Consider the following 72089-nt stretch of genomic DNA (forward strand, 5'->3'; position numbering starts at 1 on the left):
CTTTGCTTCATGGCCATGTTCCAGCTCTGGCAATTACATTTGAACCAAGCATCCTCTGCTGCTTCTGTTGGACAGGGCACATAAATGCCTCGCTATTAAATGACATGAGTTCTTGAGTGAATGTGATACACATTGACACATCTGATGACAATGCACAGCAACAGGAACGTGCAGAAAGTATCAATTGCAGTCCTGCCCATAAACCTCCTGGCAAGATCAAACTAGATAAGGCATGTTGTGTCAATGGGAACCGCATGGAAAGACAACCCTGATGCGGCTAGATCTGCTAAACACAACTTTCTGCATAAGAGCAAAGCTGCCTGTAGAAGAGAGGAGGAGAGAGGCAGAGGATCCTGCCTGTCCATCCCACAATCGACAGGAAAGACAGGGGCTTAAGCTAGGAAACAAAAAGCAATGCTATGTTTTAAGGCAGCCAGCATCCACCTGAAAAAGGGTGAATTTAGATGGAAGATTTATGTCTTTCAGCAGCATGAAGGCCTGTGGGATGCAATTTTCTTTTTCTGGGGAGGCAGAAAGAACATTAAAAATCCCATAAACACACTCTGGGTAGTGGCAGGTTTCACCAAGTTTCAGATTGGTACATCAGTCACAATAGAAATCTCCTTTTCCCCCTGCCATTCCTTCCCCCTCCCCCTTCTACAGCGGGCCACCAGTACTGCACTTGGAGACTGCAAGACAAATGGGCAGCTGCCTCTAGAGGCAATTGTGAGGAGACTAAAGATCAACTTGCAGCTGGCACTTCCACCCCCACCTCTCCTTAATACTTCAGTCCACTTGCTGCCAGACAAGGATCATGAGTCAGCTCCTAAACATATTCTCCTTGAAACAATAGATATAGCTCTCTGCTGCAGCTATACCACTGCTCCGGCTCCGGGGGACACGCCACAGCTATGGAAACAAAAGGTCTGGTTTTAACCTACAGCAGCCCAGCACCAGAATGGAGTGGTATAAGCATGCACTATAGAATAGTGTGCTTAACCTGTGAGATTAGCAAAGCTGATTTTGATGTGTAACAGGCATGAAGTCAATACTGTAATGACAACCTGCAGAAGCAGCAAACAGCAGTGTTTTGGGGTGACGCGGTAAAGCAGATGGCTTTTTCATAAACCTTTTCAGCTACAACAGGGTGCAGTTTGATACCGCAGCATTGTACACTGCAGTACCAATTAGAGGGCAAAGGAGCCAATTTAGCCTTTACAAATTAACTTTATCACAACTGTAGGAGCTACTCTTTCAATTCCGAGTAGCCACTACTTGCAGAAACTCCTGTGTTAACAAAGGTGAAACTCCAGTGCTCATCTCTCAAAGACATTTCAGAAAGGAGCGAGCCTCCTTTCGCATGGACATTTCATCTTACCGGCTAATGACACCAAACTGAACTTTAACTCTTCTGACCCAAGTGTAGTCAGATGATAAAAACCTCAAAGAAGAGGTAAGAAAATGCATCAGAGATTTCTCAGAACTAGAAGTGATGAACTGGTGGTGACTACTGAGCACTTAAAGAGCTGTGCTCACAGTTAAGGTTAGACATGGGAGAGTCTATGCCCATGCAAAACACCCTGAATGTCAGCCCCCAGAGCATGCCTTACCTGCAAGTTAACTGAGAGGCCCTGAAGACACTGTTGCTGAAGAAGCTCAGTGCAAGCTAACATGTTGGGAAAATCAAGTGAATGCTATGTTTACATTTTAATTTCTAGCTAAGAAACAGGCAGATGCAGCTGTCCTCTCACCTCACCATAATCTGTGTTCTTACAGATGAGCATTGCCAAGTACTTTGGAGAAGTCCCTAACCCAAAATACTGACACGCCTTGGGCCACATCACCCTGTAAACCAGAAGGCAAGCTGGAGACAGAAATAAGAGACTACATCACAAAGCACTAACAGGGCTATCAAAGAAAAGCTGCTTCTCCTTCTGCAGGACCGACAGGCATGTTTTGTGGGACTGCACACCACCAGTTCCTTGGTTCTACTGTTAATGCAGGGCATCGATTTTACCATTAACAGAAACGTAACGTGTCCATTCCATATAAAAAGATAGCAGACTATAAACATATGTATCTTTTAAATTATTTTATTTTGTGTAAGCTAAAAGGAAATTTACACACTTAAATCTCAAAAGACCTTGGGCATGCACATTGACCTTTTTAGAGGTTCTTCTACATAGCTCTCTTTTTTCCATAGGAATTTTCCCAGACATTTACAACCCATAGTTTTTTACTGTATATACAGCCTAAAACCATAGCAATCTATGATTATGTCATTTTACACTGTGCAAAATCAAACAGGAATAGTGGTACAACAGAACATAAAAAAAACCCAACCTTTAACAGGTAAATTTCATTGTAAGACATTCATATAGTTTTGGTCCTTCTTTTCTAAATCAAACTGATTAAAAGCAGACAACCTTCTAATGACCCCAAAAAATCAAGTGTTTAGACAATGAGCCAGAACTGGAACGAGTAGTTACTGAGAGCATACCTTTCAACAGGCTATATAGTGACAGAGCCATACTATTGAAGTTCAAGAACATAAAGATTGATCAGCCAATCAAGCAGGGGGAGGGGATGGAGTAGAAGAAAAAGGCAAATCACATTTTCAGCTTGTTAAAACACAAAAGAAATTATTGGGTTTTAAAGAAACAATAATAAAACCGAAAACCTGCAAAGGGACAACGTAACCTTTGGGCTTTCTTTTCCCCAGCAATAGGTATTTTAATATATGCAGGAAAGAAAAAGATGCTCAACGCAATCTGAAAACCTTTAAGGGGGACTTCACAGACCGTGAAGATTGAAGTTTGCGTTTTGTTTTTAGGATTTATTTATCCTTTAAAACTTTTTCCTGTTCTGTAAGAAGGACACCACCAGTGTATTTCACAAAGACAGAAATGTGTACATCCCAGCACAACAAAAAGAATAGATCTTCAAAAAGATTTACCCCCAATTATTTACATTTTTCTCTAATATAAATTTAGGACTCCGGTATGTAAATAAATATACATTACTATGTATACCTTTCTAGTGCTGCTTACCAACAAATCAGCTGAACTTGATTTTTTTTTTTAATTAAAGCAAGATTGCTTTTTATGACCCACAGAGGGAAGGAAAAAGAAAAAAAAAAATCAATAGAAAATGTCCAATTCACATCACTTTAGTCTACCTTTTCTTGGCAGCTTGTTGAAGGTGTTAATGTGGCTGGGAACATCAACACCTTGGCATGCATGAAAGTTAAGTCAGGAAGGCTAGAAATCACCTTGGCAGCCTCTTCACTAAGATGCTCTTCCTTTTTAGGCTTCCTGTGGAGAAGAAAAGAACAAAGTGCATTAATACAGTACCTGATATCCCTTGCATCACTAAAAGAATCACTGATTGAAGCAATGTTCTGTCAGTTTGTCTCCCACTGACAGGCACTTCTGTAAGCTACGTGAGAAGTCTAATGCTATAATACCTACCTGCCTACCAACAAAATGTTAACACAGAAAGTCAGCAAAATGTTCCTGTATATTGTTGCAATAAGGAGGGGAAAAAAATTCCTATTCAAATGCTAATTTTAATGTTTCCCTTTTTTTTTTTGCAGGTTCCAGTGTTGAAGAGACTCACTTGAAGAGATACCCATGCCCATATTCTAGGTATAAGACAATAGAAGCATTAGTTCTAGAGTACCTAAATCCAGTATAATCTTTCAAAATAAGAGTGGAAAAGTCTTGAAAGGACATTAAGAAGTTCCTAACTTACTTCTTAATACTTTTAAAATAAAAAGGTACTTATGCTGTGTTTCCAATATGACTATTCTCAGATTATACATCATGCTACTCTACATATTGTGATCCACGAACCCTTTCCCCCCCCCAGAGCTCAATAATGGCAAAAGGTGGTTTCCAACTTGTAGCTACTTGCTTTGAAGTGCAGTAGTACGTGTAGCCATGATACATACGGCAGTTTGGGAATCACTGCTGTTTATTTTGCCTTTTGCATTATTCATAAGAATTACTGAGCAAAAATGAATAAAGAGGACTGAATTCTGTGTAGTTTGGTTCTCACTATTATGCAAACCCCTTACATTTCCTAAGGAAAATGAAGCCTGGCTCAGACCACTCCAGAAAACCCCCTTCCCCTGCCCAAACATCCACACTTCACAGACATATGGTTTATCTTTGAAGAACACTGCCTATTACTAGAGATACTCAGTTTTACATCAAACACTATTCCAGTTCCAAAAAGGCACCTGCTGTACCCTGTAACAACATTAGAAATTCTAGCTAAATAAGCTCCCTCGTCTTTGGGGCAAAAAGCTGAGACAAAAGGCTTGAAACCAAATACACTGCCTTTCCCTAGAACATTTCAGAAATGTCCTTTCTGTATCGTTTGTCTTAGCTATAAACTTTAAATGGAGCCCTGGAGAGGGCAATGACCACTCTGACCACAAAGCAGCATGTACTTCTATTTTCTTTTGTCAGCACCCATCGGGATTGTTTCCTTGGCTGATCAGAGATGAGGGGAAAGCAAAGGGAAGCAGTGTCAGGATTTCTTAACTAGGAGGAGAAGAAAAGAAACAAGCTGGAGTCAAACTCATCCTTGACATCACTGATCATTGTGTTGACACTGAACTATCACTTTGTTTGCTACTTGAAATCTCCACTTGATGAAAGATCTCTAGATGAGGCAGCCTAGATACTAAATCCGACTTTCCTTCACTAGAATAGCAGTATTTTCTTTGCTGCAGTGGAATTTCATGAGCCACTGACTAGGCAGATTACCAAATTCTGGAGGATAAACAAAGCTGTGTGCTGGATTTACTGAAGGAAGAAGCAGAGAGCCAATATGTGCCTCTTTCTCTAACAACTTCACAGTCAGCTCTGTTTGCACTTGAAGGACTATCTCTGAGCTGTTGAAATGTGGTTCTCACCCACCACTGTGTTATCAGTATCTGGTGCCACTATTAGTAATCACTTACCACAAGCCTCTTAAAGGTACAAACTCCTGGTGATCAAGGACTTACAGCTAACTACAGAGTATCTGACAGAGGAAGCCAAACGAAGAGGGCCGACTCCAAGATCTGCATTAAAAGGAGTTCCTGTAATTGTTAACCAGGCAGGGAGATGGAGCTCACACACTCCCTGCTATTTATATGCCTCTTCCTCCTCTGCTCAACTGTGGCATTCTAAGAAACAGCACTGCTGCATCCCAGAGGCAGCACTGCATTTCACCTGGTGGTCATACGCCGGACCTTTATCACAGGATAATGTTATTGCTCTTGCTGTACTAGCTGGTACATGTGCACCAGTGAGCACAGTCAGATGTGAATCTCGACAATCACTGAATACTCCCCTCCTGGCTGGAGGCCCTTTGCAATAATTTAGCTACTTAATGGGTTCTGTAGAAAGCATCTGTAAAGAAGGACAAGCTAACACACTAATACAGTAAACACTGCTTAGCTGTGACCAAGTTACAGCTATAGATACAATCACTTGGTAATGAGGCTCAAAGTCTTTTTTAAAATCATCTCAGTGCAGAGAGGGATGAGACAGCCTAAAGTCTGCACTCCTTGATGGAGAGGGCAGGTTCCTCTGGAAAACAATAAAACTGGACACTGTAAGTACCCTTTCTGGGTAGCATTCAGCACCCTTGGTAGCAGATATCACCAGGACAACCTTAAAGGATTACTCATTAGCTCTCTAAATTTAAAAGACAAAGGTAGCATCATCACTGCAGACTGTTTTTACCCTCAAAACTTACCAAACTGCCTAATAACTGTGGTACCTTTTGATGGAGGCAAGCAAAATAACCATGTCAGTGCATTAGTTTCAGTCACCACTGTTACTGAAGATGTTCCCATTGTCAAGACCTTCTTTTGCTAAACCCTGGTCTGGGGGCACACATTGCAGAGCCTCTCCTGCTCGTGTACTCTTAACTCCTAGATACCATAGCTTACACAATGGATGCCCAAGTGAGCAGATTGTCAGCTGTGGCTCTATAATACTGTCTGCTTTGGAACCAGAACTTCTGATTACTAAATCATGAAAGAACCCAGCCCTCACTCAAAACAAGGTCTCTGCTTCATTCAGGATTTAAAACTACTCTCTACAGAGCACTCTGCCCCCATCCATCTATTACACTAGATTACATTTCCTCCTGAGACAAAAGGGATGCCCTTACCCTAGCAATTGTCCCTCTACCTGTTGGCATGAAGTTTCCTTTTCAAAGGCATGTTAACACTAAGCTGCAAGAAATTAGCCAGACTGACAGGCACAAAAGTTGCTGGAAGAGACTTTAGCAAGAAATAGGGAATACTTTGCTGATGTGTCACTCACACCTCACTGTTCTGTTTTGCATTCCAACCCCTTCCTACAGCATTCAAGTCTTTCAGGATTTCAGTCATCTCTCATGTTTGCAAAGGGTTTTGTGGATAGCACCAGCAAGGCCAGACTCTAACAGCAACAGTGATTAGAGAAATGCACTTTAAAAGCCACTCTGTAATTAAGAGGCAGCCTACTCCATCCAACACCTCCCCCAAGGAATATTTCCAGCCTAAATGAGGGTTTCGTCTGTTTCTTGGAGAGATATCAGTGCTCTGTTTTCCTTCAAAAAGACAGCAGATAAACTTCTGATCTCTGCCAATTCTATGGAACCGGGCAAGGCTGCAGAATGTCTGTGGAATGCTGTACTGGATCCCTGACCTTCAACACTTACTGCTGCCATCAGGATTTCAGGCTCAAGCTGAGGGAGAAGCCTCCCCTGCACTCCCAACACTTTCCTTCTGTGAAACTGACTTTCTGGCTTTAAGAGATGGGTTTGAATGCAAAAGATGTGGCTCTTTTAAGCAAAGACAACTTTTTCACATGACTTTTTACAGCTGAACAATGGTATTTTCACTCTAAACTTCACTCTAAATATCCTGAGTTCAGACAAATTACAGACATGGGATAGCCTTAACACAACTAAAGTTGCCATCAAAGTGATGTTAAGCCACTGGCTACATCTTCCCCTGATCAGTTATCATGACTGGATAATAGTCCGTATTTCCGGGTTGGTGCATGAATGTCATCCTTGTTGAGCTGGCTGTACCCAGCCACCCCTATTTTAAAGTCTTCAATTCATTATGAAAGAAAGAAAGAAAAAAAATAATCAATTTTATTGCAAAAAGCTGACATTCTGTAACATATTTGGCATACTGCTGAGATAAGACCTTATTTCTCTGAAGGTTTCTAGCTTGAAAAACAGACTGCTTTTCTTTTGGAGAGCATGGAATTAAAGAAAGAAAAAATGTTTAAAATTCAGAGTTGGCAGAAACACACAAAATTTATTAAACACTGAAAACAGATGCTTTAAAACTGCTAATCCTTGTGTGTAACTGAACTTAACTGCCAAGTCTGAGGTCCCCACCCTCCCTCTACAGCCTGGTATTGCTGCAGCCCAGATCTAGAACCTCTTCCTATCAGTAAGTAATGCTCTCCAGAAGAGGCGAAGAGCTCTGATATCTGAATAAAGCACAAGTAAAAGCTTTCCAGTGCCCTGTGGAAAGCATTGGAAAAAACCCTAAATCCCTTATATCAATAAACAATACAGAAAATGAAGGTGAACATTCATTTCAGCAAAGCAGACTTCCTTGTTAATGTCTAAAGAAAAAGTAAGCTAAGACTTCTTAAAGAAAGAAAGTAGGTATAAATCTGAGTGGAAATAAAAATTAATAAAGAGTTTGTATGTTCTGCTGTGAATTTTAAACTAGACTTAGAATATATAACAAAGTAGTTTAACTGTAACTGTGTTTTTCTAAGTAGTGGAAGTCAAACTTTGCCACTAGTGCATTTTCAGAAAGAGTATATGCACTCCATGGATAGGAAAATAGGCACTCCAAAAGCTGAGACACAAAAATCAGCACTGAAGTATGGAGTTCCCTCTGCTGGTTCTCCCTTGAAATTTCATGGCTTGTTTTTATTCCGTGTTCACTTTGACCATTTTCACTGCAGGAAAGCTAGCAAGAAAGTTTTCTTAATGAAAGAACATGTTTTAAAAGAGCTCTTGCAAACGACAGTTCTGGTCATTTTAAGAAAGCCAGCTATCTCCCACCATTACAAATCACTACATTTGCCAAAACTCTTTAACCATGCCTCCTCTCTAAGTGCTATGCTGTATGGAAGTGCATCTAGTTTTGAGTGCTGAATAAAAACTACAGCTCACCTACAAGTGAGGATATGTTAAACTATCTATCAGTTGTAAATCAACTAATATTAGTTGCATGCTGAGGCATGCACTTCCTCAACAACAGAAATGTTTTACTTGGTGCGAATCACTCAGTGATTCTTTTAATAGGCACAGGTATTAATTACACTTTAAGACAGTCCTACTGCTAAAATACAGATTAAAAAATAAACCTGAAGAATACAAGCTTATAAATGGAAAGGCTGTTGTGTACCCATTCAACAGACCAGACTTCAAGTAAGACATCTGACACCTAAAGCTTTTATGTAAGTTCTACCTATAAAAAGAAGTACAGAAGAATTTCACACGAGATCCATGAAGCAGAAAGGACAACTTATACCAACTGCACACTTGTTCCTTGACTTGCAACAGCAAAATTAATCTGATGTTTGCTCACGTAAGTTTTGACAGGTGCTAGAAATACATGGGACAAATACTGTCATTATTATTAATCAGTTTTATCATTTTACTTGTGGAACATTCCGGATCTATGTATCACACAGAAGACTGAGGAGAGTCTTCTCTCAAAGTCACCAAACTGCGTGGCCCAGTTTACCCTTCCATTCTTTGAAATCAACCCTCTTCTCAGGAAGTCATTTCCTCCAGTTCAGTCCTCATCTATAGCTTTTCAACTTATGTCACGAACCGTTTCCCATCTTATTTTAGAGTTCTATGACAATTTGAAATATGAATTACAGTACTATGAATTTTGTATTTAATAATTACATTTTAGCCTTCTTATCATTCAAGAACTGCTGACCTGACACACATTTACTCCTCACACTTCATGCCACCTTTGGAAAAAGAAGTAAAAAGCACAACAAAGTATTTACCTTGTGGACGTGCTTGCCTTCTCCACTGTAGACATGAGTCTTGCAAACGCATCAGTCACTCTGTTGCTTGCATTGGAAGTTTCCAGTTTTGAGGTTGTCAATTCATACAATTCAGGATCCACACCTTATAGTATAAAATGATAATCAGTGATGGTTGGAGGCAAGTATAGCAATAAAGAGCCACAGACCAACTTGCTAGAGACTGTTTTCTGTAAACATCTGAATCATTTATAATGTCAAGATGCATGAAAAGAACATGACAAGACATGTCTGCGTTTCTGAAACATCATCCTCCGTCCCCACCCTTTTCAGTAGCTTTTATAGCTGTACTAGAAAACACACACAGTGGATCAAGTCTGGCATACAAGGTCTAAGTCTAAGAGTAAACAAAACAAACTTGATTTACCTTTTACAGTGAAACACCTGTAAAAATGTCAGCTGCGGTAAAACAGATTGTTCCAATTACTTCAACTCAACTGTATTAGAACACTGCATGTTACCAGGAACCAACTGTTTAATGAGGGATTACACACAGCACTGGCATGCATTAGAGTGCATTTTAGTATCCTGCTTCTTCCAAGAGTTAAAAACGTTTTGTGTTAAAAATGTTTCAAGTGAGGAAAAGCAGCTCTTATGGTACTGAGAAGTGGAATGGCATTAAAAAAAGTTACATACTAGAATGTGTAATGCTACCACAAATTCTGGTCTGTGATCCCTTTTAATCGTCCAAGTGTTTCTAACACGCTAAGTATCTGGATGTTTCAGCCCTGACTTCCTAGTTTGAGATATCCTAACTCAGATGCTGAATTTTGACAACACATATGTTGCGAATGGATTTCAAATTTTATCAGTAGAGGCCATTCTGAAAGCAGTGCAAACAATAGAAAACTGCATCCAGAAGAATACATGAGTGAAATTCTACCTGTTTAACAGCAAGCTTCACATCATGGTAAGAAGTAGCTCTAATATTTCCAGTTATTAAGTATTTTCTTCAATAAAGCCTCTATGAATAAGAACTATCAAAATAAACCAAGAGGAAAGCCTGTTACAACACATTCTGTTGCTCAGAAGCTTTTTAAATTGCTAGTACTACTCTAGTTACAGTTTAAGTTAGTTCATGCTTCATGGGTTTAAAAAAAGTATGCATATATGCCATCCACAATAATAAGCGTTCTTCAAAAACAGTGTAGAGTTTTTGTACAGAAGCATCATGATAGACACCTGTGTTCTAAACAAGTGTCACGCTCGCGCCAGCTGGTTTGGCCAAGACACAAGCATTTCATACCAGTGCAGAACAAATGCTGCAAATGCTTAGATACGATGGTCCCATGTAGCTATCTAATACAGAAACTGATTTATAAGCTGATGATTTTTATCCAGTCTGAGTGGAGCAAGACACTCTTAGAGACTCCTGAAATACCAAAAGATTACCAAGTAAAAAAAATTGAAAATGCCTGCACCTATAGCTCTGCCTTTTCCACCCAGTAACTGCAGTACTATGTGCACAAACAGATGCTTGCTTTGCATGAACTCTCCCCACGCAGTGTCTACATCATTCATCCTTTGTGCACAAGTACTCTCACACTGTTAGGAAACTAAGCTGACCTAGGATTAAAATGAAGAAAATCACCTGGTTAAACTGCAGAAGGTGGGGACAGGGAGATGATATGATTCACTTAGTATGAATTGATTAGAAATTAACAGCTGTGTTTTCCGTGTACAGGTTTTTAAGCCTGGGTTTCCAAAGTTAAGTTTTGTCCAGCTTCATACAAAATATGCACTGTCCTGAGCCCAGTATACAGAGATTTTATGCATTGTCAGATGTTTACAGAACTTGGAAATAGGAAAAAGCCCAACTATTCCATAAAATATCCACTTTCAATCAGGGAGAGGAAGACTTGAAGAAATACACTTTCACTCGCAGAAGCCTGAGAAATCCCATTAAGGTACAAATTGTAAAAACTAATTGAAACGAGGAGTCCTTTGACATGCAACTCTGCAACAGAAGTTAAATGCAACCTTCAAAGTTACATCATTTAGATATTCACATTTATGGTCCTGAATTCATTTTCATTGTCATGCGATGTTGCTGCTCAATTTACTGATCTTCAGGCACTTTACTCAGCTACATTTGTGTTGAACTGTTACCATGAGAAATAAGACAATACACTAAACCTGTGGGAACAAACTAGAAATTGGTAACTCCCTTTTCAGAATGCAGAATACAATTCTTTTTTAAATAAAGGTTATTTTGGCTTGAAATCAGACTGAGAAGAATGCAGTGTAGCTCTATAGTAAGTAAAACTAAAAGTCTCCAGAGAAAGAACAGACTTCTATTACTAATAAGTTTCTTCTTTAAGCCAAACGATCTGACAATTTGCCTTTCAATTATTTTACTTATTTTCAAGAGTTGCATATTCTCCATTTTATTTAAATGATTTGAGAATATTTAAGGAAAGCACTGCAAAACCTTAATGAGATATTGAAGGAAAGTTAGCCAACCAAACCCCACACAAAGCTCTTAAACACACACACAAACACACGAGCTGCAAGCCAAGAAACAAATGACTTTCCCAGAAACAAGTCAAAAGGAAAGAAAAGCCAAACCAAATAAAAGTAACCAAAAAGGGTACTCTAGGGCATACCAGGGAAGATGGTTGTACCTGTAACTCAATGAAACAAACAACAACAACAAAAAAAGGGGAAATAAAAGGCTAACAGTATCCCTCGAGTAACCACTTCAAGTGTGCACATCATCAGGACACAAGAACACACCCAGCTGCACAAGTAGTACATGTACAGGGTACTGACGACTTCTGTTGATAGACTTGCACACACAAAAGAATCTGTAAGACTTGAGTTTCTTGAAGTTGCCACCTATCATTTCCATGACAAACCTGCCACCTTTCATCTGGACAATGACATTTCTCAAGGGTGGAATAAAGACATTTGGAATGTGATGCCATAAAAATGCCTTCAATGACCAGATTCCGAAACAACAAAAAAGAGCAGGTTTTTAAAAACAAAAAATGCAGTAATCATTCTAAGCACTTATTTGAAATGGGGGGAAAACCCCAGACCTCTTAAAAATTGATTTAAAAAATAAACCCCAGTAAATTAAAAAACCTCAAAACCTTCCTATGAAGAAAATTATCATGGTTTCAGGCATTATACTGGAAGAATATTTGCCTTATCTACATAACCTATGCACTAAAATAAATCCCTCAAATGTTCCTTTAAATTCCTGCAGAAATTTATTCAAAGTGTAGGTTTTCACAAGCTCACGCAAAATAGAGCATGTCAAAACCATATCATAAATTAATTCAATTACTTTCATGTATTATCTAATGGAGAGTGGAGTTTTCACCTCCTTTTTAAGGGAAAAGGTTGGAGATAAAGTGCTTTGGCTTTATAATTATTGTTCATGAACTTCTAATGTCCCACAAACATGCAACTATCTTTGTTTTCTATTATGAATTATGTTAAAACACTTTTTTCACTTTATCATTAATATTAGTAGTTCACACACACAAAAACTTACAATCTCCTGGTAGCAGCAAACCCCATCAGGGTTTTGGTATGTTAAGCTGTGTAACTTTAAATTCACTCGTAACTTCTAAATAACATCATAATCCTATAACTTTGAGGCACTCATCATTCAGAGGAGAGAAATAGCCTCATTTTTGGAGAATCATCGCATCTGCAACATTTTTCAAGTGCTTAGAAAAGTTAACTCTCAAAATTTGAAACAAGTGTTTTAACATCTTATTTGCATGAGCATAAAAGCCATTCATTCCTTCAGCATGTGACAAATACAGAGCTGACAGTACCTTTTAAATACTTCACACTCGATACAAAACACCATGAGACAGAACATAGATTAAAGGAAAAATGCAGTAGAAAGACACTGTAGAGAAACACAATGCAAAATTTCTCCTTGTTTATAGGAAAGTCAAGTGATGTGCTCATGCTTTTAGTAAGTCATTATAATATTACAGTTGTGGTTTTAACACTCTGCTGACCTGGGATTGTGGTGGTGCTGCTAGAGCTACTGTCATCCACGGGCCCAAAGAAATCAAGGTTCAGAAGAGTGGAACCTCCACTAGCTTGAAATTCAGTGACCGTGTTGGTAGGCAGCCATACAGAAGGTAAGCCAAGGGAGGGGTTTATGTGCAAAAAGGGGTAAGACACACACTTGAACATGCAAGTTATAATTAGTACTCAGTACGCAATTTAAAAATTGACATGAAAACAATGCTTACAATATTAGTTTGTACCTTCTAAAAATGTTAACAACTTAATTCAGTGCACATTTCCTTATGTACAATGCAGCAAGGAAATCAACACTAGCAACTTGAAAACAGAAATATTTATTTCAATCTAAAAATGAAAGAGAACCAGCACGACCCAGAAAGAAAGATGTGATCAGTTAAAGGGAAACAATATACAGGTCAACTTATAGTTAGAATGTAGTGGGCTTTTGCTCCCCTCACTGCAATTGAAAAACAGGAAAGTCAGGAAGACTTAGCAGATCCCCAAAAAGTGAAGAACCAAAAGAACCCTTTAAAGTTTTATTTAGCAGCTTTAAGCTATTAATTATCGTTATCTTAAAGCAGGGTAACAAATGCCACTCTTGTATCCAGTTCCTCACTGGTAAGTTATACTGTTCCCCTTTAGTACTAAACCAGAAATCAAACCAATATACATTTTAGAGAAGTTGTTCATTAAAAAAGAAAGCATGATGATTGACTGAAGTAGTAAGACACCAGACAACAGCAAAAGGGTCCATCCAGGCTTTCCTTCAGCACCATGATATTGCTATCCAAACTCTTACATCCCACATGTTCTGAAACAACATCATGAGGCAACACCAGTGGAGTAAGAGATGCAGTTTATTTTAGCCTGCTTTTGAACAACTTGTGTCATGAGTTAACTGCTGTTAGCAGGCTCCTCATAAAAGTGTTTCTTTACAAGTTTCTAGTCTGTCCATCAAACAAGTTTCCAAAACTTGTTTTGTTTCCTTTGCATGCACTTGCATTTCTGAGACTGGAGGTGGTGGCACAACTCGCTCTGCTATTAAAATAGACATATGTGAAGGGTCTTTTATGTGATAACTATATACATTTACATATACAAATAAGTTCGTAGCTACCTCTTTAATATATTACCTATAATTAGATCTTGCATGTAAGCAAAAGTGATAACAGATGAAGTCACATTTTTGAAATATAAAATTATCTGTAAATCTGAAAACTTTCAGCTCAAGAAGGATATATTTTGCAAACAGTTTAAAATATTGTGCTTTGAAGTAGCCACTATACACAAGTTCATCATTCAAAGGATGTCTAGAGATAGTAGTTCAATGGTGAAAAATACTCTTAAGAAGTAAAACTCAATCCAAAATGCTCTTTTGTTCAGAGTTTCATTATAATCTGCAGTTATGCATAATGTAGTGTTAATATTGCCACTGTGACACTAGCATCTAAAATAATACTTAACCTGGTATTTTCCAGACTACGTAATACTTCACATAGGGGCACAGTTAATCAGAAAGAAAGCCTGAATTTCCAAAGGTAGGAGTAAGAAATAAATATTATATATATTTATATATATGTGTGTGTGTTTGTATTTTAAAAAAAATAATCAGCAGATAGATGTTTGTCTGAACTTTGTAGCTTTCTTATCTCTAGCTCTGGTGCTAGAGGCTCTACGGAGAGACGTACCATCTAAAGGGTTAGTAAGGCCACTGCTACTCCAGTCAAACTGGACAGGTGGTAGAGATTCCTAGAGTTGAAAAGTCAGAAATCAGATTTTATAGTCAGTTCAGGTTACAACAATGCAAAGCAGTTCAAACAACAGATTCTTTAGCATCTAAATACTAAAAAGACAACTAAATGAGCAAGCCCCAACTTTTAGGAGGCAAGTATTTTCATAATATGCACTAAAGATTCAAAGTAGATTTGTTCTTTCATAGGAAATCTCATTAAATTTTCAACGGTACAGATTAGGTAACCTCTATACTCTAACAGGATTTGCAAATTAACAAAAGCATATGAATTTGTTTAAAAAAAATATTAAGGCATAGTTGAAAGTTAAACTATTAATACTTTCATGGAAGACAATGTATTTTGCATAAGAAGTTATGTATACACAATTATGGGGCAAATGTACAATAAGGTTATTGGTGAAAGCTGTCTGTACATCCATTCTTTGTCCTGATTACATATAAAATCAAGTTATGTACCATCAGAGAGCCCGTGACTGTTTTGGTTTGTTTTGCTTTGAAGAGTCATATTCCTATGTGTGAGAGACAAACTATCAATACCCTCCTCATCACAACCCTTAAAAAAAATCCTGTAACTTGTTATCATTTAACTATTAACTCATTCTGATATAAAAACAAACCCTTGGTAACAATGCTTGAACAAGAGGAGCATGGAAATGTTAATCCCAAGGAGCCCATCCTTGCCTTTTCATTTCCTCTTGTTATGTCTTTTTACACACACACAGGTAAATCAAGCAAGCAGCAGGGACCATGCTGACAGAGGAAGTGTGTTCAGGTGCAGTGTGACTTGCAAGTGCTGTCCTCTCGTATTCTCAGGAGGCAAACAGATGGGACTGTATCAGAAATGGCTGAAGTAAGTTCATCTTTCTACTTCTGTGCACTGCATTTCTGCTATCTCCCCAGCGGGGTCAAGAAGTACTGGGAAAGGATGTGCCCTGAACTTCTAACAGAACAACCACACTTACAAAAGAAAAGCAGTGGAAGTTCTCTGCAGCATTATTCAAAATGCATCACTAGTTGCCAAGTTTCCAGTGGCTGAGACATACCTTCTCTTTAGTTTTATTATATATATATACACACACACACATCTGTCAACTATCCAACACTGAAAAACCAAGTAGAATCACAAATTAAGACTGTAGCAGCCTGAGCTAGCTCTGCACAATTAAGCTAACTGTAAGAGGCTTTTGCTAGGTGACAGATGTTTATGGAAAGAAAAATGAAGGGACCTGGAGATTTCTGTATTTACTTATAGTAAATGCCTTGCCTAGAAAAACCTTTCCTACCTAATGACTTGGAAGTATTTCCAGTACTGAGCATAACTGGAACAGTATTCACTCCACGGAGCTTAAGAAGCTGATGCTATACTTTTTACTTTGCTTTGCTAATGAAGTTACTGGCACTGAAATGATTTCCATGGACACATAATGTTAGGAGTGTGGAAGCTACACTTGAAGTAATGATCACTATCATCTGTAGCTTGGTTAAGGTTTGTCACATCTAAAATACATTAACATTAAAAGGGGCTTGTAAAGAGAAAAAAAAAAGAGCAAAATGAACTCAAATTGAAACAAAATAGCTTCCTACCAACTCTCACTGAGGAAAACACCCACTACATTTTGTGTCAAAAGACTGAGTCAGGACCCATGAGTGTGACAGAACTGCATGGAAATAGTGGTACCAATGGCTTGCTAAGCTTTTTCCTTGAATGATGACTTGATTCTCAGATTTGCCAGAGCACAAAGGATGTGATGAATTCTTCCTAATATGGGGAAAGAACCCCAAACTGACTCAAAATCAATAAGAGTATATTAAGTATATTAAACTGCTCTATGGGATGAGGCCCTTCTGTTGACTTCAATCACTTCCAAAAGAGGGTGGCAAGTAAAGCCGACCCCATCTATACAAGTTGCTGACAAGCCCTATTCTATCAAACAGCAAACAAAGTGAAAGCAGAGAGCAGAGGCAAAAGCCAAAACAAAGTTTTCTGTTCCTTGTGTCCTTGGCCCCAGGAAAACTAAACTATACAGGGACACCTGAACATAGCACTGAAATCTCAGACAGTGGGAACATAATGTTTTGCCTTTCAGAGATTGCAAGGCTGCTAGACTACTGCACTTCAACTATTACTTTAATAACATGCTTTAAGGAAAAACACCCAATCTAGAAGAATATTGAGAATTGGGGCAAACTGCTCTCAGTCCTCCCTCCATCTTAGATTACAGGGCATGGTACAGAAAATGAAAAAGTATATTCAGCTGTCAGAATACTACTCTCAATGTTAAGGAAGGGAGAAAGAGCAAGCAAAATGCCTACTGGTTTAACTGCATCGTATTTCTCTTTGATAAAAGAGAGAGATGTTTTCACACAGTAATTTTACAATGCTATTATGCAAGAGCTTTTATAATCCAAAAGAGTAAAATGTAAATGTTTGTCTCTGTGCCAATAATTACCCAAGGAAAATTAAACAAAGGAAAAAAAAAGAAAGAAAAGAACTGTTTTGCTGTCTTAAAGCTGTGAGAGGGGGGGAATAGAAGGGCTTGTAATACAAATATAGTATAAATATTTAGCTGATCCCAGAAATGAGCACCATGAACATTTCAGAAAGGTTTACAAGGAAGTAATTCATATGTTTCACTGTGTGCATTCATTGGCAAAATTACAACAGTCCTGAAAAATTATTCTTCTCAGACGCCACTTTCAAACGACTGTCACACCTGATACAATAGCAAGTTCTGTATCTCTTACCTGCAAACCTTTCTCTCTGTCAACAAAGCTACATATATTCTTGGATCTTTCTCATGTGTGTAACTGGAGAGCAGTCCCATGATGGAGGCTTTGGCTGGTGGCCAACAATATGGTAGTTTGCATCTGTCATTGTTAGAAGTCCTGATGGTCCCTTATATAATTAAAAGTGTTTTTTAAGACTGTCACCCCATGGGGTTTAATTAAGGCTTAGACCCTAATAGCCAGCAAGTTTAAGATACTTATTTCTATTATAACCTGATCCCTAATTCAGTGGCTTACATGCATGCAGATGTGCTGTAATGGGCACCTGCAGAAAAGAATGACTGGTAATTTTCTTCTAGAAAGGTCTGGGTCACTGTAGATTTCTAATCCAATATAAAACTCAAAAAACAAAATTAGGCGGGTAAGAAATCCCCTATTTATCCTGTACGCTGGGACAAAGCTACCGCTAGACGATACCGAAGAAACACAGTCCCAAACAGAAGAGGATGCTTTGAAGCAATAGTGAAAGAGCAGAATTTAAGACAGCTTTTTTCCAAGAAAGCCAAAGAGAAGCAGGTAAATAAACTTTAAAACATTAGCCACAGAACAGTATCAAATCAAAAGAAAGCAGTCAACATCAATTCCAGACAGGAGCCATTTTAACAAGTGCTGAGATATATTTAAATCACACTGCCTGAAGACATGGCCATGGTACAAACCCCCCCCAAAGAAGAAAAGGGTACCTGCATCAGGTTTCACAATCAAAGTTTGCCTATGTGAGCAGACACGCTTTCTTTACACCTGATGTGTCTTGATGAAGTCTTTTACTTCAGACCTGTGAAGCCTCTGAGATACCATGCTTGGATAAAGGGAACAGCAATCAGGGAATTATTTCATACTGTGTTTCCTGCCTTACAGTTATGAGCACAGAGAAAGAGAGAAATAGACCCCTCAATTGTCAAGATAAACAAGACGAGAAGAACTTAGATGCTACCTTCAAATACAAAACAGGAGGAGTCTACAAAACTCATCTTTACACAACAAACTAATTTGATTGATCAGTCAGTAACTTCAGTAGCTTGAGAGAAGAAATCACAAAAATCTTGCCCTCGCAGCTTAAATGGCTCAGATGGAAATTTCTCCACTCTGTTTCCACACTGTAACCACCCAAGTGAGATCCTCTGCAGGGAATGGGGCCAAGACACTGAGTTTATATAATATCTCAGAAAAGATACTGCAGATCATTTGCTGCTTTTTCCTCAATGCTTTTGATTCTGAATGCTCTCTATTTTAAATCTCTGCATGCTTTCCTCCATTCGCCTACAACAGAAAAAACTTAGGAGGCTTTTCGGTGTTCCTACAAATGTTCTTTGCACTCCTACTTCTGCATCACCACAGTCTCTCTTCCAAAGTCTTAATCCTTCAGCAGGAAGTCACACATGTACACAGAGAGGCACTGATCTGTATACAAATCCCATGTATGCCAGGCTTTAAACAACTCATTTCCTTAAGCAAAGCCTAGGAATCTATTGATAAGAGCCTCTCCTTCTAATAAGAAAGTCAATATTCTGAAGCTTCTAAATATAAGAATGACCCATCATCATCACTATCTGAAAACAGAGGCATTCAGAAGTTTTAATTAAATAATTACGCATTAACTGGATAAGCTTAAAGATATATAAATTGTTATATCTAAATTACCTGCCTTTAGAATAAGAAGTTTCAGTGTCTACCAAAACTGTCTATATTTCCACTGTATATTTACCAATGTTTATAGCACAGTTCCTAATGAAATGTTTACCAAAGTTGGGGCACATCATCTTAATACCACTACAATTTGGAATATTCCTAAAGGCAGTCTGCACAATGTGAAGCTGGATTTTTCTAAAAGCAAACAGAAGCTACCAAACATTAAGAGAAGATAAGGCCAAGAAAGAGACAAGGTCTCTGAGGTGGAGAACTGATTGCTCCTGCCCTGAAGCTTTCTCAATGTTACTTAACTGTGGCCTCTTAATGGTTAGAGCTCTAACTCATCTCTTACCCAAAAGCTTACTTCAGTATTTGTCTTTCTGAAAACAAAAACAAAAAACCCAAGGCCAGCAGCACAGACAGATAGCACAGAAGCTTCTGGCTATGTATTCATAGACCACAGTTATGGAACTGAGACGGTCTTGTCAGAACAAGTGATGGGACAAGATTATGCAGCCCAGAAAGCCAACTGTATGCTGGGCTGCATCAAAAGGAGCATGGCCAGCAGATCAAAGGAGGGGATTTTCTCTTTCTACTCGGGTGTATGAGATCCCCACCTGCAGTCTTGAGTCCATCTCGGAGGGCAACAACACAAGAGGGATGCAGACCTGCTGGAGCAAGTCCAGAGAAAGGCCATGAAGATGACGATCAGAAGGCTGGAGCACATCTGCTATGAAGACAGGCTGAGAGAGCTGGGCTTGCTCATCCTAGAGAAGAGAAGGCTCCAGGGAGACCTTAGAGCAGCCCCCTAAAAGGGCCTACAAGAAATCTAGACAGGGACCTTTTACAAGGACACGTAGTGACAGGACAAGGGGGAATGGCTTTAAACAAACAGAGGGGAGATTTACACTAGATATCAGGAAAAATTTTGTCCCTGGGAGGGTGCTGAGGCGCTGGCACAGGGTGCTCAGAGACGCTGTGGCTGCCCCATCCCTGGCAGTGTTCAAGCCCGGGTTGGACAGGGCTTGGAGCAACCTGCTCTAGTGGAAGGTGTTGCTGCCCATGGCAGGGTGTTGGAACTGGATGAGCTTTAAGGTCCCTTCCAACACAAACTATTCTATGATTATCCCACTGCTTGTCACAGTTTGGAATTTTGCTGCAGGAGTACCCAAAAGTACAAATTCATAGAGAGAGAGAGGAAAAAAAAAAAAAAACCAAACAAAAACCAAAAAAACCTCTGATAAGTAGAGGTTCTTTATTTTTGGCACTCAGCACTACAACTGCCAAGCAACTGAGAAAATGGCACATGTCAGATGCTGCTACTTCAAGCTCTTGCAGTTCTTTACACTATGTTTAGCGCACGGTTTAATTTGTTTTCCACTCAGTAAAAAAATGGAACTTTGAATGCTGCAGAAAGCCAGTGAAATTTTCCTACTTTTTTTCATATACAGAAATACACTAGTGATTTCTTCAGCTCAGACTGGCTGCAATATCCATTATTGTTACATTTTCTAATGCCCAGTCCAGCTGCTTAGTTCTACTACAGTATTTATACAGAAGCAGCACAGGAGCATCACCAAACCTGTATAATCGCTATATAAAACAATTCAGTTCTGAGACCACTGACATACTGCTATTCTACAGCGAAAAAATTCTCTGGTATAAGCATGTCACAGAGCTCTGCACTATGGCAGAGCAGGGAATGCAAGAAAATCCCTATACTCAGAAAAACCTAGTGTAAAGTTTAGCTGTAGAACAAGGACAATCCATTCTGGAATGCCATTAAATGACAAGCATAGCAGGTAACCAAAGATGCTGGGTAGATTAAACAAGACCTGCGCTAAGCTGACCCTCTGAATATGTGCTGAGTACCACTGTAGTGATATTGAAAATGAAATGTCTCTGCACATCTCACTAGCTTGTTGACAACCACACACGCTGCAACACGCATGGCATTTAAGTGGTTTTCTAATGTTGTAATATCAAAACTGCAAGAAAAGAATTCATGAAATTCAAAAGCTCACTCCTAAACAGATCTGAACTCATTTTTTACCAGACTTAGAAGACAGAGAAGCAACAAAGCAGCTTTCTGTTTTCAATAAAACCTGGCATAATGGGCCAATAGAACTTGTACAGTCAGGCACTTATTCTAGTAATAACTGTACCCAGAATCTGCTTCCAGGCAGCTGGGCTGTTTTTCATATTACTTTGAAAAAGACAGGAAAGGAAAAAAAGGAAAAGAACATGAACAGTACACATGTAGATACAGTAATTCAGAAGAAACAAGTGCTAACCAACAGGCAGAATGATGTCCTGTAAGACATCCTACAAGACCTTTGCTTCAGAAAAAGGGAAGATGAAGAACCTTAGCCAAAAAAAAGGACAAATCCAGTTACATCTAAAATTTCTGGAAGTAACTGTCCGCTGCCTTTTAAAGCAAACTGCTGCCTAACAGAGGTATCATCAGGACTCAAATGCTGGCCACCAACTGCTAGTCTTACCATAGGCACTCCCTTCCAGTCACACATGAAAAGCAGACCCAAGAGCAAGACTTCAATCTAACACAAGGAACACCTGCCCTTTAAATACAGGTGGTTTTGCACACACCATTTAGATATTTAAATATGAAGGAAGAGGCAAAGCATTCCATTGTTTCCCTCATTCTTTCTTTTACTCTCCTCCCCCTTCTCTATGTTTTACCTGGAACTGATCAGATGTACAGGTGTTCATCTCTGGTGATACAGGAGGTGTCTGTCCTATTGAAGCTATTTTTTCTGCTGCAGATATTGGTTTCAAAGGTTCCTTGGTAGGCTCTAACATACCCTAAATAGAGAAATAAATAAAAAAAATAATAAAGCACACACATATATATTCCAAGAACTGCAGATGCAAATAAAATAGGAACACACCACTAGGTAGTACTACCCTCAGCTAGGGGCTTTGGTGTAACCAGTATCTTGGACACTTTCAGTGAGGGGGACGGAAGGAGATGGGACAGGGAAGAGAATCATCCTGGTTCCTTAGGCATAAGAAATATTTTAGAGCCAGTAATAGAAACCTAAGTGCTTCACGGGAGCTTGCTTTCAGCTTTCAGTAATGTAATTTAAGATGGAGGGAACAGTTACTTGACAAGGTGATGGCTTCTCCCTGGTGTGTACAGACTATTCTAGAAACATCAAATGGCCCATCACAAAGGTACAAGTGCATTCATTCCATTTCAACAATTGAGTAGTTCAGAAGAAACAAGTCAAATTATCAGCTTGCAGAATGATACCAAGAACAGTAATTACTGACATGGATATAAATGCATTAAAAAGCTTTAAGAAAATAATTAAATGACATTTTTAATTTTAAACAAGTGGTCCAAAGATAGGCAGCACTACGAAAATGTCTGAAATCTCTTAATAAAATTGAGGCTGAGAAAGGGTAAAGTTTGTGCCAAGGTGGTTTGCATGTCTCGGCGCAATGAGGTATGAGAAAAGAAACCCCCAAATAAAATAACTGGATTTGCATCCAGCATATTTAAAATCATTTCAGGAAGCCAGTCACCAAGATGCTTCTACACCATATTAAGGGAGCTTAGGATTTAACCACAAGTTAAATCACTTCTTTTGGACAGTGGAGAAGCACCTGAAGCAGGGTGGCAATAGGAAGCTGCAAGCCACTTTACTCCTAGCATCATCTCTATCCAGCTTATTGTGTGCTCAAGTATATAAAATAATTTGGGGATAATTAACCAGCAATACCAATTAATTGCAAAAAATAACTGCATGTGTTGCGTACACAGTCTTGCTCACAAATGTGTTACAGGAAGAAAACAGCAATTACTACGAGATGTTTTATCTCTCTATATCAGAATACCATGCTTACATCCAGAAGAAGGGCATGAGCTGACCTTGATGCAACAGCTCTAGAAAATGACTGTAGAAGTCACTCTACAAAATTAAGCTACAGATTAAATTGGCTTAATGTATACCAAAAAAGACTGTAACCCTTTTATGTTCAATTTGTGAATGACAATATAGAAGTGTGTTTGTATGTACATATATATACAAACACACAAGTTTTCTGAAAAAAGAACATCATTTATTCTGCTCAGACTAGCAAAAAATGGCAAATCTTATCTTCTAAATGTTTTTACAGACACTGCACAGAGTCTGAAACATGGGAATTTCAGAATATCGGCATAAGTGAAAACCTTACTGCACTGGGTCACTTGAGTTTCATTTAATCTACAGAGATCTAAATTATGCTTCCTGTTTTTATCTAGCATTTGGGGCAACACAACATTATTGGCTATACGGTGCTGTTTGTATGCATAAATAGCCTGTTATATATACGTCGGTCCTTTATGAATATGACAGTAACACTGCAAAGCATTACTATGCATCATTCTTTACCTAGGGATCCTGAGATGCAATCAAGCAATTAACAAGCAGCCTATGAAAGAAACAGCTGCACAAAGAAGAATGCTTAAGAGCACTGAGAAAACTTCCAACACACATTTGATAGAGTATCTTAACTATTGAGCAATACTTTGCCTTCCTTTGAAGCAACTGGTCTCTAGCACCACAGCTTCCCACAAGTGCTGACGTGAATTGATGTTTTGATGAATTTTGATGTTCCTTTGTCATTTTTGACAACTATGTAATGATCTAGTTTCTCGTGTCAAGCTCGAGTTGATATTTTTACATCTACACCTTATATTTAACAGTTAAAATTCAAAAACTTTTTACTGCTGCATACACATTAACAGATTACTTCACTCAGGTTTCTTTTTAGAAAGGGCCTTAAATCGAGCTTAGACTAGCTAGCCCACTTTACTCAACGGTTTGCTTCCTGAAATAAGTAACCCAATACTTCTATTTATAAAGTATCTGCTTGCACATGTAATAAAAGTTGTGTACCTGATGAGTCTTTTCTCGCATTTCTACTGATGCCTAACCCATAATCATAATTAACAAAATATCTTTCAGCACACTTGGTGCCTAATATAATTTAATATATTGCATTATAGAACATTGTTGGAACTATAGCAAAAAACAATACTAAAAAAAGCTTACCAGTCCTGCTGCATACATGGGTACTATAACAGGCTGTTTCTTGTTGCCTGTAAAGAGCTGATAAGACAACAACAAAAAAATTTACTAAGAGTTTCCTGTGTCAGTGACAATAATATTTTTCCAATGTTATATAACTTGTATAAGGTTAGTATCAGAGAATAAATACTATGTTAAATATAACACAATGGTTAAAAACTAATGCAACTTTTAATATTAAAAGGGATTATAAAAAGTTGTCAGATGGTCTGCCACGAAAAGCAGTGTTCAGTGCAACTACGCAATTAAGAGACAAGCATTCATACAAAGACTTCCACCCGACTCTACATTTAAAGCAGCTCCATTATATAGAAAACAAGTTTTATGGACAGACTCACAATATTTCTTGTGTCGATTCCCAAGGAGCACAAAAGCTTTTTGTTGCTGTGGGAGCCACCCCACTGGTATCTCAGTCCATATGCCTCATGGATATCCTGCAGCTCTGTCCACACATCCATCAGTTCCCTACAGAACCCATCATAAATCAAGTTATCAACAGGAATAACAGCTTCACAGCCTTGAATACTTATTCTAGTTTTTAATGCAAGTGACTTATTATATGTTCCAATTAAACTTACACCCAAGCACAATACCCAGGGGAACTAAAACTGCACAGTGTTCTCAGAACAATTTTAGATGAGACTTCTGATTGGAGAATGATGTCCAGAGCAGATAGGACAAGGCCTACGGAGACTTCATCACCACTTTAATAAATACAGTGATTTACATCAAATGTGACTAATACGACATATTCTGATTCACTCAGAGACATCACTTAAAAGATGATATGCTGCTGACTAAGTTGATATGCTAAATGAAATATTCCTGGCATATGTAGTCACTGAAAACAAGCATTCTGCTAGATAACTGATTTTTACTCGATAGTTTTTCAAAATGCTTGAAACAAACAACTTACGTTGAATTACTGCTATATGTTTTAAGTTCCTAAAGACACATTTCTACTTCCATTTTAAGTGTGCTGCATTGTGGTTTCTTACCCAGTATTTGCTAAGGTCTCATCGGTTGTCATCTGCTTTTCACCCGCTTCCAACAAATGGTTTAAGGAACTGATTTCTTCTTCAATTTCAAGGACAGGCATGGAAGGAAAACAGACTTCAAATATTCGTTCCAGACGACTTAGTAATGTTGTCTGTAGTAAGGAGAAAATATTTACGTCAAGTTAACTGCTTTAAAAGACTCCAAAATTATAACAGTAAGATGGAAAACAATATATAGCTGATACGGAGTTTCACTTACCATCAAATATTTAACTGTCAGAGGATCACAAGACTTTATAAGCACCAAATACAAGAAGCTGCTAGCTACTGAGAAACAGTAACAATCTTGCCCTCTGCAAAGCAAGTTCTTACAGAAAGTCTGGAACAGTTCTTACCAGAGTTAAGAGTCTTTGCTATGATTTAGCAGAAAATAAGTGCAACAAGTATTTTGCTACATTTACTTCAGATATGTTAGTCTCCAAAGCTATACATGCTAAGGGTTTTATCAAACATCTTTTTGGTAAGCTTAGTATCTGTCAATATAACTTCCACTCGATGATACAGTTCAATCCAAACTTGAGATATAACATTGTTTCAGAAGACAGATTCACTTCTTATAAGGTATATGCAGTTAGAGGTCACACAAAACGGCCTGACATGGAACGTTTGTTCATGGTGTGATAGCAACCCTGAAAACAGTAAGGAAAAGCTATCTGTAGTCCTAAAACCCTGTTACTATCAGTGACTGAGATGTAGGAAAACTATAATCTCCAGCTTCATTTGGTATAGTTCATGTGATGGTCAGGTATAATGCAGAAGCCAAGACTAAGGCATTTAAACATCGCTCGTCAAAAAGTATTTGTAAGACTTGTTTTGTACCTCTCCAGACTAAAACCCAAAGAAATTCCACCCCCCCCCCCAGTTCCTTAATTTCTTGCCCCAAAACTTATTTGTCTGTTTTTATACATTACAGATTATTTAATCAGAAGAATTACTTTCCTCAATGCATTTTACCTTTCCTCCAATTCATGATTCAGACAGTTAATGCTAAATGCTGTGATCCTTCAGGGGTTAGAAGACAACCTTGGGAGTGTTTCTGTCCTAGCCAAATAACTTAAAAAACAAGAACACCACTAACTTCTATTTTAGCAGCATAAGAAGTCAGCTAGATAGCAGCATGGTTTGTATAACCACAACTTTATCAATGTTACTTTCCTCTGACCTTCTTTCTGGTGTCTTGTGTTATAAACTCATATCAAGAGTATGTAAATACACTCAGAAGCTTTGTGGGAAGGCTACAGGAGAGCTACTGATCTATATTCCACAGTTTTGAGAGAGAAGGCAGGATTTCCTGCTTGTCAAAGTAGTTGTAACCATGTTTTGATGTTGCCGTTACTTCAGCAGCCTTTGAGAGAAAGGCAACTTAAGCATCTTAGGAAGGCAGACAGGGTTCTTATGTTTCATAATGCATTGTCTCCTGCTTTTCTCTCCACCAGTGTCACCACCTCTGCTGTTGGGTAGGATAGGGCATCAACAATATACACAGCACATACCACGGTTTCCAGGCATTTTAATTCCACAGCCTGTACTGGGCCTTGGTAGATAAGATTTAATATTCAAAATAAAACAACCTCCTGCCATCAGAAACCAAACAAAAAAATCCCCCCCCCCCCCTTTTTTTGCAAGTATAATATGCTTACCTCTTCTTTAATTCTTCTGTATTTCTATATAGACACAGAATTTCAGCTTTATTATAGCTCTATGAACTCTCTGTCTCAGACACCAGTTGAAGCACTGACATGGAATGCATTTTTCCCCCTCCAGCTCAACCCATTAACACAGGTAACTGTCAAACTCTTCACATGTATTAAAAAGTACCAATTGCAAGGTATGGTCATAAACATGAAACTAAAGACTTTCTTTAATGTACCTGTTGTTTTTTTTTTTACCAGAAACACCTTAATCTCTCTTCTTGCTAGAGGAAGAAAAACAAGCCTGGCACAAGCCCAACACTTCTATCTTTCTAATTTGGAGTTCCTCAGCAGCCACCTTTCCACTGCTCTGCTGCACTGCACACAGGGTAGTATCCCGCAGCTCCAATACCTGCTTTTCTACTGGGGAAATGGAAAAGAAACTGAGTAGGCAAAAAATCCCAGAGGCACCGCACAATGCGCGCTAGTATAGCTATGGCAGCAGAGCCCTCCTGTGGAGATGCAGCATATTCCAGCAGCGACGCTGATTTAGAAAGAAACCTCAGACAGAGGGTTTTGTTACAACTGAAATGATGTCAGTTTCAGAGAAGCAAGGCTGGCAGGTGGAAGCTATGTATTTTAGTTAGACCAAGCAATACAGCTGGGATAAACCTTTACAGTTCACAATTAAAACTTACCAACAACATTTCTCATTAGAATGATCTGAAAATTTGCCTGATCTCAATTAAGCAAACCACTGATCACGTGCATCAGCAACTATATGAAACATAACAGAGGCAAACACTATGTTATCAAATATCTTGACTGTGTATTGGAGTCAGGATGGTAAGTCAGGAACTAGGAACCAAGTCTGTTCAGTCTATGCTATTTGGCTGCTAACTGCAAAAAGTGGGAAAATTAACTCGCTTACAACATCAGCTCTTCAGTTTTGCTACCTGTGGAAGAAATTCCTGACAGGGACAGCCACCAGGCTCAGTTACTTGCAAAACACAATGTCAAAATACCATAGCTGTTATACTAGTAAAGGATCTGAATTACACAGCACACCTGACTCAAACTTTTTTTTCCTCCTTTTCCTCTTCATTACCTTTGTGGTATACTTTGCCCATAATGAGTGATGTTCTACAGTACGTAATTTTCCTTTTAATCATCTCTTAACACCCAATCATTTTAGCTGTACAGTAAGGTACAATACTTGCCACATCACTTGTGGGCTGTTTTGCATTTGTTGACCAGAACTAAGTCACCAATTCACATTTCTAGGAGGTAAAACTAAATAGTATTCCAGATTCTAACCTAAAGTTTCAGCATACCAAAGCATACTCTACATAAGTTTTAAACCTTAATTTTGCCTCCAATATATCACTTGGCCCTATCACATGAACAGGTGACGCATACTTCATTTGTGTAATACAGCAGGAATACATATCCCCAGTGAAAAGGGAGAGGCAGACGAAAGGCACTGGATCATGAAAACAGCAAGGCATCATGTTTCTTGAAAAGGATCAACATTTCAGAACATGCTAGTGACTAAGAATATGCTCGCTTAGGTAATGAAAGAATTAACAGAAAGCTTCTAAGAATCAAGCAGCATCTCAGTCAGCTCCCGGTTTCAAATCTGAGCTTAAGAATTGTGCCAAAATTTCAGGAACAGTTTAATTATAGCTTCTTTACACTTCCTTTCATCTTTTCTACATTTCCAGAAATGCTTAGCCCTTATTTATATACGATGGAGAAGAACGGTTTCCATAGCAAACCAGAGTAATTAATTCTATGTGTGCAAATGGACACAGGGAAGAACATACAAACACCCATTCCCCCAGGCAGTGGCAGTGTCCTTAGTGGAAACAGCTGAACTCGTTCTAATTGGTAATGAAATCCTGTGGTCACAACTCCCAGGTATAAAGGGCATTACCAAGATTTTGAAATTAGTGTAAATGCCCATCTTCTACAAACCTCAATCTATGGCATGTATAAAATAGAGTAAAAAAAGTATTATTTCTGTCATACACAGTAGTGTCACCTCTTTCAGGATGGAAAAAAGGCAGAAAAGAACTTCTCTCCACTTTTCATGTCACTGAAAGCATTTGATACCCAAGTGCTTTCCACTGCCATTTGAGAAGATTAATTCTTAAAGGCACTTACTGAAGACGTGAATGAAGGCTACAGCTGCCATTCTAAAAATTAACTGTGATTCTCTTAACAGTGACAAGCGCAAAGCCCCACGGTTTCTGTGACTACACAGAAGTTTTTGGTAAGCACTTAAGTTATGTGGCAATCACCACCTGAAACAATCAAAATATCACAGACCTAGCAGACTTCTAAGTGAGAATGACAACCACAGGATTAGAATTTATCTCCTTGGCAGTTAAAAAGGGGGCAAGATCCAGTCCACAGAGCTGAAAGGCCAAAGTACTTAGTTTGCAGAATTTGTTTTTCTCTTATTTTCCACCACAAGACTATAGAACCAATGAACTCCTTCAACACAGCAAATCTATGCAGGCCAGCCAGCACACTAAAATCCTCCTCAGCCAGCTCCAGGTCACCTCAACATTGACAGGTTGCTGCCTTTCTTCAGAGCTACGAGAAGATAATAAAGACAACATACTTGGGCCATGCTACAGAAACAGTTGACCTAACTATTCTATGATTCTATGACAGGAATAGCAGTTTTCACCTTATGACTGCTGTAATGTTTCTCTTGGTGAAGTTCTGGGGAACTCCATGTACAGGGGTTGTTTGAGGGAAACCCCAAGAGTCTTCTTGCTTCTTTCCATGGTCCCAATTACACACGAGCTGTGGAGCAGACACAAGAGCTTCTCCTCATGCTGGAAGCTGAACAGTGGAGTAGCACTTATCCCTCCTTCTACCCCACTTTCCATCGGAGGGGACAGCCCCACTTATCTACACAATCCCTCATTTTCCACACTCTTGGTTACAACCCACAGCATCTCTGCTTTGGCAGCATCCAGAGGTGCTTTAAGAAGGGGAAGAGCTGAAAGCAGAGCACATCTTCAGCCCTCCTTTTTCCTGCTGCCAGGAAAAGAGGCTACAGAAGAAGCAAACTCAAGCTCTGGGCTGGTTGCATCTATCAAACACAAAACTGGAAAATCTAAGAATAAATAAAGCCAGTGTAATAGTTAAATGACTGAGCATATTTAGATATTCAAGTTTTATCTGATAGAAAAACATAAGAAAGGAGACAGAAATGAACATATGAAGGATCCAAGATGCTAAATGTATAATTTAGGAAAGGAATAAAGTCCATATGGACACGATCAGCTCTTAGTTAGGATTCAGAAGCTGAGTGAAGTCTCTCAAAAAACAGCAGAACAAAGCTCAGGGGCCAGACGCCAAGAAAAGAAACTGATTAACCAGAGAGATTTTATGTATTTATTTTAAATCAGGAACCCACAGCTCTGGAGACTGCCTAACAGAGGTATTTATGACCATTTAAACAAAATAAAGCTGAGGTTAAATGAGAAACTCCCTTTGCTGGGGTTTCTAACAACCAATCCATATTTTCCAGGAGCATATTTGCCTTTGAGGAGATAAGTCACCATATACAACTCTACCTTCACCATATGTGTGTGTGGGCTGGGGAGGGCTTTTTTTCCCCCCCCAATTTCCTTTTTTTTTTTTTGGGGGGGGGGGGGCATGGGGTGCTGGTTGGTTTGTGTTTTTTTGGTTTTTTGTTTTTTGTTTTGGTTTTTGGATTTAAGAGCTAAACTACATGGCCACAGAGTTAACGTGGGGGAGCTGAAAAAAGGATTTCAATGGATGCAACTCGCTATGGGGAACATACCAATCAACTTCAGCGGGTCTCAGAATCTTTTGGACTCAATCATTAAACAAAGATGAACAGTCAACTAAGTCATAGCTTGGGCTAGAAGGAACTATTAACAAAGAATGGTCTTGGTTGGAAAGAACCGTTAACAACGAATGGTCTGGGTTTCAAGGAACCTTAACAGCTCACCTAGTTACAACCCCCTGCCATGGGCAGGGGCACCTTCCACTAGACCAGGTTGCTCCAAGCCCCATTCAACCTGTCCTTGAACACTGCCAGGGATGGGGCAGCCACAGCTTCTCTGGGCAACCTGTGCCAGTGCCTCACCTCATAGGGAAAATTCTTTTCCTAATATCTAATCTAAATCTACCTTCCTTCAGTTTCAAGCCACTTCCCCTTATCCTGTCGCTACATGACCTTGTAAAAAGTCCCTCTCCAGACTTCTTGTAGGCCCCTTTAGGTAACGGAAGGCACATTTTCATGGGGGGTGGGTTACAAGTGCACATGAGCAAACAAATAACACAAATCACTAAGCTCCTAGCTAAATGGGGGCAGTTTTTAATTTGGAAAGGCTCATGGACTGTTTAAACTAAGAAGCAGCTTCCCTTCCACATAGCAACAACTTATTTCTTTAGCTCTTGTGCAGACTCTGCTTAGCAAAGAAAGCACCTTCTCAAAAGCAATGAGAGAAGAGCTGCAGGCAGAAAAAAACCTGAGTAAAAAAAGAGAAGCTAAGCTTATGACAAACACTAGTTTATCTTCTCATGATTCAAATGTGATGGCCTTTCTGCACCTCCTTGGAAAAGCAGGTGTATTTAAGATGGTGCCACAAATTTCTCACAGGTAAAAAATGGAATTATTTCACTTTTATTACTGCAGGCAATTTATAATGGAAACACTGGTCCTAAACTGAGATTTACAAGCCAGAAGAGGACACAAGAGCTAAAACCTCTCACCAACACAAAATGAGGACTAAGGTTTTTTACAATTTAAAGAATTAAAGAAGACAATGATAGTCCTAAATATTCCCAAAACGTTTTTAGACAGTAACTGTGAAGATCTTGAGATCAGCAAAACAAATCTGAAAATGCAGTGGTTTGAGAAAGAAGAATAAGATTTCTCTGGTCTTTTTACTGCTTAATACAAGAGAGCTATAAACCACAGTGAAGTTCAATGTAGAAATATGAAGCTGTCTCCCTTGTTCTTGCTGGAAGGCTTGCACATTCATTCTCCTTCAGGTGAAGAAGGTATCAAATCTTGGATCTTCCATATGGGCAAAGTGCAGTTTAACAGTTGCTTATCTTGACTACATAAAACTTCCCATTTCAGTTGGTCATGTCATTATTTTCTGGTCATGTTGTACTAACTTTTCAGCCAGGCTCTGAGAGGAAGTATATAAACAGAAACACTAAACCAGCCCCCTCCCAAACTATTCTCTTTTGTGAGATTCCCCACAGCCAGCCTGTTCTGAAATACAACAATTATGGACTACTTTTAATGGTCTGGTTTTTACTCTTTTTCAGCTGCACATACTTAAGAATCATGCTATGGACCTACACCCAAACCCTTCCAGACAGATATATTTACACTGCAAGTTTTTACCCAACTGTCTGAACTTAATTTAGCCAATTTACTTCAGTGAACCGAGAGGCTGAAGTCTTTATGGTCATAATTACTTTTTTCCAAGAGGATGACTTTATTGATTATCCAAGACAAAGTACTCTCTAAGTGACAGTGATCCAGGGTTTTCTTTGTCTTGATGTATACTTGTGGCTTAGTAACTGTGCATCACCCACACTGTCTGATTAATCTGAAGCACTAGAGCCTGTGAGCACAGGCTCTCTAATATGCATAGGATCTTAAAACCCACTTGGAGGACTGTTTAAGTTTCTCTTCCTCTCTTTCCAGTATTTGTTAACTCTCAGCTAAATCAGGCAAGAGTTCTGGCCTTCCAACCGAGCCACCATTCATCTCCTCTAGAGACGTCTATATGCCTTGAACACAGCTATGCACAGGTGTATTACCCACCCACATGATCACTATAGGTAATAACGGCTCTTGCGCTATGCTGCCTAAGTCCTATATATATTCTTAATGCACAATACTGCAGAGTAACCCCCCCAGCTGACTAACATTCAACACTATCTCATGGAAAAAGCTGTTCTACAAGCCTTACATTCCTTATAAACAGAACTTAGTAGTGTGCTATGCGATGCCATAGAGGATTAATGCATATGGTACAGCCCATGTACTTGTTACGTCAGCCAGTTCACCCACTGCTACATCCTACATCAGTTTTAATGAACACAAAGGCATGTCTATAGCTAACACAAACCTACAACTACCGAAACCAACTATTACACATTTTCCAGCTGAAGACAGGCATTAAATGATTAAGGTATATGGTAGTATTATTATGGGTTCAAATAATAGTCTGTGTACCTGTGTCCATCAGCCTTTGAAACTGGAACCTTTTCTAAGGGGTTGCAAATTCTTCCAGTAGTTTCAACTGAATACCATATACCATGCCCTTTTCTTCCCTCCATGCAGCACTACTGAATAGAAGAGGTCAGCATGTTACTAATCCTACATTGCAGGTTGTGTGCAAGATTCGGAGCATCTAAGACCAAAGGCAAAATAGGAAAGACATAATGATCTTTTTGTCAGTATGTGTCACTATATAAGGTCATTTTGTGACCTTTTCCCTTTACTTTCTTCTCTTTTATTCTACATTTTGTAAGAAACACTGGATTAATTAGTTGAATTCAAGCAAAGCCTAACTTCTACTTAAACATTATACCAAATCCACAACTTTCTAATCAGTTTGCCAGGCATGTACCTTACAATCACGGCCATGCTCAGGAAGCATAAAACCCTGCTGCCACCTCCTCACCCAGAAGACACAAACTAAGGAACCAGAAAGGAAAATACGCAGAGACCATTGGCAAGGGACCTTGAACTACTGGTAAGTAACTTTCCCTTCATGGTGCATTCTGGATGGGCAAAAATTAAACAGCAATGCTGTTGGCTAAGTACATAAAAGCAGAAAACTGAAAAATAAAGAATGACATTAAGATCACTGTGTTCATACACCATTCAAAATTATTTCACTACCACAATACAGTGACTCTTCTAGCCTCAACATCACAGATCAAGTACATACAACATCTTGTAAATGATCTCGGTGCACCTTTAGCCTAAGCTGAGGTCTCAACTTTCACATCTATCTCAAGTGTCTAACACATGCAGTATTGCTCTTGCACCGCCTGCTCCCTTTAAGTTGCTATAGCATGTGGTTTTTAGACCTGGCAGCACTACATTGATGCAAGTGATATACTGCTCCCCATCATTCTCTGGTTAGGGTAAAAATACCTCTGTTCTCTTACCAATCTCTACCTTTATTTTACATGCAAGGGTTTCTGCTTTTGCATCGCACCTCTCCAGAATAATCTGTGGGAAACAGAAGATCAGCAAATTCTTTAAGAAGCTGTATTTTGGGGTTTGACCTCGGTGACACTCTCATAAAATAAGGAAGCCAATCAAAATCTGAGTTTAGTTTTACTAAGGCTCTGCACTTAAGCCAGCAGATAGGCCTGGTACTTTATGTTGACTCAACTAATCTCAATGCTTCTAATTGTGTGGCTCAACAGAAGCAAACCAGGATCACTACTTAAGATTAAAACAAAACATTTTTTAAAACATAAAAAAGGTTCAATAGATCCTTCCAAAACTTAAAGCACTTACTGAATAAAAATTATGCTTTGAAAATGTGTAACTATTGTTTTAAGAGTTAACAGGAAAAAAATGTAGCAACTAACTTTCATTGCAAGGGAACTATTGCAACAGAGAAAACACATCCAGCTCAACTTCCTCTACAGCTCATTTGTGTAAAACGTTCTCCAACTTGCACTTCCTAAGTGGCAAGGGAAGCAGAACCTCACCTTGTAGTCAAACAATGACAACTGGCTGAAGTATAAAGGAAAGGAATGAAAAAATATTTAAGTCTTAAAACATGCTTTGCAATCTAACCAAAGTACTGTGAGACTTCATGGCAGACCATGGAAGAGCTTTCTCTGCAACTTGGCTTTTATCTATTGTTAATGAAAACTCAGGGAGGTGGAAAAAGAAATAAATTACAGAACCTCTGAAGGTTCTGCTTTTATAAATATTTACGTTGAAAAGTGTTTTCTATTGAAACTCTATCATGAAATTATGGACAGTTGTAAGTGTGTGAAATCTTCAGACTCTCCCTTAATATCATGAGTAACTAGAAAAATGGATGACTGACTGAAATTATCTCCTCATCCCATTTCTTTCTCAGGTTCTGGACAGGCTTTCAAGTGGCAACTGCACTAATGACCTTTGTACTCTCTAGTTCTACAGATGAATGACCAACAGAATAGGTAACAACAGATTTGTGCCTTCAACTTGAGAAATGGACCCACGCATTCAGGTGAGGATGAGTAAGGTTTTGCATAGACACAGAAATCCACCTGCAGGTTCACTTGTGAGCCTTTCTTGGGCTCATGAAGCCACTCTGAAATTCAGTGTGTCACTCACTGCACAAACCTGCAAGCAGGAATTGTCAGGAGCTAAGGCTCACACCTTTTAACGTGGCAAGAAATCAGTGCTAAGTCCTCAAACACTGCATTCCATTTGCTGATGCTTGCAAAGCTCCAGCTGGCACAACCTTCTTCTGAAAAGCCATTTCACTTGTCACTGGTAGGAAACAGGAAGAGGCAGGAATGTCACCAAGCCTACACGAGGTCCTGGAAAAAAGGACTTGCCTCATTTCCTTTTATTTCCAGAGAAGATCCAAACCTTTCAGACACACATTACCACTAACAGCCTTTATGGCTGGTGTTGCCGCACGCTTCAGACAGACAGAGCATACCCTAAACTACTCACATGGGATGACGTGATTGAAAGGAAATATTGAAGGGAATTTAAAACTCAAATTGTTGTTCTGAGTTTTGTAAAACTAATATTAAATACCTTGTAAAAAATGATCTATGCATGAACAGGCACAGACCTCAAAGATAACTGGTGAAAAGAATTAATACATACTTAGCAATTACGTCGGAAAACCTGGTGGGGGGGGTGAATGGGAGAAACCTACCTACCTTACCCTCCTTGAAATACCAGCAGCTTTAACAAGTTACCAATTCCTATATTTGTGATATTGCTATAATGTACAGCAGAGACTTATTTTTAAGTATCTTTTAAATTATTAACTTCCCAGGAGTTGGAATACCAGGGACAGAACTCCATAGGTCATGTTTTATTCCGCTCTCTACCCTAAGCAAATAAGTGCAGCTATTTACAAATCATCATTTTTAATCAGATTTTTAAAACATAAGAAAATGGTGATGAAAAATCTTGGGAATCAGTAATTTCATCTTCCAGTCACACCACCGTTTTATGAAAAGGCAACACCAGTGTCCCCTCAAAAGGCAATAAACTATAAATGCAAAGGAAGAACTATCCCAGGCTCTGAAAGGCTTATGATGGCTTATTCCTTTGATCAGTTTATGTAAAGGACCACATGTAATCACCAAGACAAATGCATACAAGTTCCAGCATTCCCCACTCTTCTCCAGGAAGTAACAGTGCATAAGACAGAGAATGCAAACACAGTGCACTATTTCATACCAGTCCATTTCACCCACCAAATTAAATCTCTCCCACAAGACAAACAAGGACTACTCAAACACTTGCTGCATGCAGAAGCAGGAACCAGGAAGAAAGGTATGCACAAGAGAACAGGACTGAATGAAATCAAGAACAGCCTTACCTGAACTGAAGGTGCTGGCTCTTGAAATTGCTTACTGGTAGTTCCTTGGGAAGACACTAAAGCAAAACTATCAGTCTTGTGTAATGCTGGACCATCGATCCTGGCAGATGCATCTGTCCTATGTGACTGCCACGTCTCTTTTCTGTGATGAGATTCACCAGCTTGCTCATCTCCAAAGGCAGCCCAAGAACAACTGTCATTTTGTTCATCTCCAAAAGCATTCCAGTCTGTAGCCTGGTTACAACCTGCTGAACTAAAGTCCGCAAAGTCGTCACAGTCCTGAACAGCCTCATCTTGAGGTTTTGGCACTGAATCAAAGTCTCCAAATTCACTGTCATCACCATTTTCTACCTCAGTAGTATGCTGGAAGTCTAAGCCAGAAGTTTTACTGGTAGTATCACATTCTAAAGTGTCAGCAGTCTGATTTAGTTCAGCATGATCCAACCTTGCTGGCTGCTGAGAAACAGTACTTGTGTCCCTGAATTCACCAAATTCATCATTAGTTTCACCAATATGTGCGGGCTGTTTGGAAGGTCCTTCTAGATCTAGAGCATTTACTGATTCTTGGGCATTACTGAAGGTGGGAGATGCACTGCTGACTGAGCCAAAATCACCAAAATCATCATCATCATGTGTGTCACTGCAAGCTACTACTTCAGTACTACTTCCACCATTCTTAAGATCTTCAGAATCACCCAATTTTTCTCCTGCAAGATCACAGCTTAGGCTTTGGATCTTATCAACCGTAATGCACTCTGTTCCTGAAGAGTCATCAGGCCTAGTAAGATCTTTGCCATTCTCTGTGACATGTTGTCTTCTCCTTCCACTGCGTTCTCCATTTTCAGTAGTGCATATTGAACTTCCAGTTACCAGAGATTTAGTAGAAACTGCAAATTCATTATCTTCCAGTGCTGAGGGACCCTGTTCACAACTAATTTCTGAAATGCAAACTTCTTCAACATGAGTTACTCTGTTTATTCTGTTGTTCTCCTGAATGCTCAGAGAGTCTCTTTCATGAAGAACGCTGCATATTGTAGTTCCTGTTCCCTCTAAATGGAGTGGCTTTTTGCTTGAGAATGAAGCAAAATCTGCAAAGTCTTCACCTGAGCTAGGCATTGAGTTCAAAGTTTGCTCAGTACTATGGGTGCTAACAGTTTTCAGTCCCTTTGAGTCACCAATACTGTCTAGATCTTCTGTTCCCTGAGGATTTGCAGGGTCTGATGCTGCAAATCCGTTTGTTAGAATCTCTAGACATGGAATTTTCTCACCATTACAAGCATCTATTTGCTCATCCTGACTCTCAACTGCTATACCAGAAGAAAAGCCCTCTGGTTTCCCAGTGTTGTCTCTCTGTTCCCCTCTTTTACTTACATCTTCCAAAGCAGTACCTGAAGTTCTAAACTTGGATTTTTCTTTGCTGGTATTAGTAGCTGGCATATCAGAAAGTTCCTTAGTAAGAGTAGGAAGCTCTGTAACACAGTCTTTAACATTTTTAACAGATGTGAAAGTTGCAATGCTAGCTACATTGTCAGAATAATCATGAAGTGGGATGAAATGATTTGTGGGTATAAACTCTTCCTTTGGATGACCGTAGTCTGGTGTATCAAAATCAGGAAAAGCTACTCCAGCAGTGCTTACACCAGAAAATCCTCCAAATTCATCTTCATCATCATCATCAGCTCCATTGTCTAGTGGTGGAGGGGATGAGGAGTACATTCGAATAATATCTGGTTCCATCGTTTAGTTCCACTTCAAGTTAATATATTTCTATAACAGTGAGAAAAAGAAGTATATTAGAATTTGGCTAGCTTTTGTCATTCATATTTTTTTAATTCTACTGCTTCATGTTTCTGTTTACAAGTGTACATATGTCAATGTCCATATTAGATATGAGAAAGGAACATTCCCCAAACCCATTTTCTAACCAATTCTTTTGTTTTAGAAGTCACAGAGAATCTACTGGGGACAGTTCACATCTCTTGTAAGCTACTACATGATCATATCCTCAGCAGACAGTGCCAAAATGCCAGAACACAAACCACATTTGCCTTGAGCCATTGTGCACCACAGACAATTAAGTTCAGTTTTAACCCACCGGTTCTCTACCTCCCATCACAAGCAATTCATAAAATACCCAACGACCCTGGTCCGTCTTCTGCCATGCTCATTTGTGTGCACAGCTTCCTGTGTGACAGAAACTACGACACTCGACAGACTATGTCACAACATTCATGTACACAAAGCACCTTCAGTAGCACCAAAGACTTTGAAAGATATTTCCTTAAGCTTTGAGACTGTGAATGAATGGAAAGAGGAACTGCTGTTATAATCATTAGCTATGATAGGCTGCTCTACTGTTTAGGTTTCTTTCTACCAATTCATGGTGTCCCTGTTCTTTGGATTTAATAGCTGCAAGCCAACATGCTGTCTCCACAGCTGTTGCCACCAGCCTGCTTTTGTCTTATAAACTGCCAGTTGGGAATAAGCACCAGCAAAGCCTAGAGCAAAACAAACTTCATCAAAGCTTCTTCTCAAAAGCAGAAAGGAGCAAGATTATCCATAAAATATTTAAACACAAATCACTAAATCACAGGAAGGAAAAAAATGGACTTATTTCCATGGCCTAGATAGAAACAGATTAAGAACTCCATCTGCAAACCATTACAGTAACAAGCAAGGTATGGATAGAAAGCCTTCCTTCCTAAGGAGTGATCTTGATGTTTTTTTTTCCATATTGTGTGTAATTAATGAAACAACAACTAGATTGTTATAGGTTCACAACTGTACACATATCACCTTACTAGTTCATATCGTAAGAGGCCCTTAAAGGGAGAGCTATGACCAATCTCCTTCCATTTCGAAAGATACTTGTCATGAATACAAGGCGTAACATACCAAGCATTATCTACAGAAAGAGTGGAAACAACCTATACATGTTAGTAAATATATGAATTTCTAACCACCAGAATAAGTGCAGACTTTCAATACTAGTGCTGACACACAGATAAAACATGAACCTTAACTTCAGCATCTTTATCAAACAACTTTGTACACGCACCTAAATGACAGTACATAAAGAGTGTAACAACAACAAATGAAGCTCTGCACAACATATCCCAGCACTTGAGCCAAACAACTCTTGGTATTTGCTAGGGAAGGTATTTTGCAGTTATAAAAGAACATCATGCTTATCAGATGAAACCATGAAGTAATTTGTAACAACCCATGCAGACTGAAGAAGGCTGAAAAGGAATTTTGTTTAGAATAAAGAATAAGTTGTCAACAGGCTCCCACATAGGCTTACTCAGCAGCAGCTGCTTAATAAAGTATTTGAGAGAAGACCTTCCCTCTCATCTCAGAGGTCTCATCTCTCCAGTGCACTCTCCCTTTTACATTAAGGTCTAGCAATTGCTGTTGAATGTACACACTCATGTAAAGATCGTTTCAGAGATGTCTATAGAGCACGACTTTGTGTTCACATACAGATTACTCCAACCTGTTTAGCTTCCAAGCCTCTGGGCTTTCAATCCAGCAAATACAATAATAGCGTTTCTTCTTTGTAAGTATCAGAGCAACTATTCCTTTCTTATATCCAAATTTCCAAGACCTACTGTGGTCAGCCATCAACACTAAGATTAAATACACAGTATATCCAAACTACAACTGCTTTCTGAATGTTTTACTGCAGACAAAGATCCATATGCTATACATAAAGATAAGCCCTCGTAGGTGGAAGTGCTGGTTTCATTCTTTTGTAGAAGACAGACTGGTTAGGTAGATATTGGTATATATGAGCTGTGCTCATCTCAAGGCACCATATCTTGGTGATAGCACTATTTAAAGCTACAGGGGAGCTGGTTAAACAGTAAATGGTATTACGGCTGGAATTCATGACTCCTAGCATCATGAATCAGTAGCTCTTTAGTAACACACATTTAGGAGAAAGGACAGAAAAAACTGCACCAGTTGAGATGGGACTCACTCCCCCCCCTCCAATTCCTGGAAAAAGGAAAGGATATATTGGGGTTCTTTTTAATAAAAAGGAGTGGTCTCATTTGGTTATATAAAAAAAATAATCATCCCATGTAACTAAACCTGCTTTCACAAGTCTCTACTTGAATCTCAGGAGACAACAGCATAAACTTATTGTTAAACCTCTGAAATTTAACAAAAGTTGTTACACCTACTTGGAAAATTTAGTCAACATAATATTTATCATGTTATCCCATGTGACAAAAGCTGAAGAGACCATAAAAGCAAGAAACTAGTTCTTGAATCAAACAAAAAAACCCCTCAGCATTATTTCAAGTATATTATATATATATACATATTTGTGTATATATTATATATATATACATATACATATATGTGTGTGTATATATATATATCTATTTCAAGACTGGATATAAGTCTTTATCATCCCAGAAGAAACAGAAGGCTGAACAGAAACAATGAAATAGCTGGAAAAAAGGAAGGTGAAGATGGGAATCCTACTAAAAAAAATGCCGATTGGCTTCTAGGAAGGGTAGGATAAGCAGCTCCTTGCACTGCTTATCCCACCAAGTACTATGTACATAGACAAAGTACTATGATTGAAGCCACTGCAACCTCAACAACAATTTAATCATATGATTAAGTGTTTTATTATTTATTAAGCAGAGAGGTACAATCCCTTTAAAACATGTCCAAAGCCATTTAAAAAGAAAATATTTTATTATGTTGATTTACAGCATGTTGGTTTACATTGGAAAGAAAAAGCCATATAACTAAACCCAGAGAAGCAGAAAGTCAAATACTATATACTCCAATTACTCTCTAATATGTAGCCTGTAAAACATTACATGCTTGAGAAAGTCAAATGCTTGTGTGCTGACACAAGTTAGAGCTAGAAAGCTAACACATTTGATTTTGAAACCCAGATTTCTGAAGTCCACAAGACCCATTTCTGAAGCTTTCAGTGCAGTACGAGTAATAAAGATCCAAGTTTAACACCAAAGTGAATACATATGGTATAAATGCATATATAAAATACAGATACGAATCAGAAATGTCTTCTTTTGAAACAGAATAATCAAGTCATACAAGTAATTATAGTCATGGAAAAAGGAGACTAAACCTAGGTAGACCAGCCTTCTCTTTCCCAGAAACCTTATCTGTATTGATAAGAAGTCATGAGAAAGGGAGGGAAAAGCAAAGATAGAAGCAACCTCAAATTTATTTCCAACTGGCAAGCATATAAACCTACAGCCCTCCACACAGACAGTGACAAAGTAGTTTTGCTGGTTCAGTAATAACACAAATCCACATTGTACTCCCACAGCCTAAAGTTTTCTAAAGTCTTGGAAAGTTCTTTGATCAGCTGCAACTATTTGCTTGGCTAAGAAGCACTGCCAGCTCAGCGGCCTATCTAGATTACCACAGCTTTATGGATAGGAATTAGATGCAAGAGGATGCTGATGAGCCTCCTAACTCATGCATTATACAGAATCACAGTTGGAAAGGACCTCTAGTCCACCCCCCTGCCAAGGCTTGGCCACCCAGAGCAGCTTACACAGGAATGTGTCCACGAGCATTCTGAATGTCTCCAGAGAGGGAAGACTCCACAACCTCCCTGGGCAGCCTGTTCCAGTGCTCTGCTACCCTCAATGGAAAGAAGTTCTTCCTCATGTTGAGGTGGAGCGCCTCATATTTTAGTTTATGGCCATTGCTCCTTATCCTGTCACTGGGCATCACTGAAAAGAGCCTGGCACCATCCTCTTGGCATCAGCCTTCGAGATACTTATATGCATTAAATGAGATGCCCTCTCAGTCTTCTCCAGACCAAGCAGGCCCAGCTCCTGCAATCTCTGCTCATAAGAGAGATGCTCCAGAGCCCTGATCATCCTTGCAGGCTCTGCTGAGCCCTCTCCAATAGCTCCTTGTCTGTCTTGTACTGAGGAGCCTGGAACTGGAGACAGTACTCCTGATGTGGCCAATATTACTTAAACTAATATGCTAACACTACGAACCCAAAGCCTCAAAAGAAAGCTTCTGAACTTTCCTATTAAAAAGAAAATTTGTCTGTATGTTTCACCAAAATCACGTGTTTTATTTTTAAGTCTAGTCTTTTCAGATTTATAGGCTTGTGGAACTTGGTTTTCACTTGAGTCATTTGAAATATCACATTCCGTTCTGCATTAGTAACAGCTCCACGACAAGAAATGCAGGTTAAGAATTAATTCTTATCAACACTGGACATAAATCCATATATTATCCATCCTAGCAACTCTAACAACTTTTTTTAACCATTTACTGTATTATCTTAGCATTAGCTAAAACCAAATCATAATAGAGTTGAGAAAAATCCTTATAAGCAAGGATGCCCTAAAAAAACAACCCCAATATGCAGCATTCAGAAAGCAAACTGAATGAGAGCAGCAAGCATCACAGTCAAATGGAATTTACTCACAAGACTCCTTTTCTTTGCACTTAACATAAAAAAGGGAGGCAAGGAACAAGAACAGCAGGGACAAACAGAGGACAAAGATAATGTGAAGAGACTGCATGGGCGCTGAAGCCCCCAAAGCCCCATCAAATATGTAGGAAGATCTCTGACCACTTAAAAATTTTCTCTCCTGCAACTTTGGCCACAAAAAAAGAAGAAACTTCCTTCAATTTTTCATTTCAAAGCACTTTTAAAACATCACAGGGATCATTTACACAGCAGTAGTCCAGTAGCACAATGCTCTGCTCCAGAAATGTTTCAATAACACTTGCCAAAACAGGATCTACAAGGAACATTAACTGTGCATTTAAAAATCTGATCACAGGTTTGATGGTCTACGACATGTTTAATCAGTTTAACCCACAAGAACCAACTACATAATCAACTGTATATTAACTTGTATACATTTTGTTAAATGGCATCTATTACCAATGATGTTACAGCTGTATTTTAAAAGTTGAAGAGCTCCAAAATGTATGAATCTGTATTGTATACGAGTGTAAGATTGTTATGTTAACACCATTTAACTGCTGGTTACTCAAAAGAATACCATACTCAAAAGTGTAACAGAAGGAAAAGTCATTCAAGAATTCCCCCTCCTCTTGACTAACTGATTAGTGATAATTCTTTTTTTTTTTTTTAAATAGGGCATAATCCCAATTCTACTTGCAGCATAAGAACATGGGAATTTTTTGCCTTAATATAGTTTCTTCAGAAAGAATTTCATTATGATCCCCTTTCTTGACTCCCAAAATTGTTCTATCCGCCAACCATATACTACTGAACCTAATTCATTATCATCTACTGGAAGATTAAGATTATGAAAACCCACAAGTCTTGACAGAACAACTTTGTCTATTAGTTCTTTTACTTAATCCGTGCTTTGTCTGGCATCTCAAATGGGGTCTTATACCCTACTCAGACATACTCTTTGCTCCAAGCACTAGGCTATATAAGTTTGTAAGCCCGGTTTTTCAAGTAATTAACCCAAGCTGTGATTTAACTCAAAGGAGAATTTGCACAAATCTATAACCAATATGCAGATTATTTATCTTCTCCAGATTTTTGAGGGAATTGACTCCCAAATTTAGAAGTCAGCTATGAATTTAACATGCAACTTTGACATTTATTAAATTTAAACACTCTTGAAACACGCTAATTTTAAGCAAATAGAACTCGCCAATTTGTCTGAACACAGCACATAGTAAGGATTCTTCCTTGGGAGGAATTTTCAACAGTTTTTATTTACACATAATAAAGCAGCTACTTCTATGATTCATAATACACAACAGCCCAGGTTTATGGCAGCAGACCTTACCCCCTGAAGTGTAGAATCTGACAGAGTTTAAGTGTTCGTGTTTAAACTGAATTATTTTAGCTACAATCATGGATTTATGTTGACAAAGTGTCAGCTAATTTTTCAGATCACAATAGTTTAATATTAGACTGATGATGGATTTACATCAATTCCTTATGACACACAGTTGCTCGAGATTCTTCAGGAAAAAACTGTTAAAGAATTGTGTCTGTTTCAGATGCCATTTTCTTCAGCCTACTTATTTTTTAAAGCTGAAAACACTGCTTAAATTCTTGCTTCCATGTGTTTCTTTATACTTCAATATTCATTATGAAGGAAATTCACAATTTTCATTATTATTAACTGTTGAAGTCATACTATAAATGTAATTCACGAATACACTTACAAGTATATATTGACATTTTACTTTAAAGAAAAAAACCCAACCTGCTGATTGTAATCGGTAAGATTCAGTTATGTTATTGCAGCTCTTGGTTTAAACCATTTAAGAATGTAACTCAGGTTAATTTAAAACACTTAGAAGAAGAGAGAAAGCAGAAATAACTAATGCTGAAAAAGATAAAAAGTAGTAGTTGACTTAACTTCTGATAGGGCAAGGATTTGCAACGACATGTATACCATTCTATCTCAAGTCACTAACCAGGTTTCTAAAGCATTTACTGTCAAACCAGGTTATCTTATTTAATTTCAGTAAATAGGGAACAATAACTGCTTTCCTCACACAGGCATCACATCCTCGTTCATTACCTTTTGTAGAATAATAGTAACATTCTAACAAAGACATGGTAGCACAGAGAACAATGTGATTACACAAAAGCAGGTATAAATAGCTCCTTCTCTATGTGTCTTCTAAGGCAGCCTTGAAATGGCATGTCTGGCTCTTATATAAGACCTAAAAACCTGGGAGGGCACAAAGAGTATCTCTCAAAAAATACAGGAGGCATGTAAATTCAAAAGAAGAAACTTCTTGTGCAGCAGAACGTTCCCTTTAACTTCAGATGAACATTAGTAAAACAATGGATAACCTCTCAGCTGTGGATTACTCTGTAAGCAAAGCTGAGTTAAGCAACCCATCACTTAGAGCATAAAGAAAACAAGATAATCAGAAATGGCATGATCAAGATCTCCATGACAGAAGCTACAATGCTACTGAAATGCCCTACAGTAAAAGTCTTGCAGTGGCAAGGAGACTGATTTAAGTCATTAGCTGCTAGCATCTGATTTTTCCAGGAACATTTAACTCTTCTACTGCAAGGGAATTCCTCAAGTACATACCAAAAATACCACAGTGAGGACCAGATTTAGAATTCTCAGTACAGCAAAATGTTGGCTTCCAGCAGAAAATGCTGTCCTCTTCTATATAACTTTTTTTCATTGGCTTATGAACAATGGAAAATGGATTTACAGTCTTTCTGCATCTCAGAACTTATTTCTAGAAGGGGCACTGTAAATGAGGAGCGCCTGTCTGTTAAAATAGCATTTCTACAACCCCAAACCGCTCTAGACAGAGTCACTGTCCAGGCTGAAGTCAATATGTTCTTAAACTGGTTTAATAAGCTTACTTTTATTTTTGGAATAAAACAAAATACAGCAAGAAAATGTTTCCTTCATAAAGCCTCCAAGAAATCAATGTTTTTGATTTTGAAGGTAATGCTGTTACAGACAGAAGGTCCATTACCCAAAGCACGAGCTTCACTTTCTATTCTTGCTTGGACATATGAGTTGAGGAAAACAGTGTTCTCCAGTTCCAGTAAAGGAAATGTATCTAAGCCTTATTTCTCATTATCCAACACTTGGAATTAATCAATACCACTGTACATTACTGTAGTTTCAACAAACACCAAATGTGCTAGAGCTAGACACCTTCTATTAAAAGGTGTTGTATGTAAAATGAACATTAAAGAAACCAAACTCAAGAGACTGCCTTCAGGATTCAGGTACTTGTCTCAGGCAGCTCATTCTTCCTGTCCTCCTGACCTCCCCAGGCTGGCAGTAAACACCAGACATCCTCAGAGGATCCAGCTTATGCAAGATTCAAACCTTTGACAGTGCTCTTCTTCCTCTTATTGCTGACAATACAGGAAGACCAAGTTAGGTGGCACAAACATGAAATTCAAACAGATCTGGGATATAGACATCTTCCTTATTAGATTATATGAGGAAGGAATCAAACAATTTTCAGTACATGTGCTGTTTCATTTATCATAGAATGGTTTGGATTAGAAGAGACCTTAGAGATCACCTGCTTCCAAGCCACCTACCATGGGCAGGGACACCTTCCACTAGACCAGGTTGCTTAAAGCCCCATCCAACATAGCCTTGCATCCAACCTTCTCCCTACTGCATTTTGGCTTAGCTGTGGAACCAGAGAAACATTTGAAAAATATGAATCTAAATGTGTTAGTTCACAAAACAATTTTTTAAACCAAGAATAGCATCACTTGTCCAAACCCAAAAGATCAGGTTATTTTTATAGTTACTATAAGTAAAAAAAAAATAAAATTAAAATTTAATCTTTCAACTCAAAATCTGCTGACTTGCTTTAACAGCTGCAGATAAAGACATTGTCTGTACCTAAATTTGTAAACAGTGGGAAAAAATGCTGCAAGAACAAGCGTGTTTTTAATTCATCTAGGCAAACACAACTGGCTGGGAAAGTCAATCAGGTTTAAAATCTGTCTCTGTGGGAACACAATATTTGTGTCCAATGTACAGCACACATCCATGCAATGTGTAAAGACAGATGTCGAAAGTAACACATAACTGGGATGTTTTCTTTCTTATCGTTTCTTAAATTCCTTTTGAAAGAGTGTTCAACTCAGTGAGAAAACCTATTTCTGGACAGTACCCTCAAACATGTTAGCTGGGAACCTGTTCTAAATTAAGACAAAAAGATGCTGGATTAGAAAGTATTAGAACTAGATTACTTAAGGTCAACTGTTCTCAGAGATTTATTTAGAGAGCAATATGTTCTTCATCACACATAAACCCTTCAAACTTCACACAGACTACAGTAAAGAGCAGATTACAAACACTCAGAGGTGCACTCTTACGCGAAAGGTTCTCCCACAGACTGGCAGAGGAAACAGTTGCATAGGGAGAACAACCATAGGTCCTCCTTCCATTACTGCAAACTTCTTGTTTCTAAGTGAACAAGTATTTTTCTTCAACATGCAGAGAACAAGTGAGGGGAAAAAGCAAAACCCCCAAGCAGCCTGCCTGAAGCAAGCTAAGCACAGAGCAAGAACAGGCTTACATTATTCATCATTTATCCCACCTACAGACATCTCATAATAAACACAATACAAGAAGGACACCTAATACTCCAAATAACAACATTTATTCTCCACCACTTTCCAAGAGACATATGAACTTCAAGTTTCACATTTCCTTCCCCCTGGCACCTACTTTCAAACATATTAAAGCAAAGACAAGTTTTGCCTTTCCTGTGGTTCTTGCAAAACAGCACTCTTGGGCTTCAAAACCCCAAATTATTTGCTATACAGAAGCAGACTCATTACATCACCTTGCAACTGGTATCAATGCAGAAACATTCCTCGCAGCATCAATCCAAAACTTTAATTGCTATAGGCATTAGCATGGAAGAGAGTACACTGGAAACGAGACTGTCAGTTTTCAAATAAGGCACATTTCAGGGCCTTTTTTTGTGTGCATAAGAGCTGCTTACACTGTGGTTTCTGCACAAAGGAAAAATAAAATTAACAGACAAAACTGTGAAGCCCAGCAATGAGTGGGATCTAAGACACTTCTCTTAAGGGAACTATCCAGAGAAGTTATGAGTATTTTGAATCCCCATGAAAGGGTTAGCATGTCATCGCACTGAAATGCTCACAAAGATGTAGCTTAAACTGTCAAACAGTACAATAGCACAGAAAGGATTGAGCATTTTGTCAAAAAAGATGAGTATCTGAAAGAATATTATGCTGCTGAGTATAGTGAGAACAACCAGATCCAGCATCAGCTTCTTTACCACTGGGTTTCCAACTAATACACTAGATACCTGCAAGGAGAGCTCTATGAATATTTCAAGAGGAAAGGGCAAAGAGTTGAGTGAAGGCTGCTCTATTATTTCCACTGTGAAAGGCAAGTCTTCTCAAAGTACTGAAAGTTTCAGGATATCATTTTATGTACTCAGGGTGTTAAAATGCTTACATTAACTTAGTAAGTTACTAAAGAAAATTCCAAGTATAAGTAAGTTCACATGCTGTCTTCACCAACAGAAACATGCAGCACACACAGAATTCAGTGGGTATAACTCTGAATTTTATAGACTATTAAATCCTTTGTGAAGTGAAACCATGGAATCATGGAACAGTTATGGTTGGAAAGGACCTTAAGATCAGTTAGTTCCAACCCCCCTGCCATGGCAGGGACACCTCACAGTAAGCCATGTCACCCAAGGCTCTGTCCAACCTGGCCTTGAACACCACCAGGGATGGAGCATTCACAGCCTCCCTGGGCAGCCCATTCCAGTGCCATGGTGTAAGCAAACAAAAAAAATAAAGCCAAAATAAGAATAAAATTAAAAAATAAGAATCAGACAGCACAAACGGATCTGCCGAGGCCAAGCTCCTTCAACTGCTTGCTTATAAACAAATTAAGGAAGTAAAAAGAAGAGGTCATACTTTCACATGACCTTAGAAGGTCACCCAACATGTACTTTACGCAAACAGTATGTGGAACGGGAACACCATAGCCACACTGCCTTTCCTGAAGTCGCTTTATTACAGTGCTAATTCATACTTTTACATTTAAATTACCATATCCTCAAATTTATGCTATTTATTTTCAGCAATATGTTTGAAAAAAACCCACAATTTATCAGTAGCCACAGGTACTCCATCTCCTCTCCTGGCTCTCCCAATTACTGTTATATTCGTCAAGGTACAGCTCCAACTTCATCATGAGGAGCTGCTACCTCCGTGTTGCCTGTGTGACCATGCATAGTGTACGCCAACAACACAACCTAACATTTTTATTCTTAAAGTGGGCTAATTGGTTTTCCAAGTCTGGTTCATTTGTCCAGAGAATAAAACAAAGATGAAATACTCTTAATTTTGTTCAATCTCCAAAGATGAGAGCAGTTAAAAAGCAGCATCCATCAAACTCACTTTACCATGGACTCAACAGCTGGAAAAAAATAGTTCTGATGAAGCACATCACACTTCAGGCAAAACATTCATGAAAACAAAACTTATATGACCAATTCACTACAGTTCTTGTCAATGCTGCCACTTCTATTCATTACATTTATGAACAGATGTTTGCTTTAAAAGGAGCAGACTTCTGATTTCAATTTCTGTGCTGAAGCTGGAAGGAAAGGGCTGACACCATCAAGAAGCCAACCTACAGACACTGTGAGGGAATCCCAAGGTTTAACCCTTGGTTTAAGGAACTGTCTTTAAGGAAAATGAACGTTTTGGTTCATCAGGTAGCCACTCACAATAGCAAACTGAAGCGTCAGGACTTAAAAAGCATTTCAGCAACTTTGCCCCATTTCAGAACTGCACTACTTATAAAAACATAAAATCATGACTCCAGTTCCGTGTGTCATCTTCAGATGCATTTATCAACTGACAGGCTTCACACCCCTTAGAAAAATACGCTTATTAGGAAAAGCAAACACACAGGACAGCTCAACTTCTTGCACCACATCACGGAGCCCTCTCCTCCAGCTGCGGCCTCACTGAACCCCACAGAACCGAGGGGCTCCGGCTGCCACCCCTCCCGGAGCCGCTACGGGAACCCGCCCGCTCGACCCCCGCGGCCGGCCGCCGAAGGACAAAGCCGCCGGTCCCCGAGGCCAGCCCTGCAGCGGCCGGGCCCCCCACTCCAGCCGCGGCGGGACGCACCGAGAGAGGCGCCTCAGTGAGGGGAAGAGCGGCGGGGCTTCACCCCCCCTGCCCAGCCCTCCCGCCGGGCAGGGCGGCCCGGCCCCACCGCCCTCCCCCGGGGATAGAAGGGGAAGGTCGGAAACCGCGGTGCCCCACCAGGCCCCGGCCGCTGCAGGCCCCGGGATGAAGCGCCAAGGGGTCCCCACCCGCCACCGCGGGGCAAGGGGTGCCCGTTCCCCGGCCAGGCCTGGAGGAGACGAGCCGCCTCCTCCACACGGCAGCGGCGGCACCGGGTCTTACCTGCGGGCTGCTTAGGGGGCGGCGGAGCCCGGGCGTGCATGGCGGCGGGCTAGGAGGGGGAGGGAAGGGGAACGGGGACCCGGCCGGTTATCTGAGGCCTCCCGCGGCAACCGCCATCGAGGGGGAACCCATGTCACGGCGACAGGAACCGCGTCGCTGCGGCCCGGCCCCCTCCCGGCGGCCACCGCCTCCTGCCCCGCCACCGCCCACTTGGCCTCCCGGCAGGCCGCGTACCGCGCTGCCGCCTCCGGAGCGGCGTCACTTCCCTTAGCGGCTCAGTAAATAAATAAACTACCGAGCGGCGGTGTCTGCCCCGCGCCGGGTGGGGTTACACAGCGGGGGAACCGCGCCGCCGCCATCTTAAGTGCTGGCAAGCCGCTTCCACCGTGGTGGGGTCGACATCTTGGGCGAGGCCGTGGGGGGACGCTGCGGTCGCCATGTTGAGCTCGGGAGGAAGAGAGTAGCGCCAGTTTGTGGAGTTTTCTGTGCCCTGGCGCAGGCAAAATAAGGTGGTTTCAGGTTTTTGTAGCTCTGTTGTTTTATTTACCCTTCAGGGGTGTTATATAGGTTGCGATAGGTGATGCCCTGCGCTCGGTGCTAGGGATCCTGTCAGGGATCCCATGAGGGAGTTCGGAGCCGTGAGGGCGTTTGCCCGCAGAGAGGTGCTGAAAGCAGGCGGTGACACAAAAAATACCTATCCAGGATCGAAATAGGGAGCTTGGGGCGAATCCCTTCTCGCGGGAGGTGCGGGAGGAGAACAGGTGGAGGGGCTGCGCTTCGCGGGTCAAGTGTGGTACCGGTAGTACCGGGGCAACGGCCCCAGAGGAGCTTCTCTGCCGTGAATACGATCGTGGTTATGTCCTCGCTGTGGGAAGGGTTGATTTCCAAGTCCCGAGGGCTAGGTTGATGTTTCTGCATAGGAAATGGTTTATTGCAGAGTTTCACCCGTTTGAAGTTGGAGGGGAGAGCAATGTGATCCCATATGTATGATTCCCCAGCCCTGTCTCCAAACCCACCTCTGGAACAGGCTGCCATACCACTATTCCACCTTTTATGCCTCCTTCTGACCGCAGGGTAAGTTCCTTCAACTTAAAGAGTGTGCACATCGCTTAGTCCCGGTGCGGTCCCTGAGGGGTGCGTGCATCGCGCCCCAAACTCCGCTTGTAGGCATCAGGGTCTGCCGGAGTTCAAAGAGTAGCTTGGTACCCGTTTGTTTCTGGAAAAGACGTTCCTATGTGCCTACGCTTCACAGAGAAGGTGTGTACGTAGGCAACCTGTAGGCGCACCACCAGTCAAGTCATGCTTTACTTGAACTGGCTTTTTACAGTTTTGTTTGCTTGTTGGTTGTGCTAATGCCATCAAAAAGGAAGAGAAAGACTGTCAAAAAGGCATACAGGGAAATACTCTATTTTTAAAAAGATCTATCTTTTTTACCTTTTCCCAAGGAGCAAAAGTAGAGAACAGTTTGAGCCCATAGAAAAACATTTACAGCAAACCCACAAAATGATTAGATATAATAACATATGTGTGCTTCGTGCTTTAAAACACTTTGTTGTTTTCTGATGCTTGTTTACTGGTGAATATTGTCAGAACTACAGGCACATTAGGTCTTTAAAAATGCATAATGTCTTTTAAAATAAAGTGCAAAGTCTGCCATTCGTCCTTTGGCAGCTCTGAACTGAACACTGTACAGCAGTTACACTGTACAGTAGTTAGAACATGCTGGGAAATTACAATAATAAAATAGTGATCAAAGTGTAATATTAAAGCTTTGCTTCTACAGAGGTTTAAACATCCATTTAAACACACAGTAGTTTGGCTGAGGAAGGCTTAAAACAAGGCTATTTGTGGAACTTTTAATGGTTGAGGTAGGCTTGTGGAATAAAAATGCCTCAGATGCATTTAAAAGTAATTATAATTCATCTACTAATTTAATAAGCAAAGCTATTGTGAAGCATGGGGAAATTACATTGTTAATATAAAGCTGCTGTTACGGTAGGAATCCAGTTAAAGTAGCTGAATATAATAATAGGTGGCTATTAATGAGGCTGTGTTAGTTACCTTTCGCCGCCTGGTGGCTGTTTTCTGTATTTCAGCTTAGTATCAGCACTGGCAGGGCCGAAGGAGAAGCTGTGAGGAAACCGGAGGGTAGGGCAGTTTTGCAGAGATGTTTCACCTTCACGCAGAGTAGAATAACGTGTTTTGCATTGCAAGGATGCAGGGATGAATCTGTAAAAGCAGTGAGATACTTTGTTGTAAAGCAACAGACAAACTGGATTATTTCTTCCTGTATGTGGCAGTAGCCATTAAGTTTCAGGGGCCCAGAATACACACCAGTGTGTGGTGTTAGTCCATGGAGAATCATTTCCTATTCCAGCTGTGTTTACTTGATAGTCATTGACCATAAGTGTTAATCACTCTCAGGGCAACTTTGTAAATATTATAATTAGAGGAAGTAATTTAATCATTATCTTCTCTTACACAGCTGATGTATCAATGATTTGAGTAAGTGTATGAAATAAACACACTGCCTGTAACCTCCCCAGACAGCAGTCTGAGCCTGAGCACCCTAAAGAGAAGAATAAAGGCCTTCTGTGGAAAAGACCAAAGCCACAAGCACAACCATGTACCACAAGAAGAGAGCCAGAAAAATCAACAGTGTCAGTAATTATGCCCTAGAATAGAAGGAAATTTGTTAAATAAAATTCCCAGATGATTTAAGGAAGTGACTCATATCCTAAGCTACAAAGAAAGGCAGAAAATCCCTCCAAATGGACCCTGCCAGTTTGACCAGAGGGAAATTTCCTTTTCTTTCTTGGTGGTATTCAGTTGTTTCTGGACCAGAAGCTTTGATCAGTATGCATCTGTGAGTCTTTAAAATTTGTTTAACTTGAATGCAGGATCAGATGAGAGGTGAACGTTCCACATAAATTAAATGAAGGTGATCTTCACTTGGGCATTGTGTGAATGATTGACAAGATGTGGGGGATTTCTTTAGTCACTCCTGCGTAAGCTTTGCTGGTCGAAGGAGATTACATTTGCTTACGAAGGCAGACTGACTCTTCATAATAGCATTAGCCATATTTTCTAGTAGTTCTGTGAAATTGAATCCATGCGATACAGCACTAATTTTAAGGTTATATTTTTAATATATGAAAGTTTCCTTTATGGAATTGCATGGCTTGTAATGTTTGTATGTGTTATTTGGAGATTATTCTAGAGTGGTGTTCAATCATTTTTCAACCATACGGTAGGGGCCGTTTTCTTCCTATACATGCATACTTCCCAAGCAATTTCTTTTTTTACAGCATGGTGAAGAAGCGTTGTAACTTTGAGATATCCATCTCGTTGTGAAGCCTCTCTGTATAGTGCAATAAACGTTTTAAGTCAAGCAGGGCTGGTCTTGGTAACTCTAGGTCCAGTCCTAACTTGTTGGCTGCAGTAAAGCAGTTTTATCAGTCACTGCTGCTGAGTCCTAAACTGTCAGGAGAGGGCGCAGCTTTCTTAGAAGTCTCAAATGGAAAAGGAATCGTGATGCGTTAGGATGATTCAGAAAGGTTCTCACAAAAACCATGATCTGGAGATTCGGACAATCTTTCTGGATTGGGAATTGAGGATGGCAGGGAGAACTTCTTATGGTCTACATCTATGTCCTTCATAAAATTTGTTCATAATTCTTAAGAAAATCGAGTATAGGGGAAACAATTTAGCTTTTTATATCTCATTTTAGAGTTTTACAACGTGGTTCCTGAATGTAACTTTTAGTGGTGCTATAAGCTGTACCATATATTATGTAGTGTAATGCGGAATGTCTTCTGAAAGATGTTGGGCTGCTAACAGTGGATAATGCACTTTTTCCTCTTTTAGTTTCAAAAATACGTACACTACAACATGGCTCCTGGCAATGGAAGCTTTTCCTGGCTTCCCAGCTCAGTGGATGGGGAAGAAACTTGTTCTAATCAAAGAGCAGATAAATCCTCAAACTTCGGGCAGTTTGCTTTCCTCTCTGCTGTGTTTGGCAATACTGCTGATCAGAAACTAGATAGTTGCTTTCCTGAAAAATTAGCATGCCTTGTTTGTTTTAAATTCACTACTGAATCAGACATTTGAAAATTGGAAATTATCCATAGAATGAATTCAAAGTGATCTTTGGCATTAGTGAAATGATCTGGTAGGTCTAAAGGGCATTCATTTCTGCTATTGGCAGGGCAATGCCATCTCATTCAAATATTTCTGTGGAGTATATAAAAACCCCAAGCAAATTGAAAACAGGAAATCAAACCATTACAATTTATCTTCACAGAATACTTTTACTTTTTCTCATCCTAACATGAAACTGAATTGGCACATTTCTCTGCAATGTTTTTAATTCAGTGAATCTGCATTTATCTTAGCCCATTATAGCTGAAATACCCCCTACTACTGCATTATCAAGCAGAAGGAGCTTTACTGGCTGAATTCGCCAATCAAGCTTTACGTGAAAATTGTTTGTGGCTGTGGTTTCATAAGGTGGGCATTATGAGAGTAGCTGAATGAATAATACACGCTTTCTGCTGCCTTCTAAATGTTCAACAGTTAGAAAAAACCTGTGGTTACTGTTAGCTAAGTTAAAGCTGTAGCTGAGCAGAGAATGAACTGTTATTAAAGCCAGACTGCCCGGCTCTTCCACGGTGTACTTCAGAGCTCTTGTCTATGTTAGAGCTGAGGGAGCCAGGACTGCATTTTGGCCCCAGGGCATCCCCCAAACATATTAGGGACCCCCTTGTGAAGACCCCATCGGGGTCTGTAAGCTGGCTGTGCAGCAGACACCCTGAGGGTCTGTGTTCCCTGTGGTTTTGACAGTGTCTGAAATAATTCCTGCTCCATGTGGTCTTCATGTGTCTCTGCTGACAGTGAAAGGAATTTGCTGGGCATGGCCTCCTCATGCTAGGTGTTAACCATTATGACAACCCTTATGTGGTAGTCTCTCTTTCCTCCCAGGGCTGTAGTACCTCTCAGATCTTTTCAGAGGCACTGAGATACTCTTCTAAACATCTCAAATGCCCATGTCTCCTGCATCACTACTACTTCCTTTAACATTAACCTCTGGGCATGCAGAATGACCTGGCTCTGGTTTCTCTTGTTTTGGGGATCCAACAAAGGTGTCTTAATTTTTCCCAGCTCTTCAAGGAAGGGACTGTCTCCATCTGTTCTAGTTGTAATGACATAAAACATTGTAGTGGTTGTTTTAGATGGAACATATAAATCTTCTGTTTGGAGTGCAAGTTTATTACTTTTTACAAATGTCCCTAGTTATATTTATTAGAGCCATAGTACGAAAGAAGGCATTGCTACATAGCAGCCCATTCTCTTTTGATTTACAAGCCATTAAAAATCCCTGAATTATCCTTAAAGAATACTAAATGTGTTAACTACAAAGCAGCCTGTATAGTTACAGAAAACAGATGAAATGGCAGTTATTTTAGATGGGTCTTAGAAATCTTCTGCATCTGAAGGGCATGTAGGTTCTTTGATTTTTGTCTCAGGCTTATTTGGACAAGGATTGGGCTACTGACAACAGCATTGGGCAGGGGTTTTGATTAGTTTTGGTTGGTTGGTTTGGTGTTTTGGTTTTTCTCTTCTGAGAAACTCCTGAGTCTTGACCATGTTTGTAGGTTGTCGTGGTTGTTACAGGTTGTTGTGGTTATTACAGGCTGTTGCTGAAGCCAGGACACAGGTGATTTTTAGCATCTAATGAACGTGTAGGCTCACATTCTTGACATATGAGGGCTACCCAGTGGATTAGCCAGCTAATGAATGTCAAAACAGCCCCATTTTACCCCTGTGGTTTAGACCATATCCTCAAAGTGGCAGAAGTTAATGATTTCAGTGTAGCAATATTATGTGTACACTTGGCCTCAACATATTTTTATGTGTAACTCATCAGCAGCATGTTCAAAGTGTATTTTCATGTACGTACATTTGAATGACAGCAAGGCTTGCCAGCAGAGGCAAGAGACAAACCAGTATAGCTGGCAAAAACTGGCAGGTTGTTGGCAGTGCTGGTGTGTTCAGGTGTGAAGGAGATGTAACAAACTTGAAGATGAGTGCAGACTGAAAACAGTTGACTTCAGCCTTAATTTAAGTGTGTTAGTTAAGCTAAGAGGAGAAGAGAGCTGACAGTTGTAGCAGGTCAGCAAGCTGTGGACAGCCCAAATGATGTACAGGCAGCATGTACTGTTTCCTCACAGGGCTGACACTATTTTCTTCTCCTAGAAGATGGTATTATATGAGTACCTCACTGTCAGCAGGATAGCAAGCTTTTTGGCTCTCTCAGTAGCAGAGCTTTCCAGTGTGACTAATTGTTTATTTTTTTTCAATACAGGCTCTGAATGTAGAAAGCCAATAAGAAAGTAAATCAAAATCATTAATTTAAAGGCAGTCCCTTACCTTTAAGAGGTATGGCTTGTGAATTTTTTACATTTATGATGAAAAGTGCTAACAATGGTTGAAGACTATTATTCTGTTTTAATGATCCAACTTATTTACTGGCCAAAATTGAGTTGATTTCCATAGCTACTCTCCTTCCTTGTGTGTCAGCTCCCTTCTGTGATGACAGGAGTCAAGAGCCTCCAAACACCCTTGTAAATCAGCTGGTAGGAAGTGCTGAGCTACGAACTACTAACTCTGTGTATGTGACGGGCACTATTACAGCAGTCTGTTGCATACTGAGCTGTTCAGGGTAATAACATATACACCTGTAATCTCTATTAACATCTACTTTAAGGCTTTCTCATTTCTAAGGCATGTCAGATGTGGCTGTTTGGGTGTTTTGTTTTTAAATGTTTTTGGAGCATTAAAAGTTACCTCCATAGCTGCATTTTTTTTTTTTTTTTTTTTCTAGAGACAGATAGATTCAGAGCAGCCCTGCGGAGAAGGACTTGGGGGTGTTGGTCAATGAGAAACTTGGCATGAGCCAGCTTCAGTGTGTGCTCGAAGCCCAGAAAGCCAACCTTATCCTGGGCTGCATCAAAAGGAGCGTGACCAGCAGGTCGAAGGAGGTGATCCTGCCCCTTTACTCTGCTCTTGTGAGACCTCGCTTGGAGTATTGTGTGCAGTTCTGGTGTCCTCAACATAAAAAGGACATGGAACTGTTGCAACAAGTCTAGAGGAGGTCCACGAGGATGATCAGGGGACTGGAGCACCTCCCGTATGAAGACAGGCTGAGGAAGTCGGGGCTGTTCAGCCTGGAGAAGAGAAGGCTGCGTGGAGACCTCATAGCAGCCTTCCAGTATCTGAAGGGGGCCTATAGGGATGCTGGGGATGGATGGACTATTCATTAGGGACTGTAGTGATAGCACAAGGGGTAACGGATTCAAACTTAAACAGGGGAATTTTAACTGATGGACAGGAGTAGAGTAGTTGATGTCATCTACCTGGACTTGAGCAAAGCGTTCGACACTGTCCCACACAACATCCTTGTCTCTAAACTGGAGAGACATCAATTTGATAGGTGGACCACTTGGTGGATAAAGAACTGGCTCGATGGCCGCACACAAAGAGTTGTGGTCACTGGCTCAATGTCCAGCTGGAGACCAGTAACGAGTGATGTGCCTCAGGGATTGGTGTTGGGACCGGTCTTGTTTAACATCTTCGTTGCTGACATGGACAGTGGGATTGAGTGCGCCCTCAGCAAGTTTGCCGATGACACCAAGCTGTGTGGTTCGGTTGATACCCTGGAGGGAAGGAATGCCATCCAGAGGGACCTTGACACACTTGTGAGGTGGGCTGATGCCAACCTCATGAAGTTTAACCATGCCAAGTGCAAGGTCCTACACCTGGGTCGGAGCAATCCCAGGCACAGCTACAGGTTGGGCAGAGAAGAGATTCAGAGCAGCCCTGTGGAGAAGGACTTGGGGGTGTTGGTTGATGAGAAAATGAACATGAGCCGGCTTCAGTGTGCGCTTGCAGCCCAGAAAGCCAACTGTATCCTGGGCTGCATCCAAAGGAGCGTGACCAGCAGGTCAAAGGAGGTGATCCTGCCCCTCTGCTCTGCTCTTGTGAGACCTCACTTGGAGTATTGTGTGCAGTTCTGGTGTCCTCAACGTAAAAAGGACATGGAACTGTTGGAACAAGTCCAGGAGGACCATGAGGATGATCAGGGGAGTGGAGCACCTCCTGTATGAAGACAGGCTGAGGAAGTCGGGGCTGTTCAACCTGGAGATGGGAAGGCTGCGTGGAGACCTCATAGCAGCCTTCCAGTATCTGAAGGGGGCCTATAGGGATGCTGAGGAGGGACTCTTCATTAGGGACTGTAGTGACAGGACAAGGGGTAACGGGTTCAAACTTAAACAGGGGAAGTTTAGATTGGATATAAGGAGGAAATTCTTTCCTGTTAGGGTGGTGAGGCACTGGAATGGGTTTCCCAGGGAGGTTGTGAATGCTCCATCCCTGGCAGTGTTCAAGGCCAGGTTGGACGAGGCCTTGGGTGACATGGTTTAGTGTGAGGTGTCCCTGCCCATGGCAGGGGGTTTGGAACTAGATGATTTTAAGGTCCTTTCCAACCCTAACTATTCTATGCTTCTGTGATTCTATATATGTAAGATGAGCTGCAATATCCTCTTGTAATTGCACATGTTCATTTTGCATCTGTATGTCAATGCAGTCAGTGAAATTCAGGTGACAGGTTCAGGTGCTTTAGGTAAGTTTTCCTCATGAACCAGTGTTGTGTGACTGCCAGTGAGGCATAAAATAAAAATTATTTAAGATTTTTTTCTCAAAGATCATGCCGTTTTCACAGTGAATGGCAAAATCTCCATTATGTGTAAGTGAAAGTCATATTCAGTTCCAGGTTTTAAAATGGAAATGGCTGAGGTTTTCCTGGTTTAGTGACAACTTCTGTCTCAAAAGCAAGTGCCATGCAAGGAACCTGGTTCCTCTTGCACGTATTTGTGAAAATCCTTCTCATTGTCTTTCAGACTTTTATCTGATGTCTATTTTCAGAACATGTGCCAATTTTATCCTCAGTCATGTTTTTCTGCAGTGGGTTTGCTTTCTTGATCTATGTTCATTGAGATGCAAAGCATCTGGGATTGTAGGCATTATAACAAGGGTAGATCTCAGAAAAACAGGGTTGATTTCTAGAAAACACTTACATGAGAAATATGTGAGATTGCCATATATGGTCTTGAACTACCTCACAGGGTTGTTGTCATAGGTAAATGATGAACAACACAGAATCTAGAGAGATAGCACACTGTTTCTGGGTGCTGACAGAAGTACTGTCTCAGCTGCCCTGGAGTACTGCATGCAATGGCCTTTGGCTGCACCAGCAGTCGGGATGTGATGCTCAGACAGAGGGGCCTCTTGGTCTCTCTGTGGTCCCCTGCAGTTGTCTCACAAGCAGAAAGAAGCATGAGTGAACCCCTGACATTTGTACCAAGAATGGGCAGAATGTTGGAAGGAACAGACTGAAGGGAGCATGGAGAACTGGTCAGGGAAACAGCAGGAAGACAAAGGCAAGCACAAAGGCAGTGGGGTGGATGAGGAGATGAGTGCTCCATCCTCTACCCTTTCAATATCTAGGATCAGTCGGAGATCTCTTGAGAGCAGCTGAACCAACTCACTGCCATGAGGAGAGCTAGGAAAAATGAGATTAGTTAAATCCAGGTGCCTGAGCAATCTGTTTAAATTCAGTAGGCTCTAAGTAGGAACCCTCTTTCTAAATCATGGCTAGCTGCATTTCGGTGCTGGGAAAAGGGTGCTGTCTCTGAGCCACCTTCCTGGTTCTAGTAAGCAAATACAACCCCAGCAGGCTTATGGGTGTCACTGATGTGCTCTGAAGGAGCCCTTGCTGGGGAACTCTTCTCCTCACTGTTCCCTGCATCTCTGCACCAGCTGTACAGCCAAAGTGCAGCCAATGTCATTTCAAAGGAGCAGTGAGCTGCAGCCACCCCATCTCTAACCCAAGCCTATCAGTTTATAGTGTCTTGTCCTTGTTGCAAGGAGCCTTGATTCCCACTGTAGCTGAGAGAGCTATTTTCGGAGCACCAGTTTGGACTCTGTACCTTCATCTGGCCTGAGAGGGATCTGAGATAAATCCAGATGTTGAATTCTCATACCCCCATTCTTCCGTGTATGCAGTGAGTTGGAAACATGGCTCCAAACAGCACCAAAATCACCAAGCCCTGTCTTCCCACCACAAACTGATTGCCAGATGTTTCAAAGGAGCATCTTTGTCCCGATTTCCCTGCATTTATGGAATTGTTTATGTTGTGGTCTTTTCTGTCTGCTCGGTCAGATGTAAGTCAGTGAATTTAAATGATTGACTTATAGTTGGTTTGCACTGAAATGGCATTAGGCCAATTTCCCAGTTGTGGAATGTTATGTGAGCAGAGCAGATATAATTATTCTCAAATTTGGCCACAATCCATATTTTATCCATATTTATCCATATTTTGCTGCAAAGGCAAAGGCAAGATTGGCATTGTCTTGGGATTTCTCCAAGACAAGAAATCCCCTGGGCAGAGACCATATCCTCAGTAACTCCCTGTCTACACCATACTGGGTGGAGTTTCCAACAAATCCTCATCTATGGAGGAGACAAGATGCATGACCTTGCTAGTGATGCACCTATCACCCAAAATCAGACCTCTGTCTCCCTGGCACCATGTTTCACTTTGGAAATGTTGCAGCTCATGAGCTCATTCACAGCTCATTGAGCGCAACACATTGTTGGTACAGAACCTGTTGACAATATCCTCGATTTTTTTTTTTTTTTTTTTGAGGAGCAAAGTCTCCGGTGTATGGCATCATGTGGAGCAGGAGGGAGTTTTGGGAGCACTGCAGACATCTCTCACCAGTCAGGTGCTTGTTCTTACTGCAAGAAATGGTGGGATGTGAACTAGCTTCCATTCAAAAATAACATAAGCATTTTAGCACATTAATGCTCCTCCCCCCTCCCCCCCAACATGTCTTTGTACCTTCTGGGGTCATTTTTTCTGAATTGTGCTGATGGAACTTGATTTCTATCAGATGGCCCTTTGCAGAGTTGCTTCAGGGATGCGGAAGATACAGACTGAACCTGCTGGGGTGGCTGTTGCATGCTGACCTGTTCTTCTCTTGCTACCAGCCAGTCAGGGATGGTTGGTGCATCTCCACTTGGTGGCTGCTGAGCCATAAGTCTTCTCATCTTTTTTCCCCATATAAATGTCTTCAGATGCAGTTTGACAGCAGGTTACACTGTGAAGATTTTTCCACTCTCTAGTTCTACACCATCAAGACATGCTTAAATTATCCTGCAGGCTGCACCTTCAGAGAAGCCCATGTTACTTACACATCCCTGGTTTTGGCTGACAATTTCTACGCTGTTACTAGTTAGGCCACTTCTCTGGAGAGTCCCCCTTTCCCATCTGACAGATGCAGGCTGTGCTTCTAGTGCTTCAGTTCTGTGCTACCTAAAAAACCCGAGGTGATAACCCCCTACAAAGCATGACAAGGAGTCACTGCTGTGCTCTGGTTTGCCTTAGGGCTGGTTTGCTTTATAGAGCTGGACCAGTTTCTTCTGAGTCAGATTCTGTTATATGCAAGCTACTGTGGTGCCTTTAATTCAGTTTAAGAGTGGATGAGATGGGTTCCTTCCCCCTTCACAGTTATTACCTTGTTATTACTGTTTGTTAATGTGTACCCTGGTAGCAGCAAACAGCTACAAGCATGCCCCAGGGCCTGGTGCAGTAAGTGTCTGTGGCGTGTTTTTTTTCTCTTGATTGTGCAGGAGTCATCATTGCATTATAAACTTATCTCTACAGCTTCTCAAGATTCATTCTTGCCTGTGGGAAAGCTTCATGTGTGAAAAGTGTTAGGCCTGGCTTTCTGTGGGAGAGGCAGGACTGTTACACCCCTGAGCTGAAAGATGACTGCTGCTTTTTCTGCACTGGTACTGATATGAGGTGGCAGGCAGCAATAGATCAGAGCTGTGTTGGATCCCAGTTTAAAGCTGGCCCTAGGTAAGGCTCTGCAGTAGTCTACAGTTTCCCTTGGAAGGCAAGACTTCATTAGAGAAAATACGATGGTGAATAAGTGAGTCTCATGAACAACGGGAAATCTCTGCAGTTGTGGCAGCTAGTTCTAGTTTGTGGGAAATACACAGCATTTGTGTGAGCTTTTGAGTACTGGTTTTATTTCCATGAGTCTTTTTGGCTGATATAACACTTTGACATTGAATTAAACCCTTTCACCTCCCAGGAAGCAAACATCATCACCACAGGACCTTCTCTGGTGCTGTTTGCATTTCCCATTGCACTGGTATCACTCAGCTATGAAAAACCAAAATCACTGTTTTAACAAGGCAATGGTTGTTAGAAAAGAGCGGTTTCCCAAGGGATCATAGGTGGTAAGTTCCTCTATTGGTAGAATGCAACAAGTTGCAGTGATACCTATCTAACACACGTGTAGGCTTTGGACTTAATGGCATTAAAAAAAAATTGAAAGTCAGGAATAAATCTGTGTGACTGCCCATATGTATTTGTGCTTTTCTTGCAAAGGACAAAAGGAAAACAAAGGGATGCCTGCTCTTTTCAACAATTAATATTGTTTGTGTGCATTATGATTATTTTCTTAGGCTTTTGTGTATGGTCTTTTACTGTTAATGGACTGGTCCCATGTAAAATTCCTTTGGAGGATACTCCTGAGGAGCCAGCTGCAATTAAAACCCAGAAGGCTGTGTCACAGTCCTTTGATAGCTCCTTCTTTGACTCATGTTATCTTTGAATTACATCCTTAGTGCTGTCACTCTGTCAGAGTTAGGATCACCCTTGCTTAGGTATTTGCTCATGAAAGGTTTAGTATAGTGCTAACCTAGTTAGGAGTCTGAGGGGTTTCCTCTCACTTCTTTGGGGTGTATTAAAATGGATTATCTTGATAATATTATCTTGGCAATAAAAAAAAAGCCTGTAAATGCAAAGTTTTGTGTCTCTGAAGTCTTTGGGTTTAACAAAATAGATTAATATCATTGTCTCTCTGCTTCTGCTGTCCATCAGTATCTTTATGCCCAAATCTTTACTCGGTCTTCAGCTGGACAAAACAAGACAAGTAAGAATTTGCAGTCAGTAAGAACACATCAGGACTCCTGAGTTTAGCTGAGACTGCATATAAAAATAATATTGTCTTAGAAAGTGAAAAGCCTGTGTCCTGCATCTGCTGAGCAAGGGGTTTCATGCCTGTGTTTTTTTCCTGTGCGCTGGCAGATTCACAGAATGGGATGCATTCTGACTGCTGCTAAATAAGCAGCTGGAGGGCTGTTGTCTCTGTGCAGGGCCACGGGCTTGTTCCCTTTCTGTTTTCAGGCACTCTGCCCATTCCCCCCACTTTGTAAAGGCCTTGTGGGAGGGTGAGCACACATACATCATAGCGTTGGTGCTAGGTGAGGCTGAGCTCAACAAATTGCTTCTGTCCCATTCACCCAGAGGTGGTCACTTAATAATGAATACCTGCTATTTATACCTTTTGGTAAAGTGCTCTGAATCACTGTCGGGCTGACTGGGACTTTGTGGGGCCAGCGATCATTCACCTATCTCTGGCATTCAGCCATTTTAATGTGATAAGATGTAAGCTATGCACAAAACTGGTCAATCCAAACCAGCTCCGGTTAGATTTGTTTGCTGCTGTAACCTCCTAGACATCAGTAGAGTACCAGTATTGTTTTCTCTGCATTCAAGAGCAGGAGACAACCATGGAATGAAGGCTGAATACTGAAACATTTAGCATTCCCGTGCTTTTTGCAAAGAAACTCACCAGCCAAGAGCTATTTGGTAGCTGGGGTTCTACACAGTCTCTGTGTTTTGCTTTATCTGCTGGAGCTGAACAATTCAAACAGGAGGTGGAGTAAATAATTACCCTGTTTAGTCTAAGCAAAACAATAAATCTGCTTTCTTGAAGTATGATTCTGCTTTACCTGGTTTTATGTTGGTTTGGAAGGGGAGGCACGCAGTGTTTTCCTACTGCCTTCCTGTTTCTGGCAATGCAGGACCTGCTCTAAAGCCACTGAAAGTTCCTGTAACCAATAAGTGTTTGGATCTGGCTAATAAGAAACTCTGCTCTCAGCAATACAGTATGTAATGAGAAATAAATGAAGGTCACATGCTTAAAGAGCCTTTTCCAAATCATTTAGTGTTTCTAGTTGATAGAGCGTGTTGTGTTTCTTACTCCTAAGCATAGAAGATGCTTGCATCACCTGTGGGATGCTAAGTGCCTTGGCTCCTTCCAGGGCTTTTGATTCACATCTCTTTCCAAGCCTGGCAAGTCAGGTGAACCCCCTGTGGAAGGAGAACTGGAAGTGTTCTCTTTGTTGTGCGAGTAATGCATAATCTTCTGCCTTCAGCCCTGAAAGCCTTTGCTGTTCTTCACTTTCTTAGGGTGGTGGTTTCCCTCTTGTTAGCAGGTGCTTAAAGAAGCAACTGGAGTCTCCTATGTGTGGCCTGTTGTTTCCAGCTTGCTTTTCTTAAACTTCAAACACAGGAGAAGTGTGTGATAGGAAGATCAGGCATTTGGGTGCTTGGTAGGAGGAGAGTGTCCTCAAGGTCCCTTTATAAACATAGGAGCTAAAGCCTCTGGAAGACCATTCAGGGCATTAAATCTGTCTCTGCTTAAATCATCCTCTGGAGCAGCGTCTCTCTTTCCACTGCCTATGTAGGGAACCCACAGAGACCAGCCTGAATTACCGCAGCTGAAATTAGATGCTGCAGAAGGTGGCATGAATATACCCCTGCAATTTTGGCTCACTTGAAGGCTTCCAGTTTTCCCATTAATGGAGCCACTCAGCTCACCTAAGCAAAAAAAAGCTGACTTTGTGGAAGACACTGTATTAAGCATCAGTCTTTATTGCACCAAATAGCTTTTTTGAATCCTCACCCTGGGAAGCTGTTGACACATGTTCGAGTCACTCTACCACCTTCTCCCAATAAATGCATGTGTAATTGTATTTGTGTATACTAGTTACGTGTTGCTGAGGAAGTTCTGGCATGCTGATATATGCCTGCATGCCAGCCACAGCCTGTGGCGTCATGGCCGTATATGGAAGCTCACCTGTGAAGGTATTCAGCATTTCCCTTTGGATCTGTTTGAGGTCTAAACCAAACAGGTTAGAAGAGGGTAAGTGTAGCTGCTATGTGCCTTGGACAGGGGCAGTCCCTGGTAATAGAAGGTGTGGCCTCCCCTTTGAAGCCTGGCTCCCATAACCCTGAATGCTATAAAGGATGTTTCTTCCTGCCGTGCCTTCTCTAGAACAAGATGTTCTCTGTGGAGTGGTATGTTCTGAGAGGCCAAGTGTGGCAAGTCCCGTCCAGCACTGGAGGTAGCATTGGATGGCTTGAACATAAAGTAAGCCACAAAAATTGTCTGGAGGCTGGCCAGAGGCAGGTGGGAACAGGCTGAGGAGGTAGAGGTCCGTTTAGTCTGGAGCTGTGGCTATGTAGATTCAGTGTCTAAAATCCTTTGTGGGGAGAGAATGACATGGAGGGAGTCATTGGCTGCAGTTAAGTAGGGGGGCTCCTTAAGGCAGGTGTAGGGAAGGTTGAAAGGACACATTTCAGCATAATTAGAGGCTTTTCTGAAATAAAGATAAAGCTTGATATGCAAAGTGTGAATTTCATGTTGCATTACACCCCCTGGAGTAGGCCTTTATCTTACATTTGCATCAGGATGTTAGGCAATATACCACCACCTGCAATTTACTTTGACTATGGTGACTGTTAATTCTTATAGTGTGGATTGAAGCCATGTTTTAGAAAAGCTTCCTGGCTGTTATTTGGTCATTAGGTTGAAAAGGTCTGTGTACCTTGAAAAAGGTGGTAATAAACATGATGAAAGCATGTAGAAAGCTAAATGATACTGAGAAGGTAGTTTAGGGTCTTTTCTTTATTCATCCACCTATTAAAGAATAACAGGGCGCGTAAGGACACAGAAGAGTGATACACTGAAGGCAGACAGGAATTTTCTTTGCTATAAACATGACAGGATACTGAAAGATCAGGCATTTAATAGGCCCCAATTGTGATCACTGCAATATCAGTGATAAATACATAAAATTCAAGACTAGTGAACAGGTTTCAGACCAAGTTTACTTAAAGAGAATTGAAAGAAAAATCTGTCTGTGGCCGCCTATGCTGTAGCTGTCTGCCACAACATCTGTGCTGTCCTCCAAAACACATTCCAGTTAGCACAGCCAAAGACTGTGGACTGTTTGGACTACCAGTTTCATCAGTTGTAGTAGTCGCTGTGCTCCTGTGATGATCTGTGATCATCAGTTTATACTGAACACAGCAACAGTCTGCAGGAAGACACCTGGCATTCTGACACCTACCTGAATGACTGCTGAATGCTTCAAGTGTGCATCAGTTATTTCTTCAAGTGGACCTGTGTTGTGGTCTATGTAGAGACACTTGGCTTGGCTTTTAGTGGAAAGGTTCAGACTTTGAGCAGTCCTGTACAACTCCTGCCTAAACCAGCCCAATGATGGGACTGTTAACCTGGCTGATATTATCCCAGGGAGTTTCAAGCAGCTGCTTCTGCTTTATGAGACATATAAATGCTTTACAAGACATAGAAGTTCCCAACAGATGCTGCTTTACATCTGCACAGGCAGCTCCTGCCTGCCTCCCAGCTGAGTTTGCTTACAGGCAGCTTGGCCCTACCAGCTGTGTGGTCACATCTGTACAGTTTTGTGCCCAGTAATAAACATTCCACTTCTGCAGTCTTGATGAGGTTTAGTGAGCCAGGAACCTCTGCACTACACAGGCACCCCAAACACTGCTTGCTGGCAGCTGAGACCCAGGCCTGAGCCCTGGAAGGATGTCTGTGGATGGCCATCAGCTCTCTTTACTGGCACAGAGAGGTAATTTCATGTGCTACGGTACCGATCAAGGCAAGAAAGAGGTGGACACTCTGACTTGCAAATACCTCATCTCCTTATCCTATAAAGTGAAATTCACTGGCCAATGTGAGGCAGACACAGCTCTCCAAGGACATTCTTAGAGGTAAAAATGCTGTGCTGGTCAGTTGTTGAACTTCTAAGCTGTTTATTCCTGTCCTTTCCTCATACCCCAAGTGAAATGTTTGCTGACACTGACCAGGAATTCATCTGTTGGCATGTTAATATGCATGTGTACGATCATCCAGTTGCTACAATTGCTCTGTGGGAATCTTGTTTTTAACCTCTGCTGCTCTCCAACACTAGCATGGGATAATGTATCATGTTCCCTAGTTGCCAGTGACACACAGGATGCAGGTAATAAATACAGCTGGTAATACATAAAGACAACAACAATCATAATTACAACTGATTTCCCTTTCACTGAAAAACATAATCTTCTAGCCTGCATAATTTCAGCCTCAGCTGTACAATGCATTAAAACAATCATGTACTTCCCCTTGCTAAATAGAATCCTGTTACTTTGCCTGAGAACATCTTTTGAATAGCTCAAAGGTTAGGTTTATTATAGGAACCTTAAATGAGTTCATACTCCAGCTCAGTTGCTATCAATCAGTGCACTTCCACCCAAATCAAGAGAGATCTGTCGGTTTGCATCACTCAGGTTGTGATTGCTGTATTTTGTGTGGGGAAATGTGTGTGTGCATCATCTTTTGAATTCAAGGTGCAGCAAGCAACTCCCTGCTAAGAAACCTGATCTTCCATGTTCCAGCTTCTCTTCTACATTATTTAAGTCACAACTGAAAGCACTCTGAGTCAGTAGAGGCTGCAAAAAATGGATGGGCTGCCATTCAATTTTCACTATTAAACCCCCCCATATTTTGGAAGGATTTTGCATTACAAATAGCTCCCCAGATCCCAAAGGAGCTACTCACTGTATAACATTACTCGACCTTACTGTTGTATATTCTGGCCCAGAATAACATCTCCCTGGTGAGCACAGGAGGGGCTTGGGAGCCTGAACTTCAGTGTTGTAGCCAAAAGTCACAGTGATGAGACGTTAAGGGCGTGCAAATTGGTATATTCCAAATTACAGCACTGATTGCTGAGAAAGTGTTGTTGCATCTCTGTTCTTCCCTCTCCCTGCCCACAGAATAGCAGCAGTAATACTGGAAATGGCAAGGAGCAGTCATGAATTAACACAAATTACAAAGTTTGTCAGCGTTTAAATTTCTTCAGCGGGTGGTGCTGAATAAGTACACCTTGGTCAGTGTCTGTAGAGGACACATGAAGGTCTGAAGCCACTCCTCTGGCTGTGGGGTTTCCAGCAGTGGTTCTTTCTCATGGACAGGACCAGGCATCCCTCAGAAAAGGCAGTGGAAATGGAAGGGAATGGAGGTGGAAGCTGTGTTTTGCACCCACACAGTAATTCTGAGCTTTACCCCTCAGAGTCTGTTTTGTAGCCACTGTAGTTCATTGTATCTTTCTTCCAAAACTGGGTGTAAAAGAAGCCCCACTATCACTGTTGTGGCCTTTGTATTTTTTAAATTAAAATATTTTATTTTCCTCTGGAGATAGTAGTGAATCGGTTGCTTTTTGAAGAGTATTTCTGTTACCTAGAGCCATATTCTGTCCTTAGTTATGGTCTGGATCTTTTCTGGACAGTGATTATATTTCCCACTGAACAGAAAGTTTCTTAGAGAGCAGCCAGGAAAGAATCCTCTTTGCCTCTTCAAACACACAGTGCTGGAGCTGCTACTGTAGCTTGTCATACATTACAATACTGTCAGCACTGGCTTTTCTCCCATCACAAGGGTTTTTGAAGCCAAGTCAAGGCAGAACCACTGAGCACTCAGAATCCTCCAGCATCCCCATCAGCACTTGGCAGCAGTCTGCTCCAAGAATGGAGCTCTGCCTCTCTGCCCAATTGAAGCGATGCCTGCCCACAACCTCTGTACACCAAGGAAGCATGACTCTTTGCTGTTATAGCACCAAATTTCCTACTGCTGCCTATTAACTCTTTTCTCTGCTGATGAGATCTACTGTTCAGCTTCAGTGTTTTTCTACTTAACCAGGCTTTTGTTCCTACCTTTCACAAGGAAGCTGTGTTCTGCAAGCCTGGAGTCAGCATAGCTCTCAACATTGTTATCGCTTCTGATTGCTGAGGGAGACTTGCAGGTCTCCTTGCGCCTGCTGGGGAGAGCTGCTGAAAGAAACCTCCTCAGGGTCTTTCACAGGATGACAGCCCCTCCCAGCATCCCAGCCCTGGTCTAGCAAGGCACCAGTGTGGAAGCTGAAACCTCAAAACCTGAATAGGATGAGTAATATGTAACTTGTGGAGAAGGCTGGAGCCGACGTGATTGTTCCAGAGCCAGCCTCTATTCTTAGAGGAGTGGTGAAAGTCATAACTTAAAAATAAGATCCAGTGCAGTGCTAGCAAAGAGTCATATATTCGTGGTATTCCTGTGAGTAAATCCGTCTCCCTCTGCATGAATTGGCTTGACTTCAAGCTCAGAAACACACCATCAATATGAGGCCCAGCTCTGGAGCATCCGAAGTGAATGGGAGAGAATGACACATGACACTTGCCACATCAGGTGCTCTCAGCAGAGTGAGCAGCTCCTTCCCTTCCTTCCTTCCAAACCCCATGCCTGTAGTTTATTCAGTATTACAGGTCAAATGAGAGGTTTTCAAGGGTCTCTGCAGGAATTAGTGTTGTGGTTTAACTAAGCACCATGCAGCTGCTTGCTCCCCCCTCTTCTAGTGAGGTGGAGAGGAGAATTGGGGGAAAAGAGTTAAGCTCATAATATAGTTAATATAAGAACAGTTTAATAATTACATAAAGTACAGTATAATACTAATAATAATGAAAAGGGAAATAACAAGAAGAGAGAGAAAAAGCTAAGCAGGAAGAAACCCCCTAAACTAACAAACAGCAGTGATGCACAATACAATTGCTCACCACCCTCTGACTGATACCCAGCCTGACCCAAGCAGCAATCAGCCCCTTCTGGGTGACTCCCCCCAGTTTATATACTGGGCATGATGTCTGTGGTATGGAATACGCCCTTGGCTAGTTTGGGTCAGGTGTCCTGTCTCTGCTTCCTGCTGGCTTCTTGTGCCCCTCCTCATTGGCAGAGCATGAGACTGAAAAGTCTTTGATCAGGGTAAGTGCTACTGAGCAACAACTTAAACACTGGTGTTTTATCAGCATTGCATTGTTCTCAGACTGAAGCCAAAACACTGCACTGCATCAGCTACTAGGAAGAAAATTAACTCCATCCCAGCCAAAAGCAGGACAGCCAATACAACTGGTGAAATCCAATGTATACATTCCCCTTTTTGAAAATCCCCTGCAGGCACTTATTGCTGTTATGTTCTGGTGCCTGGTGGGGACTAGATGCTGCCTTTATACCATTCACAGCCATTTCTGGTTTGCATTTAGGTCACCTAATGCAGTGTTTTAGCTCAGAATCTCTAGATGTTTTAAGATACCCCCTTTCAGGGTCATGTATAGTAAACAAAGAGCCAATTTCAGGTTGTTTTGAGCAGGGATGGCCACAGATCCATGCTTATGGGTTAGAGCTAGGCTGAACTTGGGGGGGAGCATCTGATTCATAGTGATTTTATCAGGAGCAAACCCACAGAACTAGCTGCATTCAAATTCTGTTCACCTGCTGCTTCAGTGCTGTTTGCATTTTGAGGTTTCCCACAGAAACCTCACTCATTTTTCACAGCCACAACTGGATGTAGGGCACAGTCCTTTCCCATTTGGGACATGCAGAATTTTTCCAATAGCTTTAATTGAAAGGAGCTGAGACCTTAAAGTTTCCTCTTGCACTTAGGTCAATGTGAACTTTAGTTAGGGTCAGGCCAACAATTAAAACACTGGATCTCATAGTAACATGTCTCTGGAGCTGATCCGGTGGTTTTACACCGTGTAGCCCTCACCCATGAATTCAGCAGAGTGAAGTGAAGCGCGTGTGTGAGTTGCACTGCTGACAGGCTGGTTTATCCTCTGCAAAAGCCATCAGCAATCTGTGTCTCGTGGCCTGGCCGTAAGGTCTGAGTCGTGCCTGTTAACTCCGGAGGCTTACACTGCCCAGTGATGTCAGCGGGAGTCGTGCATGAGTAAGCAAGCTATTCTTTCCTCTAATGATATTTGATCTGGGTAGTGCATTTAAACTGTAAAGGAGTTTTACACAAGCTGCTACCAAAGCTCCACATCTCATTCTGAAGTTTCACACTACGGTTTTATGAGGGAAAGAGCTACATCTGAGAAACAGTCAGGAGATAAAAGAAGGCAGAAGTTAAAGCAGTCAAGAGGGTGTGTAACGAACATTAATAATTCAGATAAAAGACAGAACAACCTGGTGAAGATTTCACAGTTTATTGTTATTAAAATTTCATTATGAAATTGGCACAACACGTCAGAATAGATCTGTGGTGAGTGATACATACTACTGTTATTGCCCAGTCATTTTGTGCACATCCCCACTTTTTAAAATCAGAAGGTGATGAATATAAGACATTTCACCAGCTAACTGCGAAACTGCTGTGCTTTCTGTTGACTCTATCAAATGGA

The 72089-nt window shown here is 40.6% G+C and overlaps 2 protein-coding genes and 1 long non-coding RNA gene across 6 annotated transcripts in view; 1 reads left to right on the forward strand and 2 right to left on the reverse strand.

Annotated features, from left to right (window-relative positions):
- Positions 1–2077: 2077 nt before the first annotated feature.
- AFTPH (aftiphilin) lies at positions 2078–50808 on the reverse strand. 4 transcript variants are annotated; one of them, XM_062611534.1, is made up of 10 exons: positions 50602–50805; positions 36645–38411; positions 25352–25503; positions 24692–24818; positions 24318–24374; positions 21955–22077; positions 14774–14834; positions 13073–13156; positions 9051–9174; positions 2078–3314 (listed from the first exon to the last, which is right to left on the reverse strand). In XM_062611534.1, the coding sequence occupies exons 2-10, from the start codon at positions 38379–38381 to the stop codon at positions 3170–3172; spliced, it is 2610 nt and encodes an 869-aa protein (XP_062467518.1). In that variant the 5' UTR covers positions 38382–38411; positions 50602–50805; the 3' UTR covers positions 2078–3169. The 4 variants fall into 4 exon arrangements, 3 of the variants coding, with proteins under 3 accessions (XP_062467518.1, XP_062467529.1, XP_062467538.1); XM_062611545.1 differs by lacking the exon at positions 13073–13156; XR_009963398.1 differs by lacking the exons at positions 13073–13156; positions 14774–14834 and having other exon boundaries at positions 3174–3314; positions 50602–50807.
- A 99-nt stretch (positions 50809–50907) lies between these two features.
- On the forward strand, positions 50908–53322 carry LOC134160105 (uncharacterized). The gene is made up of 2 exons (XR_009963440.1): positions 50908–51120; positions 53087–53322. It is a non-coding gene; the product is annotated as an uncharacterized LOC134160105 (long non-coding RNA).
- Positions 53323–71878: 18556 nt separating this feature from the next.
- Positions 71879–72089, reverse strand: part of LGALSL (galectin like) — a 10073-nt gene continuing 9862 nt past the window's right edge. The window contains exon 5 of the mRNA XM_062611775.1: positions 71879–72089. This exon is cut by the window's right edge and continues 5701 nt beyond it. The gene's annotated coding sequence lies outside the window, so the exon portion shown is untranslated.

The sequence above is a fragment of the Pezoporus occidentalis genome, unplaced genomic scaffold (assembly GCF_034315485.1).
Source record: "Pezoporus occidentalis ecotype Australia unplaced genomic scaffold, CSIRO_AGI_Poc_V1 ctg10, whole genome shotgun sequence".
Taxonomy (NCBI): Eukaryota; Metazoa; Chordata; class Aves; order Psittaciformes; family Psittacidae; genus Pezoporus; species Pezoporus occidentalis.

Bases quoted from the DNA above. Each gene is read 5' to 3' on its own strand.
- AFTPH (XM_062611534.1), bottom strand. From the start codon at position 38,381: ATGGAACCAGATATTATTCGAATGTACTCCTCATCCCCTCCACCACTA. The intron at 25,504-36,644 runs GTAAGGCTGTTC...TCCTTACTACAG, and splicing joins AGCCAGCACCTTCAGTTCAG to ACAACATTACTAAGTCGTCT. The intron at 22,078-24,317 runs GTAAGCTTTTTT...TTCTCTATTTAG, and splicing joins CCATGTATGCAGCAGGACTG to GGTATGTTAGAGCCTACCAA.